The following is a 72,089-nucleotide window of genomic DNA, read 5'->3' as shown; positions in this document are numbered from 1 at the left end:
AAAGGAGGAAGAAAAAAATAGTATGGGTTAAAATCTTCCATTCCAACAATAATAATCTCGATGAAGTGCACAGTGCACGAGTGTACAAAATACGATGTGGGGGGGAAGAGAAGGGGTAAATTATATGCCCCACTATAAAACAGGATAAACTTTCAAATGTTTGGTGCAGTAAACAGTTGGGACTGTAGAGGGAATGTTTAAAAATCCCGGGACAGAAGGGATACCTTGATACCCCCGAAAGGCTCTTGATCTAACAAATTGTGGTTACTCTTCCCTTACTTGGATCAAACCTGAATGAATACCATCCATTTCCCAATCACTGTATGAGCCCTACGAGCCCAGAGGGCTCGTAGGGCTCATACAGTGATTTATTAGGTTTAACGCCTATCGACTACACGAAGGTGGTCAAGACTGCGTGTCACCTGTGCACCACCAGTAAAGGATACTTAATCCCTAAAACAGGGAATAAATTAAGCTCTCAAGGTACGTGCATTGAGAGACATACACCTCCCAGTGTATACAAACTTGAAAGTTACTTCATCGTGAGCACCACTAGAAGAAGACTGAATCCAATCATTCTGGTAAACATCGAAAATCTCCAGAGAAACGAATAGGACCAAAGTTGCTCTGATTAAAGAGAGAGGCACAACAGATTAATTTAGCAAGTGAATAGATAACTGTTTTGAGGTAGAGAGCACCAACATCTCGAGATCACCAGTGTTTTGAGAGCATTAAAGTTTAGTGAATCCAGATAGCAAGGTGAGTGATGGTAGTATTACCATCACAGTGGACATCACAAAGATGTTAGTATTACAGTGACAGTAGACACCAGTGACATAAGCATTACCCTGACAGTAGACACCAGTGATATAAGTATTACCCTGACAGTAGACACCAGTGACAGGTATTACCCTGACAGTAGACACCAGTGACAAGTATTACCCTGACAGTAGACACCACAGTGACATAAGTATTGATAACAGACACACACTCCACATTTATTCTATAGCCTCATGAACGGGACGCCCATTTTCCCACAGCCTACTCATAGGTCATTGTAATTAAGAACTGTAATTACATATCCTGATACAGATGTAAATATTGCAGTATTATCCCATCTGATCGAAAGTTAAGAGTTTGTTTTGGAACTGAAGCTCAACCTGCACAAACTGAACAAATGCACATGATTACTTTCTTTCCACGTCTCCTTTCCAATAAATTTACGTACTTTCCTACCCCATCCCTCTACCTTACCACTAAACTTTTAGATACCCTTGAGGGTATCATAATCGTACAACACTTATGAGTAAGGATTCTGTTTTTATTGGAGGGTAAAACCGTAGCAGGTGCTTAATCAGTTATGGATAATCATTCTCGCCTATGTTCCAAGGAGCACAGTTCCAAGGACTTCAAACGGTATCCCGTGACTGGGTTGATATCACGTTTGGCTCTCACACCTTGCATTAAGTTTAGATACCTGGGTGTTAGTCGACTGTTGTGGGTCGCATCCTTGGGGATAGTAGTATACCTCAGATAGGGTTGGGCTTTGGAATAAATGAGCTCTTAACCAGTACAAAAATTGATGTGTGAAAAAAAAATCGTTCTCAATAATTTAAGTGCTTGACTGAATTAATACAAGAAGTGAAGGTTCTCTGTACATTCTCCAGATCGATATTTTCGCCTGCCTTAACAAGAACTGATAGGGTACAGCATAAGTCTTAAGATCCATGTAAGGAGACATTTATCTATTTCTCAGACAAATAAACCATCGCTGCAACCTGTGCATGGGATAAGATATCCTTAGAGATGGTAATTCCCAAGTGATAGTAACTCTAGCTCTGGTGGAAGGAAACTTTCGAAGCTCCAATAGCTGATAACAAAAAAAAGGCACAATTCCGTGACTGGAACGATACACAAATAACCCGCGGGTTATTTGTGTATCGTTCCAGTAGTTGATAACCTTTGGTGGAATATTTGGCGATATCTTCATCACCCTACTGAGCTCTCCCAGCTCAGGCTGACAGATTGCAACACTGTGCCTATACACTCTATACACTTAGTCACCCTTTTCTTATTATCTCTGTTGTGCTCTAGTTCGTGGACCCTCCCTCATCATCCACGTCGACGACATCTTTCCACAAGTCTGAACTACGTAAGTCTAGGATTAAGTTTAATAATTAGCAAGTCTGTCTGGCTCGTGACTAACAGACATTAAACTCTCTACTAATCCTTCGGAATAGTCTACACAAGTGAATAAATATACACGCAGCTTCATCCAGATGTTTATTTTTCGTTCAAGTGCAATAATCTTGTGTGAAAATGAGTCGCACTAATAAACACTTGAGTCTTTCCCGCTTTCATTTAATTTTTTATTATTCATGAGCTAAATCCATGTGGGTTATCCGGCACAAGAAGTGGTGGAGGGTCGATCCACTGTTCGCTAATCGTGAGAGACACGCGACGTAACTGTAATCACCTCGTTCTCTGGTTTTGACTGGCTGCCTCATCTACGCCGGGACGGTGATGAACAACAGAAGGAAGACTAACAGTGCGAATTAAAAAAAATAACGAGGCACCGGAAGGCGTAATTAACATCTGCGCATAATTTAATTATTAATATTTTTCTGCCAATTTGAAGAAAAAACTTGAAAGGAGTGGAATACTTCAAGTAAAAAAATTGTTTGTGTTTAATTACATTAAATCTCAAAATAATTAAACATAATCTTACCTTCCAGTTGTGTGGCTGGAGGTGCAGGAAGGTCGTGTTGTGTGGCTGGAGGTGCAGGAAGGTCGTGTTGTGTGGCTGGAGGTGCAGGAAGGTCGTGTTGTGTGGCTGGAGGTGCAGGAAGGTCGTGTTGTGTGGCTGGAGGTGCAGGAAGGTCGTGTTGTGTGGCTGGAGGTGCAGGAAGGTCGTGTTGTGTGGCTGGAGGTGCAGGAAGGTCGTGTTGTGTGGCTGGAGGTGCAGGAAGGTCGTGTTGTGTGGCTGGAGGTGCAGGAAGGTCGTGTTGTGTGGCTGGAGGTGCAGGAAGGTCGTGTTGTGTGGCTGGAGGTGCAGGAAGGTCGTGTTGTGTGGCTGGAGGTGCAGGAAGGTCGTGTTGTGTGGCTGGAGGTGCAGGAAGGTCGTGTTGTGTGGCTGGAGGTGCAGGAAGGTCGTGTTGTGTGGCTGGAGGTGCAGGAAGGTCATGTTGTGTGGCTGGAGGTGCAGGAAGGTCGTGTTGTGTGGCTGGAGGTGCAGGAAGGTCGTGTTGTGTGGCTGGAGGTGCAGGAAGGTCGTGTTGTGTGGCTGGAGGTGCAGGAAGGTCGTGTTGTGTGGCTGGAGGTGCAGGAAGGTCGTGTTGTGTGGCTGGAGGTGCAGGAAGGTCGTGTTGTGTGGTTGGAGGTGCAGGAAGGTCGTGTTGTGTGGCTGGAGGTGCAGGAATGTCGTGTTGTGTGGCTGGAGGTGCGGGAATGTCGTGTTGTGTGGCTGGAGGTGCAGGAAGGTCGTGTTGTGTGGCTGGAGGTGCAGGAAGGTCGTGTTGTGTGGCTGGAGATGCAGGAAGGTCGTGTTTTGTGGCTGGAGGTGCAGGAAGGTCGTGTTGTGTGGCTGGAGGTGCAGGAAGGTCGTGTTGTGTGGCTGGAGGTGCAGGAAGGTCGTGTTGTGTGGCTGGAGGTGCAGGAAGGTCGTGTTGTGTGGCTGGAGGTGCAGGAAGGTCGTGTTGTGTGGCTGGAGGTGCAGGAAGGTCGTGTTGTGTGGCTGGAGGTGCAGGAAGGTCGTGTTGTGTGGCTGGAGGTGCAGGAAGGTCGTGTTGTGTGGCTGGAGGTGCAGGAAGGTCGTGTTGTGTGGCTGGAGGTGCAGGAAGGTCGTGTTGTGTGGCTGGAGGTGCAGGAAGGTCGTGTTGTGTGGCTGGAGGTGCAGGAAGATCGTGTTGTGTGGCTGGAGGTGCAGGAAGGTCGTGTTGTGTGGCTGGAGGTGCAGGAAGGTCGTGTTGTGTGGCTGGAGGTGCAGGAAGGTCGTGTTGTGTGGCTGGAGGTGCAGGAAGGTCGTGTTGTGTGGCTGGAGGTGCAGGAAGGTCGTGTTGTGTGGCTGGACGTGCAGGAAGGTCGTGTTGTGTGGCTGGACGTGCAGGAAGGTCGTGTTGTCGTACAGTTACATCAACAATAACCTGACCGGTGTGATAAGCGCAGAGGCTTAAAGGCTTAACATTACTTTTGCTGCAGCTGCAGCAAAAGTAAATTTGTCTGAGGGTCCAACTGTAAGTAATCTTTTATTTAAGCAGCAGCAGCAGCAGTAGCAGCAGCAGCAGTAGCAGCAGCAGCAGTAGCAGCAGCAGCAGTAGCAGCAGCAGCAGCAGCAGCAGCAGTAGCAGCAGCAGCAGTAGCAGCAGCAGTAGCAGCAGCACCACAGGTAGCGGCAGCGGCATCAGGCGGTGGCAACAGCAGCGGCAGCGGCAGGCAGGCAGGCAGCAGCGGCAGCCCAGGTAACGGCAGCAGCAGCAGGCGGCAGCGGCAGCGGCAGCAGCATCAGCAGGTGGCAGCAGGCAGGCGGCAGCGGCAGGCAGCAGGCGGCATCAGGCGGCCAGCAGCAGGCGGCAGCGGTAGCGGCGGCGGAGGTAGCAGCGGCAGCAGGCTGGCGGCGGCGGTAGCAGGCAGTGGCATCAGCGGTGGCAGCAGGCAGGCGGTGGCAGCAGGCAGGCAGGTGGCAGGCAGCAGGCGGCAGGCGGCGGCAGCAGGCGGCGGCGGCAGCGGCAGGCGGCAGTAGGCAACAGCAGGCGGTAGGCGGCAGGCGCGGTGGCAGCGGCGGCAGGCGGCAGCGGCGGTAGGCAGCGGCAGGCGGTAGGCGGCAGCAGCGGTAGCGGCAGCGGCAGCGGCGGTGGCAGGCAGCGGCAGGTGGCAGCAGCGGCGGTAGGCGGCAGGCAGCAGGCAGGCAGGCAGGTGGCAGGCAGCGGCAGCGGTAGGCAGCAGGCAGGCAGGCGGCAGGCAGGCGGCAACGGCAGCAGCGGAAGGCGGTAGGCAGGCGGCAGGCAGCAGCGGCAGGCGGTAGCGGTGGCAGCAGCAGGCGGCAGCAGGCGGCGGCGGCAGGTAAGGCAGGCGGCGGCATCGGCAGCGGCAGCGGCAGCGGCAGGCGGCAGGCAGGCAGCAGGCAGGCAGGCGGCGGTAAGGTAGTAGTGGCAGCGGCGGCGGCGGCAGTAACAGGCAGGCAGCGGCGGCGGCGGAGGCAGGCAGCGGAGGCGGCAGGTAGGCAGCAGGCAGGCGGCAGCAGCAGGCGGCAGCGGTGGCAGGCAGCGGCATCGGCAGTGCAGGCAGCGGCAGGCGGCAGCAGGCGGCAGGCGGTAGCGGCAGCGGCATCGGCAGGCAGCGGAGGCGGCAGCAGGCATCGGTGGTAGCGGCAGGCAGGCGGCGGCAGCGGCGGAGGCAGGCAGGCATCAGGCGGCAGCAGGCGGCAGGCGGCGGTAGGCGGCAAGGCGGTAGGCAGCAGCGGCAGCGGCGGAGGCGGTGGCAGGCAGGCAGGCGTCAGCGGTAAGGCAGCAGGCAGCGGCGGCGGTGGCAGCAGGCAGGCAGGCAGGCAGCGGCAGCAGGCAGCAGGCACGCGGTAGCAGCAGGCAGCGGCAGCAGGCAGGCAGGCGGTCAGCGGCAGCAGGCGGCAGCGGCGGAGCAGTGGCAAGGCAGCAGCAGCAGGCGGCAGGCAGGCGGCAGGCGGCGGTAGCGGCAGCAGGTAGGCAGGCAGCGGTAACAGCGGCAGGCAGGTAGGCAGGCGGCAGGCGGCAGAGCGGCAGGCGGTGGCGGCGGCGGTAACGGCAGCGGCGGCGGTGGCAGCGGCGGCGGCAGGCGGCAGGCGGCGGCAGGCAGGTGGCAGCGGCAGCGGCGGCGGCAGCGGCAGCAGCGGCGGTGGCAGCAGCGGCAGGCGGCAGCGGCAGCGGTGGCAGCAGGCGGTAGGCAGGCAACGCGGTACAGGCGGCAGCGGTGGCAGGCAGGCGGTGGCAGCGGCAGGCGGCAGGCGGCAGCAGCAGGCGGCGGCGGTAGGCAGGCAGCGGTAGCGGCGGCAGCGGCGGCAGCGGCGGTAGGCAAGGCAGCAGTAGCGGCAGCCGGGAAGCGGTAGGCAGGCAGCGGAGGCGGCAGGCAGGCGGCAGCGGTGGCAGCAGGCGGTGGCAGGCGGCAGCGGCGGCGGCGGTAGGCGGCGGAGGCGGAGCAGGCAGGCGGCGGCGGTAGCGGCAGCAGCGGCGGCAGCAGGCGGCGGCGGTAAGGCAGGCAGCAGGCAGGCAGGCGGCAGGCGGCGGCAGCAGCGGAGCAGGCGGTAGGCAGCAGCAGGCAGGCAGGCAGCGGCGGCGGCGGCAGGTGGCAGCAGGCAGCGGCGGCAGGCAGCAGCGGCAGCAGCAGCAGCAGCGGCAGCGGTAAGGCAGCGGCATCAGGCGGCAGCGGTAGGCAGCTGGCGGCTGCGGCGGCAGTGGCAGCAGCAGCGGCAGGCAGGCAGCAGGCAACGCGGTAGCAGCTGCGGCAGGCAGTGGCAGCAGGCTGCGGCGGCTGCAGGCAGCGGCATCGGCAACGCAGCAGGCAGCAACAGCGGTAGCAGTTGCGGCAGGCGGTGGCAGCAGTGGCAGCAGCGGCAGCAGGCAAGGCGGCAGCAGCGGTAGGCAGCAGCAGGCAGCAGCAGGCGGCAGCAGCAGCGGCAGCAGCAGCAGGCGGCAGCTGGCGGCTGGCGGCAGCAGGTGCAGCAGCAGCAGCAGGCGGCAGCACGGCAGCAGCAGGCTGCGGCGGCAGTAGCAGGCGGCTGCAGCGGCTGCACGGCAGCAGCAGCGGCAACGGCAGCAGCAACAGCGGTAAGGCAGTTGCGGCAGGCGGTAAGGCAGCAAGTAGCGCAGCTGGCAGGCAGCGGCAGCGGCAAGCAGCATGCAGTGGCAGCAATGCATGGCAGCTGCTGGCAGCGGCAACAGCAGCGGCAGCAGTAGCAGGCAGCGAGTGGCAGCGGCAGCAGGCAGGCAGCATGCGGCAGCGGCAGTGGCAGCAGCGGTGGCAGCAAGCGGCAAGGCATTGCAGCAGCAGCGGTGGCGGCAGCGGCAGGCGCAATGGCAGCGGCAGTGGCAGGTAGCAGTGGCAGCAAGGCGGCGGCATTGCAGCGGCAGCAGTAAGGCACGGCAGGCGGCAGCAGCAGCGGCAGGCGGCAAGGCAGGCGGTGGCAGCAGGCAGCAGCAAGGCTGGCGGCAGGTAGGCAGCAGCGGTAGCGGCGGCTGCAGCAGGCAGCAGCAGCGGAGGCAGGCGGCGGTGGCAGCAGCAGTAAGGCGGCAGCGGTAAGGCGCAGCAGCAGCAGCAGCAGCAGCAGCAGCAGCAGCAGCAGCAGCAGTAGCAGCAGCTGCAGCAGCAGCAGCATCAGCAACAGCAGCAGCAACAGCAGTAGCAGTTGCTGCAGCAGTAGCAGCAGTAGCAGCAGCAGCAGCAGCAGCAACCCTACGGTTTTTCCTGCTGATCGTACCTAGGATGAGACACTTCCCAGCGTTTTAAATACATTTATACATTTATATGATATTTGTAATATAACCATAATGTAAAATATTAATAGTAATATTCCAAGAGCTTTCGCGACCTCTTACGAAAGTGATTGAAATATTATTATTGTTCACTGTGGTTATATTGCAAACTAAAATATTACCTGTTTCCTGTGATGTTATTGCATATGATGTGATATATATACCTCACCTTTGAAGAGTTTCGAGAGTTTCAAAGCTCTCGGAGCCGGCCATGGACCAGGCTCGTCTGGTGCTTGCCTGATCAACTAGGCTGTTGTTACTATAGGCCCGCTACCTCTAGCAGAGACCAGGAGGAGATCGAACCCGAGTTACTTAACCACCCTCCCAGAAAGCTGGTTAAATTCTCGACGCCTTAGTCCACTACGCCAGAATATGCTTGGTGGTGCAGTGGAATAATTCATAGTGAATTTAGCAAACTTCCCTGGAGGCTGGTTAAATAACTCGGGTTCGATACCCTACTGGTCGCCGGATTGTTATTTGCTTAAAACAACTTGTTTCGTGAATGAATATAGCATATATATATATATATATATATATATATATATATATATATATATATATATATATATATATATATATATATATATATATATATATATATATATATATATATATATATATATACACATATATATATATATATATATATATATATATATATATAGATATATATATATATATATATATATGTGTGTATATATATATTATTACATAATATGGTACAGAAGATTTAAGAGATACATTGTTGATATAAAGGTGGCATATAAGGTACATGTTGTTACGTGTGTATCACCGATTATAAGGCGAAAATCTCATCCAGCTCCTCAGAGCTGGGGCGTGTGCCCAAAATACAGCAGGCATTACCCCTTTGAATAGCCGCACTGAGCAGCTGAAACAGAAAACTAGCTGCCCTGGGATCCCTAGTTACCCTGATGAGTCTTTTTCCCAGCTCCTTAAGGAATTTAGATGCACTCTTTCCCCATGAGCCAAGGGTCTCTGAGCCTATGGGAACAAACATATAATGATGGGCAAGTTCTCCATATTTTCTAGACTTTTGGGACTCCCTGAAGCTGGCAGCTGCCCCTCCTTCCTCCCTGGTGTATTGGAGATAGGTATCAGCCAAGGTAGATGCACATGTATAGTCCAACACCACCTGCTTCCCATCTGTCCAGGCTTGAAGGGTGATACCATCTGGACGCTTGTGGCTGCCATCAGATCTGCATAGTTGGGGTGGCTCCCTTACTGCTGGGCATCCAGCTGTTGTGAGGCTCCTCTTGATAATGTTATTAACCTCCTCATGTCTTGCAATCTTTCCCTCGGATTTACGCCACACAAGACCATGGTATATATATATATATATATATATATATATATATATATATATATATATATATATATATATATATATATATATATATATATATATATATATATACATGTATGTATATATATATATATATATATATAATACATGTATATATATATATATATATATATATATATATATATATATATATATATATATATATATATATATATATATATATATTTATATATATATATACATGTATGTATATATATATATATATATAATACATGTATATATATATATATATATATATATACATATATATATATATATATATATATATATATATGTCGTGCCGAATATGTAAAACTGGTCAATTAGCAAGAACTCATTTAAAATTAATTTTTTTCTAAAATTTTCTCTTATACATTTAAAGATATATTTTTTTCATTAATTTTAATGTAAAAATTTTTAATTTTGCTTCAAAAGAATCTTAGAAAACTTACCTAACCTTATTATAACAAGAGCAATTTATTTTATCCTAACCCAACTAAATATATTTTAGATCTGTTTACAATAATTTAATATACTAAACAAACACAGCAATGCAGCCTGCCCAGATCTCTTTGTAGTTCTGCCTGGTCCTCGTCCGATTGAAATCTTCTCATCAACTTCACATCATCTGCAAACAGGGACACTTCGGAGTCTATTCCTTCCCTCATGTTCACAAATACGAGAAACGACACCGGTCCTAGGATTGATCCTTGTGGAACCCCGCTCGTCACAGGCGCCCACTCTGACACCTTGCCACGTACCATGACTAGGTGTTGTCTTCCTGACAGGTATTCCCTAATCCATTGCAACGCCTTCCCTGTTATCCCTGCTTGGTCCTCCAGCTTTTGCACTAAACTCTTGCGGGGAACTGTGTCAAACGCCTTTTCACAGTCCAAGAAGATGCAATCTACCCACCCCTCTCTCTTTTGTCTTACTGCTGTCACCCTGTCATAGAACTCCAGTAAGTTTGTGATACAGGATTTCACGTCCCTGAAACCGTGCTGGCTGTCGCTGATGAGCTCATTCCTTTTTATGTGCTCCACCACTCTTCTCCAAATAACTTATGACGACGTCATAAGTTTCATTTTCTTAAGTGCGGGTTATCTGCGTATAGCTGTATAGATTCCTGGAAGCTGATCGACTGTTGTCGTACCTAAGAAGCTTAGAGGAAATATACCACACTGCTTTGTTTTTTTTAGATAATACCGCCAGCTCATCCTGTGAGCGGTACACCCTCCCGTCTCCCCACAGTGGATATGCAAGACCTCACTGGTCATAGTTACAGCTTAAAAATATATTAGACATTACGGTACATTTTTTACAATTTATACACATAGCTATTCGACACAAAACAATCTGGCTAGATAATCTCTAGGAATTTCTGGTATCAAAATACTGCTAAAGATATTCATTATTAATAGTTTACATTCTCTTCAAATAAGAGTTCCTTCATCTTGCATGTGCAGAACTTAACCATAGGCTCAACATTTCTTGACATTATGTAATCTACTCAATACTACTGTACTTGTAACTTTCTCCATAGACAAGTTTTAATTGGTACATTTAATTGTAACGAGCAATGTTATTGTCTGTTCTCTTCTACTTTCATCAAAACAAATTTTAGTTTTTTTTCTAACAGTTTGTTTTAAACCTTCTGATAAATCAGTATTATATTCGACTTTCTCTTTATGTAATGTTAGTTATTAAGCTTCCGGCGGCATTTATGGGAGAAAGCCTACAAAGGTTTAACACTAATCCTGTTTTCCATAATTTATGTACATATATATATATATATATATATATATATATATATATATATATATATATATATATATATATATATATATATATATATATATATATATATATATATATATATATATATATATTATTTATTTATTATTTATTTACTAACATATCGGCCGTTTCCCACCAAGGCAGGGTGGCCAGAAAAAGAAAAACTTTCATCATCAGTCACTCCATCACTGTCTTGCCCGAGGGACGCTTACACTACAGTCATAAAACTGCAACATTAACACCCCTCCCTCAGAGTGCAGACACTGTATTTCCCATCTCCATCTCCAGGACTCAAGTCCGGTCTGCCGGATTCCCTGAATCCCTTCATGTTACCCTGTTCACACTTCAACAGCACGTCAAGTCCTAAAAACCATTTGTCTCTATTCGCTCCTATCTAACACACTCACGCATGCTTGTTGGAAGTCCAAGTCCCTCGCACACAAAACCTCCTTTACCTCCTCCCTCCAACCTTTCCTAGGCCGATCTGAAATAGAATGACTTCTAGAGTGTACAAATCTGTAGTGGATGGAAAGTAGAGTAGGGGTCGGCCTAGGAAAGGAGAAATGGAGGGGGTTAAGGAGGTTTTGTGCGTGAGGGGCTTTCACTTCCAGCAAGCATGCGTGAGCGTGTTAGATAGGAACGAAGGGAGACAAATGATTTTTAGGACTGACATCTGCCTTGACTGTGATAGTGGAAAGACAAAGTGTGAAAGCATGGTATACAATACCGACAAGATGAAATTAAGGCTGAGGGACTGATTACCTCATCCTCTGTATATAGTTCTACTGTCTCCAGTTATGTCCTGGAATTTGTATTGATAAAGCCACTGAATGGCGAAACGTCTACAATAAAGATATCCAGATGTTGCACATGTGTCTTAATTTCAGGACGGAAAGTGTTCTTATATAGCGTAGTCGGATGGTATTATTTATTTATTTATTTTATTTATTTATTTATTATAAATTTGTGCACACATACAGAGGTACAAAAAAATACAGATAAGAGCAGTATGCCAAAGCCACTTATACTATGCATAGCATTACGGGCTGGCTTAAAATTAACTTAAGATTAATTAAGCAATGATGAAGTCAGTGATAAAACATTAATGTAAACAGATTACTATAAAGCACAAGTGAGTATTACAAAGACAGGTCATATGAAGGATTCTGTTAGGTAGTGTATTTAAAAAATAATAAAGTTAGATTGGGTTTTAGGTTTAACATTTATGTGATATAATTGTGAGAAACATTTAAGATATTCAATTTATAAGGTTCAGTTATTCAGTATTTATTTGGTTTTGGGTGAGTAAGTGATCTTTGAGTAGAGACTTGAATTTATAAACAGGTAGTGTTTCTTTTATATTTACAGGTAATGAATTCCAGATTTTAGGGCCTTTTATGTGCATTGAGTTTTTGCATAGTGTGAGATGAACACGAGGAACATCAAAGAGTGATCTGTGCCTTGTGTTATGGTCATGTGTTCTGTTGAGGTTGGCAAGGAGATGTTTGAGGGGAGGGTTAATATCAGAGTTAAGTGTTCTATGTATGTAATAGGTGCAGTAATAAGTATGGATGTTTTGTATGGTGAGTAGGTTTAGTGTATTGAATATTGGTGGAGTGTGCTGCCTGTAGTGAGAATTTGTTATCATTCTAACTGCAGCCTTTTGTTGGGTAATTAGTGGTCTGAGATGGTTAACTGTTGTTGAGCCCCATGCACAAATTCCATAGGTGAGATAGGGGTAAATAAGAGAGTGATATAGGGCCAGGAGGGCTGACTGTGGAACATAGTACCGTATCTTCGATAGTATGCCTACAGTCTTGGAAATTTTCTTAGAAATTTGTTGTATATGTGTATGAAATTTGAGTCTATTATCAAGGTGGATTCCTAAGAATTTTCCCTCTGTTAGCTTTGTGATAGGTGATCCGTTTATCATTATGTTAAGAGGGACATCTGTAGCTCTGTTACCAAACTGAATGAAGTAGGTTTTGTCAATGTTTAGTGTAAGTTTGTTAGTCCTCATCCAGGTAGATATTTTCTGTAATTCGGTATTTACAGTATTGGCTAGTGTGACTGGGCTCGGGTGAGAGAAGACGTATGTAGTGTCATCTGCAAATAGTGTGGGTTTGAGTAATTGCGAAGCATTTGGAAGGTCATTTATGTATAGGAGAAAGAGAAGAGGGCCAAGGACACTTCCCTGTGGGACACCAACTGTAATTGGTTGCGCAGAAGAGTTTGCCCCATTTGCGTACACATATTGGCTTCTGTTGCTGAGGTATGACTTGAGGTAATTGAGGGAGTGCCCTCTTATACCATAGTGTGACAATTTTACGTGGAGCAAGTCATGGTCAACTGTATCAAAAGCTTTACGTAAGTCAATGAAGATCCCCAGTGGGACTTCTTTTTTCTCTATTGCAGTGTATATATGTTCTAGCATGTGTATAATAGCATCATTAGTATTTTTATTAGGCCTGAATCCAAATTGGCAGGGGTTGAGTATGTTTTGGGAGATAAGGTAGGAGTAGATTCGTTTATGAATTAGTTTTTCAAAGATTTTTGAGAGAGGGTGTAAGTTGGATATTGGCCTATAGTTATTCAACTCTGTTTGGTCTCCTCCTTTGTGGATCGGGGTGACCCTTGCTATTTTGAGTACTGTAGGGAAGGTGGAGGATTCAATGGATTTGTTAAAGAGTGTTGCAATGATTGGAGATAGCACTTGTGACACTTTTTTATATATAAAGGGTGGTAAGGTACTTAAATCTCCTGCCTTGTTTTTTAGTGCATTGATAATAAGGGAGACTTCGTATGGGTTAGTCGGAGCTAGGAACAGTGTGTTCGGGTAGTTGCCGGTGAGGTAGTTATTTGGTGGGGTATCTGAGCTTGGGATTTTATGGGCAAGGTTTTGTCCTATAGTGGAGAAGAAATCATTGAGTCTGTTTGCTGTTTCTGTTGGTGGGAGTTGGGGTTCATCTGATTTTGCTAATTTTATTTCGCTATTTCGTGATATCTTTTTTGTTCCCAGAATTTCAGATAGTGTTTTCCAGGTCTTTTTTATATCACCTCGTAAGTTGGATAATCTGTTCTCATAATACAATTTTTTTGCCCTTCTTATCAGGCTGGTTAGGATTGACGAGTAACGTTTTGTTTGGTCTCTGGTTATGTGACCCATTCTGTACTGTTTTTCATATTGGTGTTTTGTATTTATGGATTTGAGAATGCTGGGTGTTAGCCAGGGACTGTTCAGTCTCTTTGCTGTCATCTGTTTAGTTTTTTTAGGGCAGTGCTTGTTATAGAGGTATTGGGTCTTTTTTAGAAAATTATTAATACATTCGTCAATATCTGTATAGATTTCTAGCTCAGTGTGCCAATCAATGTTTGCTAATGCTGTTGCGAAGTTATTAATGGCTGCCTCATTGTGAAGTCTGAAGGTGACTTTAGTAGTGTCTTGGGGTAGTTTACCAAGAGTTGTTATGAGGAAAGTAGGGTAGTGGTCTGTGGTATTATCTGTAATTATGCCTGATTTTAAAGGGGATATGGTGTTGGTCCAGATGTGGTCAAGTAGGGAAACGCTAGTCTCTGTAACTCTTGTAGGTTTTGTTACTGTTGGTAGTAACATACAGTTACTCATTGTGTTTGTGAATTCAGTAACGTGTGGGTCCTGGTCTTGCAGGAGATTTATATTGAAGTCACCTGAGAGTAGTAAGTGATCTTTGTTCATGCGTGCATCAGTTATCATACTTCCTAGATTTTGACTAAATTGGCTAATGTTTGACTGTGGAACTCTGTAGATGTTTATCAATGTGAGAGGTTTTTGTAGGTATTTGGATTTGAATTTAGCTATTATATATTCCCCATGTTCATCCCTTGTGCAAGTATTAGTGATACATTCTAGTTGGTCTGAGTAGTATATGGCTGTGCCACCCCCTTGTTGGTCTGGCCTACAGTTGTGTATGGCTGTGTAACCAGGAATGGCATAGACATCTGTACTATCAGGCTTTAGCCAGGTTTCAGTTAGTGTAATGATGGACATATTGGCATGTAAGGAATTTAGTAATGCTATGAGGTCATCGTAATGCTTGCTTAAAGATCTGATATTGTAGTTAAAGATAGTTATGTTGTTGTTGGCACTGAGAAGTGCCTTTGATTGTTCTGCAGTGTAGTAATTACAGTAACTGTTTGATTCATTTAAGTCATTAAATAAGAGGTTGGTATCAGGATCAATGCTTGTAATCATAAGATTTGTAGTGAATCTATAGTTAGAATTAAGTATAAAACAAAGTAAATAGTCTTAAGCTAAAAAATAGCACCTGAATTATTTAACAAATGTAAAATAATGAGCTAAGGGACTAATACAAATAAAGTGATGATCATATAATAGTGCTTGGGAATATGATAGTAGGTAGTACTATAAAGGTAATTTTTTAAAGTTATAATTATAGTTTAAAATTATAATAAAAAGGGACTAATATAGGTTGTGAATAAATGAGCTTTGGAATATAATGGCAAGATTGTGAGCTTATTCTACTTTAGCACCTGAGAATAGCACCTTGATTATTTTAACAGTTGTGGATATATAAACTAGGATAGTTATATAAAGCTAAAATAAAGGAGAAAATATAAAAGGGACTAAAATTAAGTAATGGTAAGCAAAGTTAAATGGACAGATGGTAGGAATTATAATATAAACTTATAATATAAAAATACAATTTGAAATGGTACTTGCAATTGCACTAGAGTCTGGTATGGGTTGTTGACAAGATCAAGGTTATAACTATAGATTTAAATTGACAAAATAAAATTCACAATTAAAGTACAAAAGAATAATAGTAAAAAATCACAATGGTAATGTCTTGGTTATAATATGATAGTAAGATGGTAGACAGGTACCCAGGTACACAGGTACAAAGGATAATACAAGGTTGGGGTTGAATATAAAAACTTGAAAATTTGGCAACAAAATGTTATGGGAAGTATAAAATAATGTTTAATGTACAAAAGTAAAATTGACTGGTAGTAAATATGGTGTTTAATAAAATTTTAGTAAGTAATAATGATTACAAAAAAGTGAAATAGTAATGTTTATTTCATTCAATATTGCACTGGTAGTTATACTTGAGGTTATATGGCAGTACAAGGTAATTAAGAGTAATCTAGGATAGTAAATGTGGTATTAAAACAGGTAAAGGTAATTAGTCAAGTAATGGTTATTAAATGCAGAGATGTATTAGAATCCATTACTGAGCGTTCGTCCACCTTACAAATGGAACTGTTTGCCAAACTTGTTGCTCTCAAACTTGTAGAAGCTACAAATACAGTTAGATAATTTATTTTGTGACTTCTTATCTTCATGGCTAACTCTAGTCTAAACAGTCGGTGACTTGAATGTGCCATCACACACACAGACAGACAGACAGGCAGACAGACAGACAGACAGACAGACAGACAGACACACACACACACACACACACACACACACACACACACACACACACACACACACACACACACACACACACACACACACACACACACACACACACACACACACACGCACGCACACACCCCCCAGAAACACCTGCAGAAGGACTCCAGCCACGACACCCCCAAGGCAACTGAACAATCCAAACCAACCATCACACACCGATCCCTCTGTTTCCACCCCCCGCACCACAGTTACAGTATTAGAACAGAAGTTGAAGGTTTGGTACACAAATGCAAGAAAGAATAAATGAGAAGTCCCCAGACATCATAGCAGTTACAGAAACAAAACTCATGGAGACAATAACAGATGCAATCTTCCCACCAGGATACCAGATCATGAGGAAAGATAGAAGGGGCAGGGGGGGAGGTGGGGCTGCTCTGCTCGTAAAAAACAGATGGAAATTCGAGAAAATGGAAGGAATAGATGAGAACGGAGAAAGAGACTACATAGCAGGTACACTTCAGTCTGGGGAACACAAAGTGGTCATTGCAGTGATGTATAATCCACCACAGAACTGCAGGAGGCCAAGAGAGGAATATGAAGAGAGCAAAAGAGCAATGGTGGACACACTTGCTGAGGTGGCAAGAAGAGCTCACTCCAGCAGAGCAAAGTTGCTGGTTATGGGGGATTTCAACCACAGGGAGATTGACTGGGAAAACCTGGAGCCACATGGGGGTCCCGAAACATGGAGAGCCAGGATGTTGGACGTGGTGCTGGAAAACCTCATGCACCAACATGTTAAGGACACTACCAGAGTGAGAGGGGAGGATGAACCAGCAAGATTGGACCTTGTGTTCACCCTGGGCAGCTCAGACATTGAGGACATCAAGTATGAGAGTCCCCGAGGAGCTAGCGACCACGTGGTTCTGTGCTTTGAATACATAGTAGAGCTGCAAGTGGAGAGAATAACAGGAGTAGAATGGGAAAAGCCTGACTATAAAAGAGGGGACTACATAGGGTTGAAGAACTTCCTGCGGGAGGTCCAGTGGGACAGAGAACTGGCAGGAAAACCAGTAAATGAAATGATGGAATATGTAGCAACAAAATGCAAGGAGGCAATGGAAAGGTTCATTCCCAAGGGCAACAGTAACAACGGGAAGACCAGAACAAGCCCCTGGTTTACTCGACGGTGTAAGGAGGCAAAAACAAAGTGCAATAGAGAATGAAAAAAGTACAAAAGGCAGAGAACACACGAAAATAGGGAGATCAGTCGCAGAGCCAGGAATGAGTACGCACAGGTAAGGAGGGAGGCCCAGCGACAGTATGAAAATGACATAGCATCGAGAATCAAGACTGACAGGAAACTGTTGAATAGCCACATCAGGAGGAAGACAACAGCCAAAGACCAGGTGATCAGATTAAGGACAGAAGGTGGAGAACTCACAAGAAATGATCAGGAGGTATGTGAGGAGCTGAACAGGAGATTTAAGGAAGTTTTTACAGTAGAGACAGGAAGGGCTGTGGGAAGACAGCACAGAAGGGAACATCAAGAGGGAATATACCAACAAGTGTTGGATGACATACGAACAACTGAGGAGGAGGTGAAGAAGCTCTTAAGTGACCTTGACACCTCAAAGGCGATGGGACCGGACAACATCTCCCCATGGGTCCTTAGAGAAGGAGCAGAGATGCTGTGTGTGCCTCTAACCACAATCTTCAACACATCCCTTGAAACTGGGCAACTACCTGAGAAATGGAAGACAGCTAATGTAGTCCCCATATTTAAGAAAGGAAACAGAAACGAGGCACTAAACTACAGACCTGTGTCTCTGACATGTATTGTGTACAAAGTCATGGAGAAGATTATCAGGAGAAGAGTGGTCGAACACCTGGAAAGGAACAAGATTATAAGTGAAAACCAGCATGGGTTCATGGAAGGCAAATCTTGTATCACAAACCTCATGGAGTTTTATGACAAGGTAACAGAAGTAAGACACGAGAGAGAGGGTTGGGTAGATTGCGTTTTCCTAGACTGCAGGAAGGCCTTTGACACAGTTCCCCACAAGAGATTAGTGCAGAAGCTGGAGGATCAGGCACACGTAAAAGGAAGGGCACTGCAATGGATAAGGGAATACCTGACAGGGAGGCAGCAACGAGTCATGGTACGTGAAGAGGTATCACAGTGGGCGCCTGTTACGAGCGGGGTCCCACAGGGGTCAGTTCTAGGACCAGTGCTATTTTTGATATATGTGAACGACATGATGGAAGGAATAGACTCTGAAGTGTCCCTGTTCGCAGATGACGTGAAGTTGATGAGAAGAATTAAATCGGACGAGGATGAGGCAGGACTGCAAAGAGACCTGGAGAGGCTGGACATGTGGTCCAGTAACTGGCTTCTCGAATTCAATCCAGCCAAATGCAAAGTCATGAAGATTGGGGAGGGGCAAAGAAGACCGCAGACAGAGTATAGGCTAGGTGGACAAAGACTACAGACCTCACTCAGGGAGAAAGACCTTGGGGTGACCATAACACCGAGCACATCACCGGAGGCACACATCAACCAAATAACCGCTGCAGCATACGGGCGCCTGGCAAACCTGAGAATAGCGTTCCGATACCTTAATAAGGAATCGTTCAAGACACTGTACACTGTGTATGTTAGGCCCATACTGGAGTATGCAGCACCAGTCTGGAACTCACACCTGGTCAAGCACGTCAAGAAGTTAGAGAAAGTACGAAGGTTTGCAACAAGGGTAGTCCCAGAGCTCAAGGGAATGTCGTACGAGGAAAGGTTAAGGGAAATCGGACTGACGACACTGGAGGACAGAAGGGTCAGGGGAGACATGATAACGACATACAAGATACTGCGGGGAATAGACAAGGTGGACAGAGATAGGATGTTCCAGAGAGGGGACACAGGGACAAGGGGTCACAACTGGAAGCTGAAGACTCAGACGAGTCACAGGGACGTTAGGAAGTATTTCTTCAGTCATAGAGTTGTAAGCAAGTGGAATAGCCTAGCAAGTGAAGTAGTGGAGGCAGGAACCATACATAGTTTTAAGAAGAGGTATGACAAAGCTCAGGAAGCAGAGAGAGAGAGGATCCAGTAGCGATCAGTGAAGAGGCGGGGCCAGGAGCTGAGTCTCGACCCCTGCAACCACAATTAGGTGAGTTAGGTGAGTACACACATACACACACACACACACCACACACACACTCACACACACACACACACACACACACACACACACACACACACACACACACACACACACACACACACACACACACACACACACACACTCACAAATGAGTTCTTACCAATTAGCAAGAACTCATTTAAAATTAGCCCTTTCTAAAATTTTCTGTTATACCGTTAAAGATATACTTTTTCATTTATGTTTATGTAAAAATTAATAATTTTGTGCCAAAAGCACCTTAGAAAACTTACCTAACCTTATTATAACAACCGCAATTTAATTTAGCCTAATGCAACTAATTATATTTTAGATAAGCTTACAATAATTTAATAGTAAACAAACACAACGAAATATATTTTTTTTTGTTAGGTTCAGAATGATCTTTGCGAAATTTTTGCATACACAAATTTTCGTTTGCCATATTCGACAAGAAGAGCGTTGCTGTTTAAGCCAAAATAGCAAGTTTTACCTCCAATTGTGAAATCATCACAACGAACCAGGAAATAATCAGTGCTGTGCGAACAATCCTCCCTGAAGTCTCTGCTACCACTCCAGCCAAGAGCACCCTCCTGGGGGCACCGCTGGGTAATCAGGCCATCGACACAGTCCTGAAGGACAAACTGAATGACCTGAAGAGAATGGAGGAGATAATAAGAGTTCTCGATGCCCATAATGCCCTGTTTCTCCTCACAAGGTGTCTTATTTTGCCAAGACTCACTTCCTGAGGTGCGCACCCTCTTTTGACTACCCAACGCTCAATGAATATGACTCACTCCTGAAATCAATCTTTAAGGCACTGAATCTGTCACTGGAAGATCAGCAATGGGATCAGGCAACCCCTCCCCCCAGTGCGACTGGGAGGTATAGCGGTGCGCAAAGCAACGCAGGTAGCTAGGTAGCTTTACCTGCATTTGTCTTCGTGTTTGGCTTCCAGTGGACTAGTCAAGGAGAATGTCCCCAAACCCCGAACGAGTGATATTTAATCAATACACACACACACACACACACACACACACACACACACACACATATATATTCTTTCTTTCAACACACCGGCCGTATCCCACCAAGGCAGGGTGACCCAAAAAGAAAAACGAAAGTTTCTCTTTTAAATTAATTTAGTAATTTATACGGGAGAAGGGGTTACTAGCCCCTTGCTCCCGGCATTTTAGTCGCCTCTTACAACACGCATGGCTTACGGAGGAAGAATTCTGTTCCACTTCCCCACAGAGATAAGAGGAAATAAACAAGAACAAGAACTAGAAAGAAAATAGAAGAATACCCAGAGGGGTGTGTATATATAAATCAGGTGCCTGGATACCTGGAGTTTACCTGGAGAGAGTTCCGGGGGTCAACGCCCCCGCGGCCCGGTCTGTGACCAGGCCTCCTGGTGGATCAGAGCCTGATCAACCAGGCTGTTACTGCTGGCTGCACGCAAACCAACGTACGAGCCACAGCCCGGCTGGTCAGGAACCGACTTTAGGTGCTTGTCCAGTGCCAGCTTGAAGACTGCCAGGGGTCTGTTGGTAATCCCCCTTATGTATGCTGGGAGGCAGTTGAACAGTCTCGGGCCCCTGACACTTATTGTATGGTCTCTTAACGTGCTAGTGACACCCCTGCTTTTCATTGGGGGGATGTTGCATCGTCTGCCAAGTCTTTTGCTTTCGTAGTGAGTTTTTTTTCGTTTGCAAGTTCGGTACTAGTCCCTCTAGGATTTTCCAGGTGTATATAATCATGTATCTCTCCCGCCTGCGTTCCAGGGAATACAGGTTTAGGAACCTCAAGCTCTCCCAGTAATTGAGGTGTTTTATCTCCGTTATGCGCGCCGTGAAGGTTCTCTGTACATTTTCTTTTTTTTTTTTTATATTTTTATTTAAAACAACACAATACATTAAATAGATAAAAGAACACAGTATCAGTTCTTACTCAAAATTATAAATCTCATTGTCTAAATGAACACAGACGATTAACGTTGTGTTGTCACAACTGTCCCTCATCCCATATACATTACATCCAATGTAACTATGTTAAGTAAGATTACACAAGATAACATAACAATATTCATCATTATTATTATAACCAAGGAAAACCCAAACCTACAATCTGCATTATTTTTTCCACTTTGTTATTTATATATTATTAATCCACATAATCTTCAAACCCTCCTTTACAACACTCATTATTGTCAGTGCCGACACAGCTGACACTTCTACCCCCCCCCCCATATGTACAGTCCCCATTCTAAATAACATACATTAATTTCCCTAATGAATGGTCATTGAAAACAATTTCTACTAAAATAACCCAACCCAGCAGACTTCCAAACAAAAACAGTCAGGGTCATTATAAGACATGTAGGAACGATTCCTGCAATCATATATGTATACATATACGCATGCATATACACATACGTGTATGTGCACTTATTCATAAGAACAAACTAAATCATACATAGAAATAAATCGCTAAATGACTTGTCTGCAAATAAACTAAATATTACAATCTATGATAGAACTATACCAAAGACATTGGTTCCCCCAACACCCTACACATACACAAAGTTAATGTTACTGATTAACACTCAATATATAATAGGACCTTCCATACAAAATAAGGGTATATATAAACCCCATCAAATACTTATATATTTTCGTACATAGTGCATAATGTACATATTCAATACAATAAAAAAAAAAGGTGTATGACAAGGCTGAATTTATCTTCAGATTAAAAATATATAAGACATAACCTCACATTATACATATAAATATAAACCTCCTATATAATGATTCTTATAACAATAAGGGAAAAAACCGAAAATCACATACAACTTTTGACTATGATTTTACAAAAATTCATAAGGTCTACATACCCCGGAGCCCCCAACGGCTCCCTACAATAAACTTTACCCACATCAACCACCGTGCAAACCAATCAACCATACCTCACCAGGCTTCCAATCACACCAAGAGGGCGCACCACTGAAGAGACCAACCCCTTGCCTCTCACCCCATACTCAAACGGAGTAGACGTTCAACAGTAAGTCCACGATATCCCTCCGGAAAACTAATTACCCACCTTCCCCCATATAATTGTTTGTTCCTACATGCTGTCCTATAAAAACTCGCCGCCAACGCTTTTATCCTAATGTTCCCCTCCACCTCCCTCATCCCCCAAGAAACATACAAGTAATCAACTATTACATATCTGATAGCCCTTCCCACCTCTTTGGGTACCCCTCCCATATCTAACATTAAAGCCCTAAGGGGTGATATCTTCCCCCCCCCCCAATAAAAAGAAAACCCTCTTCAACCACAATCTTACCACCTCCAATGCAGAACAAAAATATACTACATGAAAAGCCGTTTCAACTTCCCCACAAAAAGCGCATGACGCCTCTCTCACAAAACCCATTCGTCTTAGCACCTCTTTCGATGCTAACGTCCCCATAAGAAATCTATATACTAATTCCCTCGCTCTTGCCGGTATTCTTAATTTACTAAAATCCACCCATATCACTCTCCAATCATATGTGGGATACACTGCCATCCCTTGCATTAATTCCTGACGACGGCCCACACCCACTAACCGTTTTACCTTGAGTTTTTTAACATTGCATACCTTTAACATAAACCGCAACATGTCTTCACACTCCACTAAGTCCCTGCCACCCCACCATTTGCGGATATCCCCCATCACCTCCCCCACCCGAAGACCCCTTTCCCCCGCTGCCCGAAAATACCTCTGCTTCACATATAGCGCCTTCACCCTAGACCCTAATGCAATCAATCCCAGTCCTCCCTGCCTTACCGCAGTCATTGCTACATCTTTGGCCAACCACGCCCTCCCATAGCCCCACACATACCTTAAGACTCTTCTTTGTAATTCCATAATATCCTGACTTCGTAATGGGTAAATTTCCGCCACTCCCCACACCTTACTCTAAATCAGCGTATTTACCACCACAACCCTTTGATGCAAGGTTACATCCCCGGCCCTTAGACTCCTCAGCCTACTCAAAGCTCTGTCCATTACCATTTCTGAATTAACCCTCCTGCTCTCCTGTGCATCTGCCAAAAACAAAATCCCACAAATCTTTAGCCTATCTACAGTTATCCAACCAAACTCCTCCCCCAAGGTCCCTCCTACCCAAGCCCCTACCTCCAACAACCGTGATTTCTGCATTCCCAAAAATCTCAATTACCCTTCCCACTTTTCTTAAATCTTCAATCTCATTAAGTAAAACAGTTGTATCATCTACATAACCAACAATATTCCCACAATATCCTCCACTCTCCCCCAACCTTCCCATCCCACCATCAACCAGGACATAGAAAGGATTCTGCATACATGCAAAGAGTATTTGGGAGAGTGGACACCCCTGCCTTAAACCCCTTCCCATGCTTACTGAACTACCCAACCTCCCATTTACCTGTACTCTCATTGACGCATTCTCATACAAAGTCCTCACCCATCCAACCACCCTCCCTCCAAAACCCATTCTCACCATACTCTCAATCAAAAATTCCCTATCCACATAATCATAAGCTTTCTCCCAATCCAGACCTAGAATACCTCCCTTGTTACTACCCTCAAGGAAATCCCGAATACGACCATGACCTACCCGCATACTCCTCCCCGGGATACCAAACTGTCCCCCATGTATCACCGACCCCATGACCTTCTTCAGTCTATTACCCAAAATTTTCGCAAAGACCTTGTAATCAGCACACATCAAAGATATTGCACGGTAAGCACTCAACTCTCTACCCCCCCCCCCTTCTTTGGCACCAAAACTATGACACCCGTACTTTGATATATGCCCAACTTCCCACTAGTTAACATATGGTCCAATAGCCTAACAAAACACTGCCTAATACACCCCCAATGTGCTCTATAAAAATCATTTGGTATACCGTCTATCCCTGGTGTTTTCCCGGTACTCATCCCGAAAACTGCCTCTTCCACCTCAACCTCACTTATACCAACCTCCAACCCCACTCTATCCTGCTCACTTAAAACGCTATGTAACCCCCCTTCAAAAATACCCTCCCCGAACCCCCCTCCCTCCAACTCCATTTCTCTCTAAACCAACTATCAGCATAGAGACTCATACTTTCCGTATTGGATAGGACTCGACCCACTGGATACCCTCCCACCCCAGGGCTTGTCTCCAATTGTAGAATGGTGGTTACACTCTGTCGGTCCCGAAATTTACGTAAAACATACCCAGACGGCTTATCACCCCACAAAACATCCTCTAACCCCGCTCTAACCCTAATTGCATCAAACCTATCATTGTGTAATTCAGCTATTCTACTCCGCAGTCTGTCCATATCATCCCTCCTACCACCTCCCCCAACATAACAATCTTGCAACTGTCCCTCCAGATAATTTTGCAACCCAAAACGCCACCTCGCCTCCTCTCGTCCCCTAGCCTTAAAAAAATTCGCTATTCCAGGTTTTGCCTGCATTTCCCACCAATCTAACAGATCTATCTCCCTCTTCCTAGCCTCCCAAAAAGGCAACCACCAATCACTGAAAAAAGGCCCCTCCCCCTCCTCCTTAAGAAGCCTTACATTTAATTTCCAGTACCCAGAATAAATACGCACCACTCCATCCCACATCAAATCTGCTATTACCGCCCTGTGATCCGAAAACCCCACATCGAAGGTTTGCACCCTCACAACATCTATACCCTGCTTAATATAAATTCTGTCTAATCGCGCTTCATATCCCCTACGGACGAACGTATGCTCCACTAGGTAACCCCCCCTCCCCACCACATCAACAACCCCAATATCTCGCAATACATCCCTCAGCACACTCAGCACACAACCCGCCCCTCTCGGTTCGACATCACCACTCCTAATCACACAATTCCAATCACCTCCTATTACTGTTATAGCAGGCAAACCTCTCAAGTGATACAGCAATACCTCTCTGACAAAATCTACTTTTACCCTGATATTACTAGTTGCTGGCATGTAAACTCCCACGAAACTAACTCGACTCTCACCCCAGACGCCATCCACCCTCACGATCCTCCCCCCCCCCCTCTTCCCAACCAATGACACGCAAGGGGCTGGTCTCCTTTACCGCAACTGCTACCCCACCTTTCAATTGCAAACCACTGGTTACATACATCCGATATCCTTTCACCCTCAACACACTACCAGCCCTGTGATTATGCTCTTGCAAAAAGCATATGTCAACATCAAACCTCCTTAAAAACCACTCCAACCAAACTTTCTTGACCTCAGTCTTAAGTCCATTAACATTAAGCGTGACACATCTGAAAATTACAGAAGGGGCGGCTTTCCCCTATGCCTCTGGGATTTACCCACTGCACTTTTCATATTACGTGTTCCTTTGCCACTCGAGTTTTCCTGTGCAGTCACCTCCCCCCTCCCTTTCCCAATTTGCAACTCAGGCACACCTCTACCACTATGTGTCCTCGGCTCCACAACCGCTGCCCATGACTTCTTCCCCGGCCTCTGCCCCGGGGTAATGACCTCATCTATCTCTGATGCCGCAGTTCGTTTCCTAGAACTCACACTTACACACATATCACCCTCAGACAAATCCTCCTGGTGTACCTCCACGGCCACCACATGCTCTCGCCCAATCTTACTCAAGTCTTCCTCAACAATTTGTTGTCCCTCCAAAGTTCCAGCTTCACATGAACTGAGGACACCTTTTGCACAGGGTTCCTCCTCATCCAAAAAATCCTTGATCACATCTGCCAATAACCCATCCTGGGTTGAAGCTTCCTGGACGAAAGTCTCCTCAGATGTCACCTTCAACTCCCCCGACGCCCCTGGGAGAGTGACACATGTCTCCGCCGCCGCCACCTCCCGGTCGACCTCTTCGCTCCAGAGGTCATTCCTCCGGCCTCCCGAGGCATCAGAGCCAGGCACCAAATTACACGACTGTTGAATCACAATTGGAGTGTCGAGAATTCGAGAAGCCCGCCTCCTAGGACACTGGGCTGCCATGTGCTCATAAGAGCTACATAGACGACATGTTTTCCGTTGCCCAGCATAGTACACATAAACCTGTGTTCTACAACCGATCATCGTAACATAGGATGGTATAGGCCTTGTTAAAGTCATTTTAAGGGTGTAAGAACCTTCCGGCATTCCTTCATATGGACCATCCCTCCACACCCCCATTGTTGCAGAATGCACTGTCCCATAACTTCGAAAAAACTCCTGCAGGCCATAAGCCGTAGCCTCGAAGGGTACATTCCGTACCTTCACCCATGTGAAGTACTTAGAGACGTCATGTAACACAACATCCATCGTTGAATTCACACTCATGCGTTGTTCCTGGTAATGCTCGACAATTCTTGTGTAGAAATCGACTCGTAGAAATTTCACAAAGATTCTTGTTAAACCATTAAGGGCGACGCCATACAATTCCTCGTTGGGAATACCATATGTATCCCTGATGATGTTAGGGAGAAGGACGTTCATCGTATCTCCACTTAACGTACCACGAACCAGCTCTATGCAGATAGTATTCACTCTCCGTACTGTATGTTCCGCCATGTTGATATCCCAATGAGCAGCGCACGTCCTCACTACTCAATGCTTGTTGCTGAACTAAGGTAGCTCGCCTGAAGACAGCAGAGGGGTGCCGAGACACAACCGCACTCCACCGTGGTCAGGCAGCGAATGATCACAGATAGAACAAGTGACCTGAAGAGTGTCATCATGGGCTTGGCCTCCCTAGTTTTGAAGGTTCTCATTATCCATCCTGTCATTTTTCTAGCAGATGCGATTGATGCAATGTTATGGTCCTTGAAGGTGAGATCCTCCGACATGATCACTCCCAGGTCTTTGACGTTGGTGTTTCTCTCTATTTTGTGGCCAGAATTTGTTTTGTACTCTGATGAAGATTTAGTTTCCTCGTGTTTACCATATCTGAGTAATTGAAATTTCTCATCGTTGAACTTCATATTGTTTTCTGCAGCCCACTGAAAGATTTGGTTGATGTCCGCCTGGAGCCTTGCAGTGTCTGCAATGGAAGACACTGTCATGCAGATTCGGGTGTCATCTGCAAAGGAAGACATGGTGCTGTGGCTGACATCCTTGTCTATGTCGGATATGAGGATGAGGAACAAGATAGCTTAAGAGCAACAAGTATGGCAAACAGTTCCATTTGTAAGGTGGACGGTCGTTCAATAATGGATTCTAATACATCTCTGTATTATAGCACCATCAGACTAGGCTACATAACAGCACTTCCAGCCTTCCCACTCTTACAGTTAAGGCAGATATCAGTTTAGAGTGTCTGTCATACTATTTTTAGTCTTTAGGTAATGTATGTGTTCCAGAATACTTTGGTTAGAAATTTGTTAATGAGGATTGAGCCTGATTAGTTTCTTTGGAGGGTCGCTGAGCATTCTGATGTCGAGAGCTGTAGTCTGCCAGGATGCAGATAACACCTGTTCCTAGCATGATCCACTTCATGTAATCCAAAACAAATTATGTGGGGTGACTTACCTGAATCCATTTTGGTTCACTTGCCCCATGACTTACAATACATGTATTAGTAATTCTCTAGAGACATAGTTTTGATCACCACGCTGTAGCTAAAATCCTAACATAAACATTTATTTCACGAAAAGTTATCAGCAACTTGAGGTATGTCTAATTCAATCACCAAGAATAATTCTTTGGGCTACAATTTGCTTTTGTTTTCAGGTCTAATAATGGCCTTCCCGTTTTGCAGGACTAAAATTGGTACACAGTAAACTCTGAGGGGGTTTTATGTAAGTTAAATACATCATTTTAACATTTGCACCGTAGTTAGGATTCTCTCGTATTATTAACCCTCCAGGAACAATATTCCGTATAAATATTCGTCTTCTAATTCACGGCAATGTTAGTTAAGTAAGATTCATCAGGAAAACAGGACAATTGCTTACTGATGTGGCTCTTAGTCATGATGGCTCAACACGAGATTTTGGCCATGTAACCGAGGCCGGCAAGTAAATAGGTTATTATTTAGGCCTCCTACGTTTTTTCTAAATTTTTACAATGGTTTTATGAAATCGTGTGAATTTTGTCGAATTAAACCTATGAAAACCCATATAGCTAAACAGCAATTTCTTAGTAGATCACGGCACATTATAAAAATATTAAGTCTTATTAAATAAGTGCAAAAGAGCAAATGGTTTTAAAATTGCATATGTATTCGCTGAAGAAAAACACTCTTTTGAATAAACAGGCAACAGTTCATGACTGAATAAAAAAAATAAAAGGAAAGAAAAAACAAAAATAAAATAGAGGTAGGTCACATCCTCGGGACAAGATTAACTTTGGCTGCCCGAAATACACTTCATAATCTGGATGTTTTTATAAAGTATGTACAATAATATCAACTTATATTATTTTTTTTATTCGCCGGTACTCTCCCGGCCCGGGTCTTTTCCAAATAGTGGTGACCCGGCCTTGGCTCCCTATCTGGGGAGTATCTCGAGACATAAGTCTCCCATGGGAGGAGGTACAAGTACCCCCTAATCTTTGGGACCAAGTGTCCCCAGGCCTAGCCATGTCCCCGCCCTCACGGGGCTCGTAGGGAGAAGCTAGGCCTCTGGTCTGCCATCTGCCCCTCCCCAAAGGGGCTCGTGGGGATGGCAGTCTTATGAGCTGCAGATGGTAGCAAGCTCAGGCCTTGTATTTTTTTTTCTTATCTTAGTTACTCTGTATCATTTACATTATGTACTTTTTAGAATAAAAATTATTATTAAAGAAATAGCCCTCACATTAGAGGAAGAAACTTTACTCTTATTATTATTATTATTATTATTATTATTATTATTATTATTATTATTATTATTATTATTATTATTATTATTATTATTATTATCTCGATGTATAGTGAAACATTACTTCAGTTTCCATTAAGATTCTGAGTTTCATTTTCTTTTGTTCACATAGAATTTCATAGAAAACACGCGTCCTAGCTCTAAATATAGGACATGATATGTATATATTTTTCTTCTTATAGAAACCTAACACGACCCCTTTAATAGCTCTAATGTCTGGGAAGGAAAAAAGTAAGATATTATCAGAATTAAAGAAAAACTTATGCTTATCAAAACAAATGCAGATTTCTTTACTGAATCCTGGCAAACATCTCAACACAATCCATTTTTTTTTTAAATATTAATATGCAACAAGACAGATTTAAACAAAAAGGTGGGTGCATCCTCCACTACTTGGAAATCGACACCATGCCCAGCCATTCTAGGGTAGGGTAGGCGCCTGAGCCCGAGCTTGCAGATCACAAGACTGTCAATCCCATTAGTTCCCTTGGGGCGGGGATGGCAGACCAGAGAGGCCTAGCTTGTGGCTAGGCCTGGGGACAATTGGTCCCAAAGATGAAGAGGTACTTGTGCCTCCTCCCATGGGAGACTTAAGTCTCGGGCACTCCCAGGATAGGGAACCAAGGCCGGGCCACCACTTGGAAAAGGCCCGGGCCGGGAGCATGCCGGCGAATCTTTAATAACAATAATAATAATCCTGAAGCACAGCAGGCTCACAGACAAACCTATAATACAACCATTATCCGAATGGACAATCTGAACACTAGAGGCGCACACATCTTGTTTATAAACATCTACAACCCAGGAGGAACGTTGGGTAAAGGTGCTCTAGATTATTTAGATCAGCTACAACATTAATTACAGGTGATCTTAACGGAACGTACCCAACATGGAACAGAGGCACCAGAATACAGCAGGGCTAGTTAGGTCTCTACTGTCACCTAGCCACCTCGCCATCTACTCTTCTCTCACCGCCATTCCTTCCGACAAACATGTTTTAAATACAAAACTGTCTTTGAAGCATCATTTGATATATGCTAGACACAGGTCAGTTCAAACGTGAAAACAAATGTCACACTGGATCTGATATTGGCAATGATCACAAATAACTTATCATAAATTGCCCTTGTTGCAAGCCACCAGCGTACAAACTTTCACTTCCGACATGGAACACTTAAAAACTTCAACAGAACTCGATGAAAAAAAGAACCAGAGAAATCATCTCTCTTTCCCCTCCACATTCATATCCATGAATAGAATCTGATTGTTCCCAGTTCTTCAGTGTGTTGTATGAGTTTATTGCTCTCCCATGAAGTGTATAAATAAATTAGAGTAAAAATAAAAAAAAACTCTTTATTTGAAAAGGAAAATTGAGAAATTGGTCTTCATTTTCAGCTTTATTGTGTTTAAATATTCCAAAGAACCTGTTTAAGGAGCAAATATACGACATACAAAGTGAGAACACGTTTAGTGAGAGTTCTGAGTTTCTGAGCCACCAGATCCTGACTCGTGGACGTGTGCCAGACAACAGCGTAAATCTCTTTCAACATTCAGCTTGTTTCTGTATTTGGTCTTGAACAGCAACCAGTGTTAAAAATGAAGCCTCATAAGGATACGTGGATCCAAATATCAGAATCCGTACATCATGATGTGAGGCTAGTAAATAAGAAGATATGTGACCCAGAACATCTACATCTAGAGGTTTCAAATCGTCTTGAGCTACTTCATATCCACACACATGCTGAGGTTATTTTGCTTTGGGTTTGCTCCCTCCGTTAGTCCGTCTTCTGGAAATTACTCATGCTGCTCTAAGGAAGCGAGCTGCCCTTGTTAATACCTGCTACTCTTCATGATGTTCTTAATTTTCTCATAGCGAAGGTCAGCTTCATCTCACAATACTTATTGATGTTTTTCTTGATCGTATACATCTTTGTGTAGAGTCTAACTCATTTTTTGTTTTACTTTCGTCGAACAAATAATCATGATGGAAGTATGTGTCAAAAGCAGTTGTGGCATGCAAAGAGTACGTAACCTTTATTCGCCGCATGTACACACCCTCATTTACAGGCTATCTCTCCCAACCAGCGAACCAGGTAACTAAGAGTTGAAGATGGGGCCCCGTCGTTCAACTAGTAACCAGGTTCCAGCCAATAAGAAGATGGTTTTGGCAATCGCAGAGGTTATGTGGGTACCACTCTCCTATCTGCCCTTGTCATTCTCATTCTAGAGCTGGTTGAAGCACGGTCTGCTCTCTTGTGGCTTCTATTTTGCCTTGCTTACCGTGGAGTGCACTAATACCTATCACTGTACATAGTGTATATAGTGTACATATTGCTGTTCTAAATTGGTGAAGGATAATATGTCAAAACTTTTCTGCTGTGTTTATTTTGCTCCCTTTACACCCAGGATAACAGGCCATTTGGAATCTTGGGTTGTAATAGCAGTCTTCTCACATTTTGATAACTGACCGGGTGGTCCTGCCTGGCCCTGGCAGTGTCAATATTTCAACGTTTTTCCCACTTGGGTAGCGCCATGTTTCGAAAGAAAATCTGGCATCTTAGCTAAAATCTAACCATTTTCATTAAATAGCTAAACCTTTGAATATGGAATATACAGTGGTGAAAGACCCCCAAACTTTTTGTTCTAAGCTACCTTTTCCCAGTGATTAACCTGTATTTTGTATTCATAGCTCCTGGCCCCGTGTGTGTGTGTGTGTGTGTGTGTGTGTGTGTGTAAATTCAGTCAGTGGGCACTCAACCTTTCAAAAGTCGATTTGTCTGTGAAATAGTGCATAGTCCAACATCTTTGAAGTACAGATTTAGATGTTCTCCATGCACATAGTTATGCCAAGTGTTACAGCCCTGTGCCTCAGCTCGGGTACAGAACATACTACAGTAACAGCTACAGTAATGCGTTAAGATTCCAGCACAGAAAATGTTAGTGTTACAACCTTGGACTAAAACAGATGCAGAACATGCAACAATATTACAAGCTAAATCCGAGGCTGGAATATAAACAGTTTCCAAGATGACATATAATATGGTTTTATATGAAATAATTTCGTCCTGTTTGACATTTTTTCCGAATTAGGAACACTTGAGTTGGGAATAACAACATCGACCACAACCTGCTAGAGGCCGCTTTCTCCATAACTGAAGCAAAGTTCAGATACTTGGTGCAGTCTTAAAAGTTGCGTTTTTAGATTTAGTCTTGAAGATTATTATTGCTGCTGCTTGTAGGTAAGTTTATTGGCTGTCGAGTCACTTAAATTGAATTGCAGAAGAATCACAACGTAGGTGGCTATGAAACTGGCGATCTGAGCAGAGGGAAAAGAGTGTGATTAATATTTACAAATATATGTGGTCAAGCTCTCTCTCTTTCTCTCTCTCTCTCTCTCTCTCTCTCTCTCTCTCTCTCTCTCTCTCTCTCTCTCTCTCTCTCTCTCACTTGATCAACTGACTTTATATCGTTGATATCATTATGCTGTACGAATGTGTTCCAGACTCGAGTCATCCTGGGGATAAATTATCTCAGATGAAGTGATGTTCTGGAGAAAGGAACAGCAAGAGTGAAGTTGCTGCTTTCTGCCCGTCTTGTGGTATTGAAGCTTGATTCTCGCTGTCTTCGAAGTGGAGTCAAGTGTGGTACTTCGACAATGTTGGCCTTGTACTTAACAGTAAGGCCGCCCACGTCCCTGCTGTGTTGAAGGCTCTGCTGAAATGACAGATCTATCCAGGATGGATCCAGGGGAGAGATGAGACGTCTTGCTCTGTTCTCTACTCTGTCAAGCAGTCGCAGATGAGATGGAGGGCAGGCAAACCGAGAAAGTGGAGAACACTCAAGGTGTGAGTGTACTTGTGCCTCATACAGAATCCTGCAACCTTTACTGTCAAGCAGATACGAGATACCTCGAAGTGCTGTAAGCTTCCTGGCTGCCTTGTTTGCAAGATTTATAATGTGGTTCTTCATGGTCAGCTTGGAGTCAAATTTCACCCCAAGGATATCAACACTCTCCCATTCACATTTATTACTGCTCCGGCATTACCATCATGGTGCCTAGAGACTATCATCATTTGTGTTTTCTCAGGTGCAAATGTTACCTGCCATCGGTTTCCCCAAGCTGATATAGCTCTTAGCTGGTGATTGATGTAGCTTAAAGCAGCTGGTATTTCTTCTCTTGGATAAGTAAATGTCAAAGTACAGTCGTCTGCATATGCAAGGGATTCTGGGATGAGATGAAGGTCATTGAAGTAGACATTCCATTACAACGGCCCAAGCACACTTCCTTGTAGAACACTTGCCCCAATAGGATGGCTTGCTGATTCTGTTCCAGTGAGAACTACACTACCATGAAGGTAAACACTGAGGAAACATAGTGTAGGACCTGCAATTCCCAGTGTTTGCAGTTTTGCCAAGAGGCCCTGGTGCCAAACACTCTCTCTCTCTCTCTCTCTCTCTCTCTCTCTCTCTCTCTCTCTCTCTCTCTCTCTCTCTCTCACACACACACACACACACACACAAATGTTATTTTCCTAATAAATGGAAACTATGCAAAGCAAAAGAGAATATAATATAGTCAAACTTTTTGACAAACTGACGATTCAATAAGGGCGTTTTTTTTCCAGACAAATGCCTAGTAGAGGAAAGGGCTGAATATTTTACTCCGAAATGAGCCACAGGAATAAAAAAATAAACATAAAAGTGGCGAAGTGAAATGATTTGAGCAAAGGGGAAAAAGTACAAGCTGAATGTTTTGTTTTTTTGTGTGTGTGAAATGTTTGAAAAGTAGATAAAATAGAGTTTGTCAATTGGTTGAAAGTTAAGAGGCGGGGCCAAAAGTCTGAGCTCACCATCTGCAAACTCAAATGGGCAATGACAAATAAGTAACTAGATGCCCAGTGTGTAACAACTATTTACCAGCATAGTTTTAACATAGCGGGCTTAGCCTTGCAGATAACATTAATATTTAAAAACTTGTCACATCGAATCTAGCCTTGATATGACATATATCATTACGACCTAGCGCAGTGAGCCCAGCTTGAGCAATGCACTAAGACTTACCCCAGCTAGCCTAGCCTTTGCAATAACAAAGGCGCCGCCCATGTTAAAGTCAGCATAAGCCTCCATGAGCTGCCGCAGCCGCCCCAGCTGTTGGCAGAACAAGAAAACATTTGCAGACGATAATAAGATATGAATGTCAAAATATTGACAACCTCCTGGCCATAATTTCTGCAATGTAAGGAGGTTACACACATGTCACAGTCCTTCATAAAAAAACACTTGGTATGGACTGGGACAATGATAAAATCATTGCCAAGAAGTAGTGCTTCATTTACACCATTCAGCAAAATTTGACGCAGTTAAGCAACACTTGACATCACTCATGCTACATACATTAAAATAACAGGAATGATTGTTTTCATCGGTTTTGTTTAAACAAATGTGAACAGATGTTTCTAACACCAACTTTTAGAGAGCCTTAACCTAACCTTGTCAAACCCTGTATAAAAAAATACAATATTTCCCCAAGGAGATGCTTACTCAGCTTTCAACTCGCACACTAGGCATTGAAGTTAGAAAAAAAATAAAGAAATATGCATAAAATACTGGGCTACCCTGCAAGAGAAACAAGACTTGTTCTACTTGAACATTAAATAATGGATATATAACAAAACCAAGTAGCAAAGCAAGTTTTTAATGAAGAACGCATTTCTCCATTTTGAGCGTAATGAAAATTTTCAAATGCTAAAATAAGGTTAATGGACTGCTTGGATTTTTATCAAGAGGTGTAAGCGACAGCAGTCCAAATCCAAAGAATATTCTACAGCTTTTCACATTATTATTAAGGCCTCCTTTGGATTAAGCGAAGCAGTTGTGATTTCAAAATTATGGAATGGATACAAATGCATTAGAGAGCATGAAAATTTATTATAAAATTAATCCACTTTATAAGAAATTATTTTTTATTATTAAAACACTGGCCGATTCCCACCAAGGCAGGGTGGCCCGAAAAAGAAAAACTTTCACCATCATTCACTCCATCACTGTCTTGCCAGAAGGGTGCTTTACACTACAGTTTTTAAACTGCAACATTAACACCCCTCCTTCAGAGTGCAGGCACTGTACTTTCCATCTCCAGGACTCAAGTCCGGCCTGCCGGTTTCCCTGAACCCCTTCATAAATGTTACTTTGCTCACACTCCAACAGCACGTCAAGTATTAAAAACCATTTGTCTCCATTCACTCCTATCAAACACGCTCACGCATGCCTGCTGGAAGTCCAAGCCCCTCGCACACAAAACCTCCTTTACCCCCTCCCTCCAACCTTTCCTAGGCCGATCCCTACCCCGCCTTCCTTCCACTACAGACTGATACACTCTTGAAGTCACTCTGTTTCGCTCCATTCTTCCTACATGTCCGAACCACCTCAACAACCCTTCCTCAGCCCTCTGGACAACAGTTTTGGTAATCCCGCACCTCCTCCTAACTTCCAAACTACGAATTCTCTGCATTATATTCACACCACACATTGCCCTCAGACATGACATCTCCACTGCCTCCAGCCTTCTCCTCGCTGCAACATTCATCACCCATGCTTCACACCCATATAAGAGCATTGGTAAAACTATACTCTCATACATTCCTCTCTTTGCCTCCAAGGACAAAGTTCTTTGTCTCCACAGACTCCTAAGTGCACCGCTCTCCCTTTTTCCCTCATCAATTCTATGATTCACCTCATCTTTCATAGACCCATCCGCTGACACGTCCACTCCCAAATATCTGAATACATTCACCTCCTCCATACTCTCTCCCTCCAATCTGATATCCAATCTTTCATCACCTAATCTTTTTGTTATCCTCATAACCTTACTCTTTCCTGTATTCACTTTTAATTTTCTTCTTTTGCACACCCTACCAAATTCATCCACCAATCTCTGCAACTTCTCTTCAGAATCTCCCAAGAGCACAGTGTCATCAGCAAAGAGCAACTGTGACAACTCCCACTTTATGTGTGATTCTTTATCTTTTAACTCCACGTCTCTTGCCAAGACCCTCGCATTTACTTCTCTTACAACCCCATCTATAAATATATTAAACAACCTCGGTGACATCACACATCCTTGTCTAAGGCCTACTTTTACTGGGAAATAATTTCCCTCTTTCCTACATACTCTAACTTGAGCCTCACTATCCTCGTAAAAACTCTTCACTGCTTTCAGTAACCTACCTCCTACACCATACACCTGCAACATCTGCCACATTGGCCCCCTATCCACCCTGTCATACGCCTTTTCCAAATCCATAAATGCCACAAAAACCTCTTTAGCCTTATCTAAATACTGTTCACTTATATGTTTCACTGTAAACACCTGGTCCACACACCCCGTACCTTTCCTAAAGCCTCCTTGTTCATCTGCTATCCTAATCTCCGTCTTACTCTTAATTCTTTCAATAATAACTCTACCATACACTTTACTAGGTATACTCAACAGACTTATCCCCCTATAATTTTTGCACTCTCTTTTGTCCCCTTTGCCTTTATACAAAGGAACTATGCATGCTCTCTGTCAATCCCTAGGTTCCTTACCCTCTTCCATACATTTATTAAATAATTGCACCAACCACTCCAAAACTATATCTCCACCTGCTCTTAACATTTCTATCTTTATCCCATCAATCCCAGCTGTCTTACCCCCTTTCATTTTACCTACTGCCTCACGAACTTCCCCCACACTCACAACTGGCTCTTCCTCACTCCTACAAGATGTTAATCCTCCTTGCCCTATACACGAAATCACAGCAGCCGTATTTTCATCAACATATAACAATTCCTCAAAATATTCCCTCCATCTTCCCAATACCTCTAACTCTCCATTTAATAACTCTCCTCTCCTATTTTTAACTGACAAATCCATTTGTTCTCTAGGCTTCCTTAACTTGTTAATCTCACTCCAAAACTTTTTCTTATTTTCAACAAAATTTGTTGATAACATTTCACCCACTCTATCATTTGCCCTCTTTTTACATTGCTTCACCACTCTCTTAACCTCTCTCTTTTTCTCCATATACTCTTCCCTCCTTTCATCACTTCTACTTTGTAAAAACTTCTCATATGCTAACTTTTTCTCCCTTACTACTCTCTACATCATCATTCCACCTATCGCTCCTCTTCCCTCCCGCACCCACTTTCTTGTAATCACAAACTTCTGCTGAACACTCTAACACTACATTTTTAAACCTACCCCATACCTCTTCGACCCCATTGCCTATGCTCTCATTAGCCCATCTATCCTCCAATAGTTGTTTATATCTTACCCTAACTGCCTCCTCTTTTAGTTTATAAACCTTCACCTCTCTCTTTCCTGATTAAGTAAGTAAGTTTATTCAGGTATACACAAATACAGTTACATAGAATTATCATACATAGCAGCATATGTGTAGAGAACCTAGGATAACCCAAAAAATTCAGACAGAGTGACTTATTTCCATTGGGGTCCTTTTACCTTATTATTATAATATAAAGGTTATAATATTTTCTTATTATTCTACAATGAAGATAACATCTTATTATCATACTAAAAAGACTATCTACTACACGAGGGTCATTAAGACTATCTACAATACGAGGGTCATTACTAGGAATAAGGTAAAATTTAGAAAATCATTCCCCTCCCTTTCTGTAGCTACATTCATCAGACACTTTTTGGCAGTCTTCTTGAACTGGTTCATGCTATGACTGGCTTTGACATGTGCGGGTAGTCTGTTCCATTCCTTTATTGCTGTACAATAAAAGGTGTTTGACGCCTGGCCACTGAATGTGGGTACTACAAAATTGTGCTCTCTCCCCCTAGTACTATGATTGCTTTGGTTCCCAACCTTGACAAAATTGACAGCAAGATATTCTGGACACTGTTCGTGAGCAATTTTATAAACATGATTTAGCTTCAGTTGTTTTACTCTGTCTTCAACATTCAGCATATCCAACTGCTGTAATTCATCCTGGCCTACATGTTCTCTTGGTCCCAGCCCCAGGATGAATCTTACAATTTTGTTCTGGGTGATTTGCAGTCTATCTTTCAGTTTTTTTGTCAAGGCAGAGTACCATGAAGAGCAAGCGTAATCCATATGGCATTGTATAAGGGCTAGACATAGGGTCCTGCGAGCCTCAGTAGGTAGACACTGTGGTTGTCTATACAGGAACTTCAGTCTGGCATTCGCTTTCTTTACTACACTGTTCCCTATCAATTCTCCTGACATGCATGGGTCAAAGGGGATTCCCAGATATTTTACTGATGAAACCAAAGTGATGGACTCCCCATTACACTGAACATTAAAATTATTTACCCTTCTCAGTTTATGTTTCGTTCCAAAGAGAATGGCTTCAGTTTTCCCTAGGTATAATGATAGTTTGTTGTCTACTAACCATTTGCTGCAGGACTCCAGTTCCAGTGTTAAAACATTAGCAATATCTTGTGGGTCTTTACATTTCACTAACAGAGCACTGTCATCTGCATACAGTAGGAGTTTGCACTTGACACTGATAGGCATATCATTGACATAATATAAGAATAATAAGGGACCCAGAATACTACCTTGGGGAACTCCACATGTTATCGGGAGGGGTTCTGATTCCGTTTTGTTGATTTTGACTATTTGTCTCCTGTTGCTAAGGTAGGACTTAAACCAGTCTACAGAACCTATACCGATAGCTTGAAGTTTCTTACATAATATATTGTGGTTGACAGTATCGAAGGCCTTTTGCAGGTCTAAGGTTACCATACCTATGAGGTTCCCTTTTGACATTTCAGTTCTCAGGTAATCCATCAGATTAATAAGGGAGGTATCGGTTGAGTAGGATCTTCTAAAGCCCGATTGATAGCTATGGAGAATGCTGTTGTCATTAAGGTACTTAACTACTTGAGAATACACCGCCCTCTCCAGAATTTTAGATATTATACTGAGTATACTAACAGGTCTATAGTTGCTTACATCAGACCTATTATTTTTCTTGAAGATAGGAGTAACTCTGGCCTCCTTGAACCCCTCCGGTACGGTATTAGTGGTTATTGATAGATTTATTATGTGAGCAATAGGGATTGACAGTTCAGAAGCACCATCTTTTAGGAACTTAGACGGGATGTTATCAGGGCCTGTGCTCTTAGTTGGGTTTAACCTGCTTAGTTCTTTTTGAATGAAGTCATGAGATACACTTACTAGTTGACAACTGTAAGTAATAAAGTTGGTAGAATTACCGACAATATGTAAAGTAAAAGGACACAAGTGCAACTAATGTGACATTTATTGTGGCAACGTTTCGCTCTCCAGGAGCTTTATCAAGCCATTACGTTACCCCTTTATTGGTATAGTATGTTTGAAACTTATCCGAGTCTGTGTTAAAGGTATTTGATACAGCTGGTAGTTTACTTACTAGTGTTGATGCAACAGATGTGTAGTAGGAATTAAAGCAATTTGCTACCTTAGATGTTTCGTGGCATACCTCATTATCGATAGTGAGTACTATGTTAGACCTATCTACTGGCTTATGGCTATACCCCAACTGTTTTAGTTGTTGCCAGAGCTTTCTGGGGTTATGCTTATACTCTTCAATTTTTGAGCAGTAGTGCTTTGCCTTTGCTCCTTTTATAAGTCTCTGTACTCTGTTCCTCACCCTTTGGAATTCATTTAGTGCTGCAATATCCTGTCTGTTTGCTTTAAATCTTTTTAGCAGCTGGTCTCTGAATTTCATATTATCTAATATCTCAGTAGTCATCCAGGGTTCAGTTTGTCGTTTAATCCTAACCTCTTTAACTGGTGCAATATTATCAAGAATTGTAGTGAACATTGTTTTGAATTTTTCCCAGGCATCGTTTACGTCCGTGCAACTTGTTATCTCTGTCCAGTCACAATTGTGTAGCCTATTTACCAGTGTTTCTTTACTGTAGTTTCTAGTTGACCTCATTTTTATTGTCTTGTGTAGGCCTATCCTATCCCTAGTGATTTTCCTGGTGCAGTAAATGATGAAATGATCACTAAGACCTGTGATAATGACGCCTGACTGACTAATGTTCTCAGCGCGGTTACAAAGTATGTGGTCAATTAGGGTGGCTGAGAACTGTGTGATCCGGGTTGGTGTATTAATTAGTTGGGTGTAGCTATTTAATCCTAGAATTTGCTTATACCTTTTACATAGCCCGTTATTTTGCTGCTGAAAACAGATATTGAAGTCGCCCAGTATTATTGTCTCGCAATTGTTTTCAACTCCGGACAAGACTCTGGAAAAGTCTTCTAAGAACTGGTCCTGGGTAGGAGGTCGGTAACTAGTTCCTACTAAGATGGGTTTGGTCTTGGGAAGCAGCACTTCAAACCATAGAATCTCCAGTTTATTGTTATTTAAATCAGATCTTGGGTTGTAAGCTAAGTCATTTCTAATGTAGGCACATACTTCACCACCCTTTCTGTTCCTATCTAAGCGTTTTATATTGTAACCTTCTATTTTGACCTCGTCGTCAGTCACCGTATCATCCAACCAAGATTCAGAGATGGTTATAACTGCCGCCCTAATTTTGTTAGCTAGAATCCTAATCTCTGCCAATTTAGGAAGAAGTGATCTTGCATTGACATGAATAAAGTGAAGGCCTGTTTTCATAAAACAATCATAATCATCAATATATGGCAATGGGTCATTTGTATTAAAATTAGGTAAATCAATGTCATCACTGCTAAAGGGTAACTGTGCCAAAGTGCATTTGTTACACACAAAATGAATTCTGGCACCGTTGCTATAATTGTACATACATCCATCATGCACCCACCCCTTACACATTTTACATAAGGTGCCTTTTCTGTTTTTCATGCGTACTTTAGTACAGTGTATGCACCTGTTTGTTAGTGTTTGAGATAATAATGGCTGTATTGTCTCACATTGACCTATGTATGCATTACATATGGAGTTAAGGTTATCATCCCTAGCTACTAGACCGTCATTATCGCCGTCATTTATCTGTCTGTTTTGCCTCTGAGGTCCTGGATTAATTTGGATATCACCACTTAAGAGCGCTACAGTAAGAGCTGTGTGCCACTGTTTTTGTTTGGGTATGCAGTGTTGCCATACCTTGCAGCGATAGTGAGGTTTACTTTTCTGGTAGGATGGCAACTGTTGGGCTTTTACTGTCCAGGGCGCTGTTACTCCATTCACCTTTTCCAGCCCCCATGACTGATTTCTTTCTTCATGGAATTGAAGAAGAAAGATAAATATAATTATGGCAGCCTGTACCCCCCTAATGCCTGCCATTTTCACTCTTCGCTCTTTTACTCATATACAATAATATTTATTTCTCTTTTCCAGTCCCTAGTACACTTAGTATCTGCTTTAGCAATCACACTGAATTACTAGTAAAATTTCCTCTTCAAAACCCTCTTCACTGCTCACTTTTCCCTTAACTTCACAAACCCCTTATAGTTCACCCCTTATTACACACTCCCCTACCCACCTCACTTCACAGTCTGGCTTCACCAATTAACTTCCAACTCTTTTCCATTCTGGTAGACCAGAAAGGTTTAATCAATGGTTTTATCCTTCCAAATCCCCCTCAATTCCATTTATCGGGGGTTGTGTCGTGTTGTTATCTCCTGACCTGTTCTGCTGACTCAGCCATTTTTAAAACACTGAGGGGAGTAACGCCACCTACAACCTGACTTTCCTTGAGTTTATAGATATATTTGGCTTTTTCTGCTATGATTCTCTCCCTGTATACTAGTCAGCTGAATATAGGTCAGCTACTAAAACATTAACCTTGACTATTTAACTATTCACTTCTTTCCCACGACTGGCGATGCTTCTATTCTCCTTGTATCCCATCTACCTTTTACTCTCAGTGTAGCTACAACTAAAAAGTGATCTGATATATCTGTGGCCCCTCTATAAACATGTACATCCTGAAGTCTACTCAACAGTCTTTTATCTACCAATACATAATCCAACAAACTACTATCATTTCGCCCTACATCATATCTTGTATACTTATTTATCCTCTTTTTCTTAAAATATGTATTACCTATAACTAAACCCCTTTCTATACAAAGTTCAATCAAAGGGCTCCCATTATCATTTACACCTGGCACCCCAAACTTACCTACCACACCCTCTCTAAAAGTGTCTCCTACTTTAGCATTCAGGTTCCCTACCACAATTACTCTCTCACTTGGTTCTAAGGTTCCTATACATTCACTTAACATCTCCCAAAATCTCTCTCTCTCCTCTACATTCCTCTCTTCTCCAGGTGCATACACGCTTATTATGACCCACTTCTCGCATCCAACCTTTACTTTAATCAACATAATTCTTGAATTTGCACATTCATATTCTCTTTTCTCCTTCCATAACTGATCCTTCAACATTACTGCTACCCCTTCCTTAGCTCTAACTCTCTCAGATACTCCAGATTTAATCCCATTTATTTCCCCCCACCGAAACTCCCCTACCCCCTTCAGCTTTGTTTCGCTTAGGGCCAGGACCTCCAACTTCTTTTCATTCATAACATCAGCAATCATCTGTTTCTTGTCATCCGCACTACATCCACGCACATTTAAGCATCCCAGTTTTATAAAGTTTTTCTTCTTCTCTTTTTTAGTAAATGTCTACAGGAGAAGGGGTTACTAGCCCATCGCTCCCGGCATTTTAGTCGCCTCATACGACACGCATGGCTTACGGAGGAAAGATTCTTTTCCACTTCCCCATGATGGTAGGATTGCTGGTTTCTTTTTCTGCCTCATAAACACGCTAGATAACAGGGATATCTTGCTACTCCTACTTACACTTTGGTCACACTTCACAGACACGCACATACATATATATATATATATATATATATATATATATATATATATATATATATATACATACATCTAGGTTTTTCTCCTTTTTCTAAATAGCTCTTGTTCTTCTTTATTTCTTCTTCTATAAGGAATTCTTAATACGAAAATACACAGAGAGCCCTGAATCTAGATACACTTTCTTGAAAGACAAGAAGGAGGAGAGATATGATTGAATTATATAAATAAATAGAATACTGAGGATATCTAATCAAGAAATAACCCGAAACAATGGATTCAAGCTGGATAAATTCAGATTCAGAAATAATACGGGAAGGCATTGGTCTGAAAAGTGTAAATGGGTGAAATATTCTGCCAAGAAAAGTGATCGAAGCTACCACCACGGGTAAGTTCAAAAATTAGGTGGACAAGCATGTTATTGTACGTGCCTAGCACGGGCCACTAGGACAACAGTGGTGCTCCGTTCTTTTGTTCATGTGTTAATATTTAACTAGTGTTCATATAGTGCCAAAGGACAATCAGCCTTCCGTTCATCCATCCACGTCCACATTCTACCCTACCTTGGGAAAGAATGATAAAGAAAGAGGGGTAGAGACGTCGAAAATAATTTGAAAGAATGGAACGAATAAAGACCGAATGTAAAACATAAATGGGGAAAAAGGGCCGGACTGTTCAAAGAAGACAGAAATAAAATACGACAAAACAATAAGGAAGCACATACAAGCAACATCTGTCTTCTGTCAAATCAGTATTACATATACCATGTCCACTCACAAAAAAAATACCTATAAGCACTGGAAATTCTACTTGTAGTGTGATTAAAAGTCTAAAAGTCGTCATTATTTATTTGGCTTTAGTGTACTTGGAAACTGACTAAAATAAAATGCGTACCCTCATTAAACTCACTACACACAACCAGTGCTACATTAATGTCAACGTCTGTACCATCCACTGTACAAGTTGTGACAAGCATTGCGTAGGAGAAATGTCACACGATAAGTGCATACAAATTCAAGAACAACAGCAAGTTGGTAAAACCCCTAAAACAGCAACGTGTGTCAACCACAGTAGCAAACACACAACTCACGTCATGTAATAAAACTATGTTGTTTATTAAAAAGGATAACAGATCACGGAGGAGATACCTAACTGGCATATGATAACTTATACAACCTAACATCAAGAGATTGTCTCCCTTGAGGAAAACACATCACTACTAAAAGTTTAAAGTCGATAAGAAGATCCATTTCCCAGGGTTCCATCCAATTCATACGATGCATTAGCCATGAAGATTGGTGTCATTGACTATTATATTTCAGTCAGAGGATAGTCCTAAACTTGTAAGGATCATATAGCGCCTGTGGAGTAGGAGGCATTCAAATTCGTTCCAAGCAAGGGAAAGATAAGTCCAGTTCCTTGGATCAAAAGCCCCTCACCAGCATCAGCTCAAAATAATGTAATAAGGCAAAATAATACTATACCATTTCGAGATTAAAAGTGACAAAATGGCACCATTTGTATATATTCCTTTAAATATATCAACCTTTTTCCTAAGTAGGATACACGAGTGTTGAAATTCTGAAGCGGAGCGATGGAGCCTATCACACGTATATAAAATATGGGAATGGCCTATGTAGAATTGTGCATATGGCACCCACGCATGCAAGCAGTACCATGATTTTTACCCAAGATACCTCATAGCCATTCCATGATGCTGGGAACAGATTCAACAGCTTTGGCCACAGGATACGGGAACATGCCAGGTGTTCCAAGAATTTCGTCCTAGTTACCATACACAAGTGTTAAAAATCTAAAGCCAACTAGATGAGGCGCTCTCGAGTTATGAACGAAATAAAAGCGAAAAGTTGGAGAAAGAAGAAAAAAAGAATTCAGGCAACCTCTCAAAAGTCTCCCTTCAGGTATACCTAATGTAATGATAACTAGATGCATTTCTGTCGCTGTGGGATGCGAGAAAGGTATCTTCGTATTACATAAACCCAGTTCCCAGTACTTCAATGTACGCCAAGAATGATTAGTGCAGAGCGCAGCATAGTGCTTCTGAGTAAGTGTGGTCTGGTTCCTGACATCTGCCTACCTCACGTGTGAGTGGCAAGTAACACACCTTTTTATCCACCGCGTCACCAGCAGAATTTGTGCGCAGATTCAGGATCCTGTTGCGGAGTTCGTCTCGCTGCATTGTATATAGCAAAGGAGAAATAAGAAATTAATAAAAACAGTATAGCAGCTACACAAAAAATACATTTTCTTGTTGTAACAAGCACAACTGCAGTTATTATCACTGTCAGTATTACAGGTATATAACTCAGTAGCAAAGGTACTAAGCTTCACAATTTTTTTTTTAAATATTGATGAATACCAAATTAGTGTCAGCAAGTTTTCAACCTTTAATAAATTTTGCACCTTTCAGTTAATCAGTTAGGTAAATTTTCTTCAGTATGTCATTATTTCAATAGTAGAAAACAGCTATTACACCTACTCACGTATTAACGAAAGAGTGATCCAAACATTACTAACCATTTCCGTAACTCGCTGTGGAGTGTAGCAGAGACCGACCACTAATACCACGTTCCTCACCAAGTCGCAGATGAAATAGAGCAGAACGGAAGTGGACATCCCTGAAGAGGTGAGCAACAAAAAGAACATAGTTGTGATGTAAATGAGCGAGCAGAGCATCATGAAGGTGACAGGTGCAGTGAAGTATATGTTGAGAGTTCGCTGACAATCGTGCAGTTTACGAAGCAAAGTTATTCCATGGTCCAGGTCTTTGGTAGTTGGCCTCCTGCGAGTCCAGAGTGCCTCAGCCTTATCTAAGTTTTGGTCATCAACAGTGGACACAGAGAGTGTGTCATCCATTATGTGGAGGTTTTTATCTCCGGGAAAATTTAACATTTTGGCTGGGAGTATGCTAATGAAACCATACGCCATAACTGATGCAGATAAGAACAAAACTGAAAATATGCTTACAAGAAGCGAATTTAAAAATAAATTCATTATGAAAAAATTTATGTAACAGTATTTTTTTAAATATTCAAAAAAACTACTTGTTTTTAGTGCCTCGCTAAATGATATATTGGTTGTGTAAACGAAAATTGCGCACTGAACGGATGCAGAAATATAAAAAAACACTAAAGCAGTGAAGAAGAGCTTGTCAACAGAGGAATTCTGCAAGTGAGGTGGAATGTGATCAAGAACTAAATTTATTTGATGGATGAGTCTGGCCAGATAGGAACTCCTCAACAGAAGGTGGATCATGATAAACACTCCAAGTATGAAATTGCTAATACTGGTTAGCTTATGAGCGATTAACAGTGTTGGTGTACTGTTGTCCTGGTTATGATTCATAAAGCGAATAATTTCGGTAAGTATAAGTTGAGATACTGCTATTATAAAACCAACCCAGGACCAAACTACCCAAAACGAAGTCCTCTTAAGAGAGCGGGGAAAACTTGGGACTGGTGTAGATTTGGTTTTGCTTGAAGATTTTTTTCCTTCCCGAACCAACTCCTGCAGCGTTCCACGAGTTTTCCATTTGTATGGAAATCCTCCAGAGAAACGTAAAATTGAGCAGCATATTTTAAATACCTTCAAAACTGGGATAATTGCTACCATTGTGTGTACGGGTGGTGGCTTCTAGCTACAGGTTACAGGGAGTGAGATGCACGACGCACCAAGACCTGACCTTCACTAGTTAACGAGAACCACCGAGCTCCCTCCAACCGTTCGTTAATCTTCCAGTCAATATGTGCAAACATTAACGCCAGCACAAGAGAGCCCGTTACTAAACATCTATCATTTATGCTTGCACATAGTTCAGCTGGAAAGTTACAATGCACATTTTATTGACTGCCGCTGTCTCAGTATAAAGACGATCTTAAACTTTTAAAAGATGATAATTAAGCTGTTATTTATATAGCCGCTGAAGTGTTGGCACTAGTGACTGATCGACCCGATCAGCGAACGAACTCCTTCACCAGAATAATGTTACCTGACTTCACTTGCATTTTAACTGACCCTCTACAATATTCCTAGTTGATTAATGACTTTAATATCTATTTTTCTCTGTCGATTTTTTTAGCTCTTGTGCAGTAATTTGCAACTAAAATTTTTGTCTTCGTTAAATATTTAAGGTATCGAGCGACAATGTGTAGCACGGGAAACTAATTCTAAAGCACTTGTAGGATATGAACCTACGTCCTGAGGATTCTCATACCCACTACTCTACCACTGACGAAAGCTCATCATAACTCAGATTCGAGTTGGTTATCACTAACACTTGGGCGTGATAGCAGGTTTAGTATATGAAAATCATTACACACACACACACACACACACACACACACACACACACACACACACACACACACACACACACACACACACACACACACACACACACACACACACATATATATATATATATATATATATATATATATATATATATATATATATATATATATATATATATATATGTATATATATATATGTATATATATATATATATATATATATATATATATATATATATATATATATATATATATATATATATATATATATATATATATATATATATATATATATATATATATATATATATATATATATATATATATATATATGTCGTGCCGAATAGGCAGAACTTGCGATCTTGGCTTAAATAGCAACGCTCATCTTGCCATATATGACAAGTGAAAATTTGTGAATGCAATAATTTCGCCAAAATCATTCTGAACTTAACGAAAAAAAATATATTTCACTGTGTTTGTTTAGTATTAAATTACTGTAAACAAATCTAAAATATATTTAGTTGGATTAGGCTAAAATAAATTGTTCTTGTTATAATAAGGTTAGGTAAGTTTTCTAAGTTGCTTTTGGTGCAAAATTATAAATTTTTACATCAACATTAATGAAAAAAATGTATCTTTAAACGTATAAGAAAAAATTTTAGAAAGGACTTAATTTTAAACCAGTTCTTGCTAATTGACCAGTTTTACATATTCGGCACGACATATATATATATATATATATATATATATATATATATATATATATATATATATATATATATATATATATATGTGTGTGTGTGTGTGTGTGTGTGTGTGTGTGTGTGTGTGTGTGTGTGTACTCACCTAGTTGTACTCACCTAGTTGAGGTTGCGGGGGTCGATTCCGAGCTCCTGGCCCCACCTCTTCACTGATCGCTACTAGGTCACTCTCCCTGAACCGTGAGCTTTATCATACCTCTGCTTAAAGCTATGTATGGATCCTGCCTCCACTACATCGCTTCCCAAACTATTCCACTTACTGACTACTCTGTGGCTGAAGAAATATTTCCTAACATCCCTGTGATTCATCTGTGTCTTCAACTTCCAACTATGTCCCCTTGTTACTGTGTCCAGTCTCTGGAACATCCTGTCTTTGTCCACCTTGTCAATTCCTCTCAGTATTTTGTATATCGTTATCATGTCCCCCCTATCTCTCCTGTCCTCCAGTGTCGTCAGGTTGATTTCCCTTAACCTCTCCCCGTAGGACATACCTCTTAGCTCTGGGACTAGTCTTGTTGCAAACCTTTGCACTTTCTCTAGTTTCTTTACGTGCTTGGCTAGGTGTGGGTTCCAAACTGGTGCCGCATACTCCAATATGGGCCTAACGTACACAGTGTACATGGTCCTGAACGATTCCTTATGAAGATGTCGGAATGCTGTTCTGAGGTTTGCTAGGCGCCCATATGCTGCAGCAGTTATTTGGTTGATGTGCGCTTCAGGAGATGTGCCTGGTGTTATACTCACCCCAAAATCTTTTTCCTTGAGTGAGGTTTGTAGTCTCTGGCCCCCTAGACTGTACTCCGTCTGCGGTCTTCTTTGCCTTTCCCCAATCTTCATGACTTTGCACTTGGTGGGATTGAACTCCAGGAGCCAATTGCTGGACCAGGTCTGCAGCCTGTCTAGATCCCTTTGTAGTTCTGCCTGGTCTTCGAACGAGTGAATTTTTCTAATCAACTTCACGTCATCTGCAAACAGGGACACCTCAGAGTCTATTCCTTCCGTCATGTCGTTCACAAATACCAGAAACAGCACTGGTCCTAGGACTGGCCCCTGTGGGACCCCGCTGGTCACAGGTGCCCACTCTGACACCTCACCACGTACCATGACTCGCTGCTGTCTTCCTGACAAGTATTCCCTGATCCATTGTAGTGCCTTCCCTGTTATCCCTGCTTGGTCCTCCAGTTTTTGCACCAATCTCTTGTGTGGAACTGTGTCAAACGCCTTCTTGCAGTCCAAGAATATGCAATCCACCCACCCCTCTCTCTCTTGTCTTACTGCTGTCACCATGTCATAGAACTCCAGTAGGTTTGTGACACAGGATTTCCCGTCCCTGAAACCATGTTGGCTGCTGTTGATGAGATCATTCCTTTCTAGGTGTTCCACCACTCTTCTTCCGATAATCTTCTCCATGATTTTGCATACTATACATGTCAGTGACACTGGTCTGTAGTTTAATGCTTCATGTCTGTCTCCTTTTTTAAAGATTGGGACTACATTTGCTGTCTTCCATGCCTCATGCAATCTCCCTGTTTCAATAGATGTATTGAATATTGTTGTTAGGGGTACACATAGCACCTCTGCTCCCTCTCTCAATACCCATGGGGAGATGTTATCTGGCCCCATTGCCTTTGAGGTATCTAGCTCACTCAGAAGCCTCTTCACTTCTTCCTCAGTTGTGTGCACTGTGTCCAGCACATGGTGGTGTGCCCCACCTCTCCGTCTTTCTGGAGCCCCTTCTGTCTCCTCTGTGAACACTTCTTTGAATCTCTTGTTGAGTTCCTCACATACTTCACGGTCATTTCTTGTTGTCTCTCCTCCTTCCTTCCTTAGCCTGATTACCTGGTCCTTGACTGTTGTTTTCCTCCTGATGTGGCTGTACAACAGTTTCGGGTCAGATTTGGCTTTCGCTGCTATGTCATTTTCATATTGTCTTTGGGCCTCCCTTCTTATCTGTGCATATTCGTTTCTGGCTCTACGACTGCTCTCCTTATTCTCCTGGGTCCTTTGCCTTCTACATTTCTTCCATTCCCTAGCACACTTGGTTTTTGCCTCCCTGCACCTTTGAGTAAACCATGGGCTCATCCTGGCTTTTTCATTATTCCTGTTACCCTTGGGTACAAACCTCTCCTCAGCCTCCTTGCATTTTATTGCTACATATTCCATCATCTCATTACCTGGCTTCCCTGCCAGTTCTCTGTCCCACTGAACCCCGTTCAGGAAGTTCCTCATTTCTGTGTAGTCCCCTTTCTTGTAGTTTGGCTTCATTCGTCCTGGCCTTCCTGCTTCTCCCTCCACTTGTAGCTCTACTGTGTATTCGAAGCTTAAAACCACATGGTCACTGGCCCCAAGGGGTCTTTCATATGTGATGTCCTCGATATCTGCACTACTCAAGGTGAATACTAAGTCCAGCCTTGCTGGTTCATCCTCTCCTCTCTCTCTTGTAGTGTCCCTTACGTGTTGGTACATGAAGTTTTCCAGTACCACCTCCATCATCTTAGCCCTCCATGTATCTTGGCCCCATGGGGGTCCAAGTTCTCCCAATCGATCTCCTTGTGGTTAAAGTCACCCATGATCAGGAGCTTTGCCCTGCATGCATGAGCTCTTCTGGCCACTGTAGCCAGTGAGTCAATCATCGCTCTATTGCTCTCGTCGTACTCTTGCCTTGGCCTCCTGCTGTTCTGTGGTGGGTTATACATCACTGCTATTACCACCTTGGGACCTCCAGAGTGAAGCATTCCCGCTATGTAATCACTTTCTTCTCCGCTGTCTCCTCTCTCCAGCTCATCAAAATTCCAGCGATTTTTGATCAGCAATGCCACTCCTCCACCCCCCCTGTTCCCTCTGTCTTTCCTCAGGATTTGGTATCCTGTTGGAAAGATGGCATCTGTTATCATACCTGTAAGCTTGGTTTCTGTGAGAGTTATGATGTCCGGTGATGCCTCTTTGACTCTTTCATGCCACTCCTCCCACTTGTTATTCCATCAGCGTTTGTGTACCATACCTTCAGTTTCCTTTCCAACACTGAGGTTTGGGGGGCCTGTGAGGGTGGGAGACCTGGTAGCATACTGTGGGATTCTATAGCTCGGTGTTGGGTGGAGGCTGTGGGTATGGATTGTAGTGTGTGTTGGGATGGTGTGATAGGTTGTATGGTTCTGAGAATAGTTGTGTGTGTGCTTGCCCTTGCTGTTCTGTTCTGCTCTGACTGACCTCTGCTGGTTCCATCCTTGTCTCTTTTCCTAGCTCCTTTCGCTTTTTTGTCCTCTCCCTCAGCTGCTGTCGTTCTGATTTTGTTCTGTCTCTGTCTATGAACACCCTCTTGTACTCTTCTGAGTATTTCAATCGTGGTTTCTCTTGGAGGATCCTGTTCTGCACTGTTTCCGTCCTGAGAATCAGCTAAATTGGTCGGTTTCTCCCCTTCGAGTACCCCCCTATTCTCTGAAAATTTACAATCTCCTCCATCTCTTCACCTATTTCCGTGATGATTTTCTCAATCTCCTTTCTTTCTTCCTGCTGCCTTTCAGTGTGTGCCCTTTCCTCTCTCTCCTGAAGCCCATGAATAAACACTGATTTTACCCTTTCCTCCTCCCATTGCCTCACCCTCTGTGACTCTGGATCCTGCCTGTATGTGATCAGTCTCTCCCTTGATTTTTCCAGTGGCTCTTGATAGCATGGTTGTGCCTCAGCATTCGACCTATCACCCTCTCCATCTGCACCCAGCTGTTCTTCCCTTTCACTCCTTGGCCCTCCTTGGCAGGCTGATATGACCTTAGCATAATTCATAATTCCTTCCTTCCTGTTCGGCCTCGCAGCTTCATATGCTGTGTCTTCTCTGGTCACTGCCCCTGTAACTCGCTTCAGCCTATTTATCTCAACTTCTAGGACCCTTATCTTGGCTACTGCAGTTTCGACTTGTGCCTCCCAATTCTTTGTCTCCTTCTCCAACCTCTTTTCCAATTTCACAGAGAGCTCTTTCTCCATTTTTTCAGAAAGCTCTCCTAATTTTCTCTCCCACTCTTGTTCCATCCTTTTCCACTGCTCCTCCATCCACTCCTCCCTACCAGAACCATTCTCATCTGATCCTTGGTTCCTGCGAGTCCCCACCATTTTTTCTTTTTGTGAGAGAAGAGAGAAGGGAAAGGTAGAAGGAGAGAGAGAGTGGAAGAGTGAGAAGGGAAAGGGGGAGAGAGAGTGTGAGAGGGGAAAGAGAGAGAAGGGAAGAGAAGGAGAGGGGGAGAGTGAGAAGGGAAAAATGGGAAGAGATGGAGAGAGAGGGAGAGAGAAGGGAAGGTAGAAAGAGAGAGGGGGATAGTGAGAAGGAAAAAGGGGAAGAGAGAGTGAGAGTGAGAGTGAGAGAGAGAGGGGGAGAGAGAGTGAAGGGAAGGGTAGGAGAGGGGGAGAGTGAGAAGGGAAAATGGGGAAGAGAGAGAGCAAGAGAGAGAGAGAGAGAGAGAGAGAGAGAGAGAGAGAGAGAGAGAGAGAGAGAGAGAGAGAGAGAGAGAGAGAGAGGGAGGGAGAGAGAGGGAGAGAGGGAGAGAGTGTTTATTAAGTGATAGTGAGAAGGCAACACTTCCAGCTAGTGGCCCACTGCCGCCCGCCCTCACTACCCACCGGCTATAAACACCCCCACCCACCCACACTCCACCCCACCCACGTATCACCACCCACCCTCTCTCTCTCCTGTGAACTTCAAATTATACAAGCCTCCTCTGGGATGACTTCACACCGCAAAATAGCAAGATTATCTACGCTATCTGGCTATTGTCCCAGTAGATACTGCAGTGTTTGTGGGTATACCACAAGGGACAAAGATCTTCTTGGATGTAAAGAGCCTACTTGTTCCAACTACTGCCACACAGATTGCACTCCAGAAGAAGAATTTTGTTGCAGCCAGGTTGAAAATTTCAGAAAATTTAAGGATATCCATAATCCTGTGGTATATGTGGATACAAGCCTGGAGCTACAGGAGGAAGGTTCAGAAGTCCTACCTCAGGGACTCCTGTCCAAAGATCAAGACTGCCCTCTTGGGCTGTGTTGTAAAGTTGCAGCTAAGATAATCCATCACAGGGAAGCACTTCATGAGCTCCTCAAATCATTAGATAACCTACAAGCTATTGTAGAAGGCCAGTGCAAGCCTACATCAAGTGACGCAAGTTGCTCAGCTGATGGTGACACTATTGACAAAGACTGGAAGTCCCACACTGAGCTTAACTCAGGGGTAAACATCTGGTGGAATTCTGTCATCGCTAAGGTCCCACAGACTGACAGAGTTCAAAACACTACCTTTGGGAATTCTAACACAATTCCTCTGACCACCACAGAGGGAACAAATCCTCTTCCCAGCAACGTGGGAAGCCTTGGATCTGTTAATTCTCCTACACCTGACATCTCTGCTTCAGCCACTGCCAGTCTACTTGACAGTGCACATACCATCCCTGATCCTACACCTGTCAGCACACCTGCCGATACTATTCTAGAATCTGGTAGTAGTGCTTCGACAGCAAGCTCTGAGCCAGGAGTTTCTCCACCAGAGAACGGTGCAGTTAGTGATCAGGGAACTATCACTGCACCTGATCACCTGCTACGCCGAAGTACGAACAGCAGGGACACATCTGTCAGAACTGGTAGAGGGCGGGGTAGAGGACGTGGAGGAGGACGTGGTGGAGGAAGACATCTACAGCCGTCTCACCCTCCACTAACACAGTTCCAGCGGCAGAATCCGAGGACAAATCTGCGAAACACAGGAGGTACAACAAATCCTAGTCCACCCTCCCAGGCACCTAGGCTGTGCTCTCGCTGTCACCGGAAGGGGCACTCTGCCAACAACTGCCTGCGAGATACCAGGTGTAACTACTGCTACAAGAAAGGACATAAGGAGGACCAGTGTCGGAAGAAAAAGGAACTTGACAGACAGGGCCACCTGTTTAGAGACCTGTTCTCAGAACAAACCAGCAGGATCTCTGAATTGGTAAACACTCTCACACGTCACCCACTTAGCTACTCCTATCCCAGCCCATCAGGTGGGATTGGGCCTTATACAAGACCACAGACCTACATCCCTGCAGCTGCCTCAGTACCCTACCTCTCTCAAGGGCAGGCACCTTACATTCCCTACACACCCACCACCTCAAGCTGACCACTTCATCATGAGGAGCCAGTCTATCAGCATCCTGTCGGCCAACATTAGAGGTTTCATTACTAATGTTGGAGAGCTCACACATAGCTTTGTGAACACTCGACGTCCCGACATGATAGCTGTTGTTGAAACATTTTTGGATGACAGGACTCCAGAAAATTTTGCAAGAATTGCTGGCTACACCTCATGGATGAGAAGAGACAGGCAAGGGCAAGGAGGTGGTGTTGCTGTGTGCTTCTCTAAAAGTGTTCATGCCCAGCACATAGATGTTGCCACCCCTACACATCTTGAAATGATGTTCTTCAAGCTCTGTATAAACACTAGTACCTCTGTACTAGCATGTGCAATGTACAGACCTCAGTGGCAACATGCAGACCCTATCAACTTCCTAATGGAAAATATTGACTCCCTTCTGCTACAACACAACTGTCAACATATTATAATTGTTGGTGACCTCAACCAGCACCTTATACAGAGGGACTTTGATGACCTTCTTGCAGTGTTTGACATGAGAAACTTTGTTGATTTCCCTACTCATATCTCTGGCTCCTCCCTTGACCCAGTAGTGAGTGATCTGGCAGAAGGCATAGTCACTTGTCAACCCCTCGGCTACGTTGGATCGTCTGACCACAAGGCTGTTTTTACCACACTTAAGATCCCAACAGAACGAGGTGAGGAGTCCACACGCACAACCTGGCTATGGGAAAGAGGTAATTGGCCAGCCCTTTGCTCTGAGCTCGCCACCACCGACTGGAATGCTCTTCTCCAGGGGGATGTTGACAACCAAGTGAAAGCCTTCACTGGACACATCCTTAATCTGCAACAAGAACACATTCCTCACCGGCAATATGTGACAAAGCCTACAGATCAGCCTTGGTTTGGCTTTCGTTGTAGAGAGGCTGCTACTGCTAAGTACAAAGCATGGCGAAGGTATAAGAGACATCCTACCACCTATAACAGGAACTTGCACATGCAAGCCTGTAGGCATATGGGTGATGTTCAAAAGTGGGCCATTACTAAATGGGAGGTGGACACTAAAAGAAAGTTAGCATCAGGTAGGGTAGGCTCCAAAACCTGGTGGTCCCTGGTCAAGGACAGACAAGGTTATCTGCCTGATGAACTTATTCCACCTCTAAATCGACAGGATGGGACCACCTCTACTAGTAGTCAAGAGAAGGCGGACCTCTTTGCTGAACACTTTGCTACCAAAATGCAAGTTCCTGATCCAGCAAGGGACCCTCCTTGGCTAGCTGCAAGAACTGTGTCAAAACTGTCAGTGGTGACAATAAGGCAGGAGGAGGTGCATTTCCTTCTTAAATCACTTGACCAAGAAAAGGCTGTGGGCCCAGACAAGTTGAGCCCAAGATTGTTGAGAAGATGTGCAGACCAGCTAGCAGCACCTCTAACTCGCATCTTTCAGCACTGCCTAGTACAGTGTAAATGGCCCTCTCCATGGAAAGAGGCAAATGTAGTCCCTGTTCACAAAAAGAAGAGCAGAGCAGAAATCAGCAACTACAGACCAGTGTCACTCCTGTCAATCACTGGTAAGATCCTTGAGACAATAATCTCAAGACAAATGACAGATTTTTTTGACTACCACTCACTACTTTGTGATCGTCAATATGGCTTCAGGAAAGGTTACTCTGCTGCTGATCTGTTGTTAAACCTCTCCACTAAGTGGCACCAGTCACTGGATGAATCCAAAGTCAGCTGTGTGGTAGCACTGGACATTGCTGGCGCTTTCGACCGGGTGTGGCACCAGGGCCTCTTAGCAAAACTTCAAGCACTGGGAATTGCAGGCTCTACGCTATGTCTCCTCAGTGATTACCTTCATGGTAGATCTCTAAGTGTAGTCCTCAATGGAACGGAATCAGCAAGGCATCCTATTGGGGCAAGCGTTCCACAAGGAAGTGTGCTGGGTCCACTGTTATGGAATGTCTACTTCAACGACCTTCTTCATCTCATCCCAGAATCACATGCATATGCAGACGACTGTACACTGACATTCACTTATCCAAGAGAAGAAATGCCAGCTGCTCTAAGCTACATCAATCACCAGCTGAGAGCTATATCAGCTTGGGGAAATAGATGGCAAGTAACATTTGCACCTGAAAAAACGCAAATGATGTTCGTCTCTAGGCACCATGATGGTAATGCTGGCGCAGTAGTAAGGATGAATGGGACGATGTTGGCACCTGGAGAAGAAGTTGATATCCTTGGGGTGAAATTTGACTCCAAACTAACCATGAAGAACCATGTTGTAAATCTTGCAAACAAGGCAGCCAGGAAGCTTACAGCACTTCGCCGTATCTCGCATCTGCTTGACAGTAGGGGTTGCAAGATCCTGTACGAGGCACAAGTACGCTCACACCTTGAGTATGCTCCACTTTCTTGGTTTGCCTGCCCCCCCTCTCATCTGCGACTGCTTGACAGAGTAGAGAACAGAGCAAGACGTCTCATCTCTCGCCTGGACCCATCCTGGATAGATCTGTCATTTCAGCAGAGCCTTCAACATAGGAGGGATGTGGGTGGCCTTACTGTTATGTACAAGGCCAATATTGTCAAAATACCACACTTGGATCCACTTCGAGGACAGCGTGAAACAAGCTTTTATGCCACAAGACGGGCAGAAAGCAGCAACTTCACTCTGGCTGTACCCTTCTCCAGAACATCACTCCATCTGAGATCATACATACCCAGGATGACTCGAGTATGGAACACATTCGTACAGCATAATGATGTCAACGAGATAACGTCAGTTGATCAAATGAAAATGCTGGCCCACAGATGGCTCCAACTTCATCCTGTTCCCTACTTGTATGTCTCATAACAAAAATGCTTTCAAATGAGCTGATGTAGGTAACAGCTCTTAGCTTGCCAATAAAGTTAGGAATCCTTAACCTGTAAATAGCTGTCAATAAAGCTAGGGATCCTTAACCGTGTCAAACCCTGTGTAAAAAAAAAAAAAAAAAAAAAAAAAAAAAAAAAAAAAAAAAAAAAAAAAAAAAGAGGGAGAGAGGGAGGGAGAGAGAGAGGGAGGGAGAGAGAGAGAAGGCAAAGAGAGGGGGAGAGAGAGGGGGGAGAGAGGGGGAGAAGGGGGAAAGAGGGGGAGATGGAAGAGCGAGAGGGGAGAGAGAGGCTAGGGGGAGAGAGAGGCTAGGGGGAGAGAGAGAGGGGATGAGGGGAGAGAGATGGGAAAATGGAGAGGGGAGAGATAATGGGAGGGGAGAGATGCTAGAGGGGGAGAGATGTTAGAGGGGGACAGATGTTACAAGGGGAGAGATGTTAGAGGGGGGGAGGTGTTAGAGGGAAGAGATGTTAGAGGGGAGAGATGGGAGAGGGAAGAGAGAGAGAGTGATAAGTAGAGAGTGATAGGTAGAGAGAGATATAGAGGTAAAGAGTGAGATAGGTAGAGAGAGATAGGTCTCTACCTAGGATAGGAAGAGAGGGAGAGAGAGAGAAGGAGCGAGGTTCAGATGGTCAGTTCACAGGACGGTGTGAAATCCTGTGTATGTGTGTGTTTGCGTGTGTACTACAGCTTACAAGTGCTTGTTCCTGTGTGTGTGTGTGTGTGTGTGTGTGTGTGTGTGTGTGTGTGTGTGTGTGTGTGTGTGTGTGTGTGTGTGTGTGTGTGTGTGTGTATGTATGTGTGTATGTGTGTATGTGTGTGTGTGTCTGTGTGTCTGTGTGTGTGTGTGTGTCTGTGTGTCTGTGTGTGTGTGTGTCTGTGTGTGTGTGTGTGTCTGTGTGTGTGTGTGTGTGTGTGTGTGTGTGTGTGTGTGTGTGTGTGTGTGTGTGTTTGTATGTGTGTATGTGAGTGTGTGTGTGTGTGTGTGTGTTTGTGTGTGTGTGTGTTTGTGTGTGTTTGTGTGTATATGCTCGCGCATGTATTTTCACGAGGGCGTGCAATACAAATAGTTGTGAGAACAGCCTGTGACACTGTCAGGGATTTTCTTGGAGACAGATTTGATATTGTTAATTTCTGAGATTTCTAAGATATCTCTCCACATTCAGATTGATTAATAATCATTCTCTCTTTACGTTCTCTAGAGCCTAAGGATATCTGGCTCTTAAAATTTTAGTCAGGGAATTTTCTCATAGACACTCTGTATTCTTCCAAGGCAAACAGTATATCTTTGAAATCATTTATCTATTCATTCCAACTTTTTTTGCAGTTGTCACAGCTTTGAATAACAGTTTCAATTATCTTTATGTACAGAACACGTTACATCAATGAGCTCAGGCTTAGGTACAGAACATGTTAGTCATGTAGTCTTGGAATTAAGTTACAACATGAATGTTGTCTAATTTGTGAAAATGTGACTTGATACAAACAATTTCTCCCTTTTCTAGCTTTCTTTGCAAATAAAGGACATTTGTGTTCGGAGTAGCAACATCCACAGCAACTTGATGGAGACCGTAAAAACAAATGTACTTAAATAAGTCACATTTTTGCCGCAGTCGTTGAGGTTTTCTTAGTTTCCAGTCACGCTGTTACTCTTGCTGCTGTTTGTATAGTTTTTACCTGTTGGGTCACTCAAATTGAACTGCAGGAGAATCACTACGTAGGTGGCTATGAAGCTGGCGATCTGGGAAGAGAGAGGAAAGAAACGACATAAACAAACGAACGTCTTAAAACATTCACGGAAAGCATGGAGTAGATACAAAAAGCAGAGGAAAGATGTCTGTAGATTTAGTACACTAGAATGAATCTTAAAAGATTGTCAGAAGCAAATCATGGAAAAAAATATATATTAACAAATATAAAGATCACAAGTAATGGGACTTGACAGGATCAGGACCCAATTCACTTAGCCTAGTGAATCTAGCCTTGGTAATAACATTATGACTTAGTCCAGTGAGTCTAGCCTTGGTAATAACACGGACTTACCCCAGCGAGTCTGCCCTTAGCGATCACAAAGAAGCCTCCCATGCTGAAGTTAGGATAAGCCTCCATAAGGTGCAGCAGCCGCCCCAGCTACAGGAAAATCAAAATACTTTTGTAGGCATTACGATGTAACAAGAAAAATGTTAGCTTCCAAGCCGGAATTTCTGTAAGATAATTAAGTATATTATGTTCCTTCACAAGGAACTGGAACTGGAATTTCTGTAAGACAAGATAATTAAGTATATTATGTTCCTTCACAAGGAACTGGTGATCAAATTGTTCAGGACATTAATGCAAAGAGAAAAAAATGTTTCGCTTTCACCATTCAGCAACATTCAGCAACATTCAGATCAACTGCTTAGGTATCATGGTTGACTCTTATTTCAAGTTACAGATCTTCCTACCCTCTCTCCTGAAAGCAATTGTCACCTGGTATCCCCGGTGCTTCACCTAAGTATGAGCAATGCTTCTGACTCTGGAATCTAGTATAAAAAATATCCAGCCTTCAGCTCACACACACACAATATAATCCTGGCAAAGTAAATACAAAATACGTATAAGAATGGGAGAATTCTGAGTGCACAAGAGAGATTCTGTTATCATGCAAGAGAGCAAAAACTCTTTCTAACGAAATTTAATAAAACTTTAGTATATAAATAAAGGCACTTAGCAAAGTAAACCTTTACTGAAGAACATTTTGCTCAAATGTTGAGCTGAAGGAAGTCATACATGTTCATCATGTTCAAAAAACTGTTATTCCCAAGCCAAGAAAACATTAATTTCCTCTTCCCTGAATGTAGTGACCATTTTAAAACTGGTGATGAGAAACTGTTGTCTGGTTCTCCATAGCTTCTGTGGAAAATTGCATTTATCTGAATGTAACTCATTATATACATAACAGTAAATGATAACAAAGATAATTATTATTTATCAAAGTTACATAGACAAGTAGGAATTTGGGACATCTAGGTCGCAAAAATTGTCCCCCTTCGATACCTACCACTGTCATATCCACAAGTTGCTCTAGACCTATTAATTACAAATATGTATAACCAGGAATTCTGGTAAATATATAAGTTTGTGGACTGTATATTAAATTAATAAAGAATTATATATATATATATATACACATATACATAACAGAAGGAGAATATATCTTAATATCACTCACCAATTTGACTGGAGATTAAGATGTATTATACTCAGAAAACCTCACTATCTATACATGAAAATAACACTGGTCAGAGTTAAACATTAACAGATTTATCTGAGGTTCCTGGAGCTGTCTTGTCCAGTCGCCTGATATCTCAAGTTATGCAGGAATGCACATCCAACAATTTCGGCTCATATTTGAGAGGTGTCAGCCCAATTTTAACCTCCAGAGCACGAAAATTCTTCCCATATTTACTATTGTTTTCTTGGCTCATTCAAAACACAATGGCGAGTCTCTTCTGCGCAGGCGCAGCTTCCCTGCCCACTCCATTCTCTTCTTTTAAAAATACACTTTTAATCAGGTTTATTTACACAGCATAATATTGGGAAATTATTTTCCACAGCTTCGTACTTCACTCGTGAGAGCAACACACATTCCTACTTGTCCACTAAGCAACACTTACTTTTTTGTCCATAGGGTCGCCAATAGATGCAGTGCGCAGATTCAGGATCCTGTTGCGGAGTTCATCTCTCTATTGGGTTAGACACAGGGAAAATAAACAAATAATGAAAACAACAGAGGATATATATAAATTAGAATTTATGCGAGTATATTACGTCTTGTCACTGACACTAGCAGCTGCTATTATTATTATTACTTTCAGTATTACAAGTATATGAGTTAGTAAGTGAGGGAGCAGATACAAAACCTTACACCAATTTAAAAAAAAAATTTTCTTAAAACAAATTACTGTAAGCAATTGTTTATACTTTCACTGTATAAAGTACATAAATGGGACTATGTATGTATTCGTCTTAACCTCACTAGAGTCTAGTGCGTAACGTTTAACTGTACTTTCGCACAGTTAAACGTTTCAGTTACCTCCATAACAGTGTCCCCTTAACATTGAAAAATGCCATATACAACAATACCACATGTATGAAATAGTTAGGGACCTTCAAGTGCTTGCCATAATTTTGTTTTTCTCACTCATAAACTGAACTTGACATGTGACCTCAAACTCTCAGCGCACTAGATCACGTGTCTGCTCATATGTCAGGTGATATCTCAGCCTCTTAAGCCTTTTGCTGTCCTGTTATTTTTAAAGTTCCATGATCAAATATATATATATATATATGTCGTGCCGAATATGTAAAACTGGTCATTTAGCAAGAACTCATTTAAAATTAAGTCCTTTCTGAAATTTTCTCTTATACGTTTAAAGATATATTTTTTTCATTAATGATAATGTAAAAATTTTCAATTTTGCACCAAAAGAATCTTAGAAAACTTACCTAACCTTATTATAACAAAAGCAATTTATTTTAGCCTAACCCAACTAAATATATTTTAAATACGTTTACAGTAATTTGGTACTAAACAAACACAAGCAAATGTATTTTTTTCGTTAGGTTCAGAATGATTTTGGCGAAATTATTGCATACACAAATTTTCACTTGTCCTATATGGCAAGATGAGCGTTGCTATTTAAGCCAAGATCGCAGTTCTGCCTATTCGGCACGACATATATATATATATATGTCGTGTACGACATACATATATATATATATATATATATATATATATATATATATATATATATATATATATATATATATATATATATATATATATATATATATATATATATATATATATATATGTCGTGCCGAATAGGCAGAACTTGCGATCTTGGCTTAAATAGCAACGCTCATCTTGCCATATAGGACAAGCGAAAATTTGTGTATGCAATAATTTTGCCAAAATCATTCTGAACCTAACGAAAAAAATATATTTCATTGTGTTTGTTTAATATTAAATTACTGTAAACAAATCTAAAATATATTTAGTTGGGTTAGGCTAAAAGTAAATTGTTCTTGTTATAATAAGGTTAGGTAAGTTTTCTAAGATTCTTTTGGAGCAAAATTAAATTTTTTTACATTAACATTAATGAAAAAAATATGTCTTTAAACGTATTAGAGAAAATTTTAGAAAAGTCTTAATTTTAAATGAGTTCTTGCTAATTGACCAGTTTTACATTTTCGGCACGACATATATATATATATATATATATATATATATATATATATATATATATATATATATATATATATATATATATATATATATATATATATATATATATATATATATATATATATATATATATATATATATATATATATATATATATATATATATATATATATATATATATATATATATATATATATATATATATATATATATATACATATATATGTCGTGCCGAATAAGTAAAACTTGCGATTTTGGCTTAAATAGCAACTCTCTTTTTGCCGAATATGGCGAGCGAAAATTTGTGTATGCAGTGATTTCGCAAAAATCATTTTAAACCTAGATAAAAAATATATTTCATTGTAGTATTTGTTTATTATTAAATTATTGTAAACTTCTCTAATATATATTTAGTTGGATTAAGCTAAATTAAATTGCGTTATTATAATAAGGTTAGGTAAGTTTTCTAAAGTTCTTTTGGTACAAAAAAATTAATTTTCACATTAACATAAATTTAAACGTATAAGAGAAAATTTTACAAAGGACTTAATTTTAAATGAGTTCTTGATAATTGACAAATTTTACCTATTCGGCACGACATATATATATGTACGTATATGCTAAGGTGTTGGGGAGAGAAGTGGAATTAAATTATGAGGAATCAAATACAAAATAGGAGTTGGCACAGTTACTCTTTGCTCATGATACTGTGCTTTTGGGAGATTCTGAAGATAATAACAAAAAAAGGCACAATACCGTGACTGGAACGATACACAAATAACCGGCACGTAGAAGAGAGGAGCTTACGACGACGTTTCGGTCAGACTTGGACCATTTACAAAGTCACACTAACGAAAAGGAGAGAGTAAGGGAGTATATTTAGGCAGGAGGTGGCAGTAGTAGTTGTAGTAGTAGTAGTGGAGGTAGAAGGAAGTAGTAATGGGGAAGGTAGTAAGAAGGAGGAGGAGCCAGTCAAATACTAAGAAAGAGGAGCACTGCAAAGGGAGCTAGGTGCCCACAGAGGGTAAGAGCAAAAACACAGAGGGGGGAGAAATACATAAATAATGAAGGAACAAAAACACAAGACAGAAGAAAGGCAACCCAAAGGAGAAAATGGAAAGAGGAAAGGGCAGAAGGGTTCTCAGGAGTACAGAGTTTGGGAGAGAAGTAATTACGTTTAGCACGTGAGAAGGCAGAGTCTATGAAATGGGAAGGGTATCCAAGATGGGAAAATGAATTATGAAGAGTGGAAATTTCTGATTGAAGGAACTGAGGATCACAAATGCGGAGAGCACCGAGAAAGAGGGAGATAAAAACACTTTTCTTGACAGAGGAAGCATGATAAGAAAAGTAGTGAATGTACATGCCAGCTGCTCTAAGCTACATCAATCACCAGCTAAGAGCTATATCAGCTTGGGGAAATAGATGGCAAGTAACATTTGCACCTGAGAAAACGCAAATGATGATCGTCTCTAGGCACCATGATGGTAATGCTGGTGCAGTAGTAAGGATGAATGGGAGGGTGTTGGCACCTGGAGAAGAAGTTGATATCCTTGGGGTGAAATTTGACTCCAAACTAACCATGAAGAACCATGTTGTAAATCTTGCAAACAAGGCAGCCAGGAAGCTTACAGCACTTCGCCGTATCTCGCATCTGCTTGACAGTAGGGGTTGCAAGATTTTGTACGAGGCACAAGTACGCTCACACCTTGAGTATGCTCCACTTTCTTGGTTTGTCTGCCCCCCCCCCCCTCTCATCTGCGACTGCTTGACAGAGTAGAGAACAGTGCAAGACGTCTCATCTCTCGCCTGGACCCATCCTGGATAGATCTGTCATTTCAGCAGAGCCTTCAACACAGGAGGGATGTGGGTGGCCTTACTGTAATGTACAAGGCCAATATTGTCAAAGTACCACACTTGGATCCACTTCGAGGACAACGTCAAACAAGCTTTTATGCCACAAGACGGGCAGAAAACAGCAACTTCACTCTTGGTGTACCCATCTCCAGAACATCACTCCATTTGAGATCATATATACCCAGGATGACTCGAGTATGGAACACATTCGTACAGCATAATGATGTCAACGAGATAAAGTCAGTTGATCGCATGAAAATGCTGGCCCACAGATGGCTCCAACTTCATCCTGTTCCCTACTTGTATGTCTCATAACAATAAAAATGCTTTCAAATGAGCTGATGTAGGTAACAGCTCTTAGCTTGCCAATAAAGTTAGGAATCCTTAACCTGTAAATAGCTTGTCAATAAAGCTAGGGACCCTTAACCTAACCTTGTCAAACCCTGCGCAAAAAAAAAAAATCCCACTGTGCATAGGTTTGCGGTAAACGGAAAAGGCAAAATCTATATCTGAGCGGTGGACATGAACATCAAGGAAAGGAAGCAAGGAATCAGATTCCCATTCAGCTTTAAACTTAATGGAAGGGGCAAGATTATTAAGAGCATCAAAAAATGGTTGGAAGAGACTAGAGTCATGAGGCCACAGAGCAAAGATGTCATCAACATAGCGGAGCCAGAGTGAAAGGCTCACATCGATAGTAGGAAGAACAGTCTCGAAGTATTCAATGTAAAGATGACCAAGGACAGGAGAGAGAGAGGAGAGCCCATAGCGACACCAAAGGTTTGAGAATAATATTTCCCATTGAAGGAAAAGGAATTAGAGTCCACACAGAGGCAGATAAGATCAAGAAAGACATCAGTAGGTATAGAGAGATGAAGAAACCCTTCATTGGCCTTCTCTCTAAGAAAATCAAGGACATCATCCTGCCTATATATACCCCCTCCTTCTCTCCTTTTCGTCTGACGGGTCATCGCAAGATTGAGACCCGTGCCAGGACTACGGTCTTGGCGAACATTATACATACTCCTTTTCGTTAGTGTGACTTTGTAAATGGTCCAAGTCGGACCGACACGTCGTCGTAAGCTCCTCTCTTCTATGTGCGGTTTATTTGTGTATTCTGAAGAGAAGGTGCAAAGGTTAGTGGACGAGTCTGGAAGGGTGTGTAAAGGAAGGAAGTTAAAAATGAACATAGATAAGAGTAAGGTGATGAGGGTATCAAACGAATTAGGTAAGAAAAAAATTAGATATCAGATTGGAGGGAGGGAGTATGGAAGAAATGAATGTGTACAGATATTTGGGAGTGGATGTATGGATGGATGGGTATATGATGGACCAGGTATTGATGAAGGCAAAAGGTGGGTGGTGCATTAAGGTATTTGTAGAGACAAAGAATGTTATGCTGGTACCAACACTCTTATATGGGTGTGAAGGATGGGTTGTGAATGTTGCAGCAAGGAGGGTGGAGGTAGACCTGCTGCAGTGTTCTTTCTAATGTTTTTATGTTCTTATGTTCTAAAACGTTCTTATAAGCACTCTGGTGAAATAACACTTGTTAGAGAATAACAGATTATATAGGACAGGATATATACACCGTGATGAGTACAGCATGTTTCTTGGTGTGTATGTGTGTGTGTGTGTGTGTGTGTGTGTGTGTGTGTGTGTGTGTGTGTGTGTGTGTGTGTGTGTGTGTGTGGGTGTGTGTGTGTGTGTGTGTGTGTGTGTGTGTGTGTGTGTGTGTGTGTGTGTGTGTGTGTGTGTGTGTGTGTGTGTGTGTGTGTGTGTGTGTGTGTGTGTGTGTGTGTGTGTGTGTGTGTGTGTGTGTGTGTACATGTTGAGTGTTTTGTTTTCTTCCTGTTATAAGGATTAAAATATTCTAGAATGGTGGGGAACAGGTGACACGCAGCCTTAATGACCCTGGTGTTGTCGATAGCCTGTAAACAACATTAACCATTTATTCTCCATCGTACAATTAATAGGTAAATACATTTTACACATATGAGTCCGTCAGTTACATCAGTTTTGTTCTAGATGAGAAGGCGGCCATTATACACCCTCACTCACTAACAAGAGAATAAAAAAAATTATTTTGAACCTTTTCTGTGACTCGTTCCGGAGTGTAGCAAAACATTACCACCATAAACACATTTCTAGCCAAGTCACATATAAGGAAGATCATATCGTCTTGGGCCATCACAGAAGAGTTGAGCAATGCGAAAAACAAAGCTGTGATGTAAATAAGTGAGCAGAGCATCATGAAGGTGATGGGTGCAGCGAAGTAGTCGTTAAGAGCTCGCTGACACTCGTGCAGGTTGCGAATCAGAGTTATTCCATGGTCCAGGTCTTTGGCAGTCAACCTCCTGCGGGTCCATCGTGCCTTAGCATCATCTGAGTCTTGGCCACCAGCATTAGGGACAGAGAGAACAATTTGGGCGTCGAGGAATTTGTCCGCAATTGTGTTGAGATTTCTGTCTCCGGGAAAATTTAAAATTTTGGCTGGGAGTATGCTAAGGAAACCAAAAGCCATAATCGATGCAGTTCCGTAGAAGACTGAGAGCATATTTACAAGAAGTGAATTAAAATATATATTCATTATAAAATAATTTGATGAGTACAATGTTTTGAAAACTACATAAGAACTATCTGTTTTTGATAATTCACGGTACGTTTTGCTGGACTTGTAAATGATAATTGCGTACTGAAGGAGTACACAATTTTGAAAAAACAGAAAAGAAGCAAAACTGAGCTTATCACCAGAGGAATTCTGTAAGTGGGGCGGAAGGTGATCAAGAACCAGATTGATTTGGTAAACGAGTCTGGCCAAACAGGAACTCTTCAGTAGAACGTGGAACATGATGAAGACCCCTAGTATGAAATTGCTGGTGTTAGTTATCATGTGAGAAGCTATTAGTGTTATTGAGACTTTACTGGAGTCGTAATTTGTTTCCAAACGGTGAGTAACTTCAGCTAATATAAATACAGTTAATGTAAATATGAAATTCGCCCAGGACCAGATCACCCAACAGGAGGACCTCCTCAGAGAGCGGGGAAAACTGGAGGCAGGTGTAGACTTGATCTTGCCTGCAGACGACGCATTCTCTTCCTCCTGAACCAATTCCTGCAGCAACCCCCGAGTTTTCCATTTGTATGGTAATCCTCCAAAGAATCGTAAAAATGAGCAACATAATTTAAGTGCGCTCAAAAGTGAAAGATTCAAACAAGATTTACGGGCAGTTGCTGCCATGTTATATAAACTTGCGGTGGCTTTTAATTAAGGCAGGTTAGACAGTGAGGTACGAGTAGCACCAAGACCTGAGCGTCACTAGTGAATTCAGATCCACTGAGCTCCCTTCCACATGCTCGTTAATCTTTTTTTCTTTTTTTTTCTGTGGATCCATGACGAATTACAAATCAATACGCATTAGATAATGTGGTCGGCTGCACGATAACGTGAAAGTTAACACACAGGAGCATCCTGTTCCAGACTTCAGTCATTTATGCCAGCACAAAATGTAGGAGCCAAGTTCCTACACTAGGCATGGGTAAGCGTTTGTATTTCTTCCGCGTCCTGTCAATGGTCCCTTTTTTACATTAGATATGAGGGCTGTTGACTAGTGCTCTCCTCTCATTGACCGTCGTTGCCTCGGTATATAGAGATGGTAACTACTGTATTATTTGTGTTGCCGCTGAAGTGTTGACACAGTGGCCAGTGATCGACCAGACCAGTGGACCAATTGTTTCACAGGAATAATGTACCTTTTAACACTAGTCAAAAGCCTCTTGATCCAAAAAAAATATAGCTGCTTCCTCGGATGAAACCTGATTACCTCTCATTTCCCGAGCATTATATGACCCCTGCCAAGATAAAAGTTTCCCTGTGATTAAATGTATGTTTTGTGAGTATGTGTAGTTTCTGGACGAGTGTTGGAAAACATATGCGTATGCATGTGTAATGAGGCTTCACGTGAACATGAATGCAAATCATTGCAACAACAATTTAGTAAAACAGCCCCAAGGGCACAGGAAAGCAACGTGGTACTGATTGTCTAACCTTCTAGAATTAAGAATTTTTATCATGTTCTAAATATGGATGTCGTTCTCAAATATTTTAGAACTGATATGGAAAGAAAACTTCTCAAAAATGTGTTAGTTATGACAGACGAAGACATGTTATTAGGTATCCCCTAAATATTATTGCTATTATTATTATTATAAGATTCACAAGAGAGCCCTAATCTCCATGGATAGACAACATGGAATGACATAAGACAATATGTGTATCACTGACTTCAATTTTGTATTCCATCCTCTTTTGTACAACGATTTTTTTCCTTAGAACCTCGACAATTGCGACAGACCCAAGAGGATCACATATGACATTACTGTAGCTGGGTCAACAGCCTGAGTTCCTCTCGAAGCAGTTGTGATTTAAACAACGATGTGTTTATTTTAGGAAAAGAATTTTGATCTGGTGGTGTACAGGAACAGCCTGAAATATCTGTATGCTCCCAGGATGTTTCTTGTTCTCAGTCAGTTATTCTGTGGTGCCAGGAGCTAAATGATAAGCTCGCTGGATATCTTCTCTGTGATTTCTTATAGACCTGGTAGAAAAGGAGCGAGTTATCATTCCAATGGACACTTCTACATAAGTATATTTGATTGAAAACATTGGCACAGTGCTGCTTAATCAGAGTATTTACCACTATGAGGTTAGCAATATGTGTACACGCTACTTGGTCTGATTAGCAATACATTGGTGCACGCGGTGGAGTAACTTAGAAGAGGTTTGAGTGGGTTATTACTTTGTTTAGATGCCCTTATTTTCATTTTAAAAATGAAAATAGTGCGGCGGGTGCCATACGGTAACTCCAGAATGTTTCTTTTCACTGCCTTCAAAATTTAATGCATTTTGTATCTTAAAGGAAGGTTCGAACTGTTATTGAACTGCGTAGGTGACAATGTGCCCGAAATTTGAGTTATGTGGTATTTCTTACCAACTTCAATCTTACAAGAGTACTGCATCTAAGACCATATAAGTTCCAATTTGGCAATTTTAATGAACTCTTCAGATATTATTTTCTGTGCGATAACTAGCAAATGCCTTTTCGTATCGATTTCAAACTTTCAGTGCTTAAAGAAAGATTCACATTTTTTTTAATTTTATTTGTTTTAATATCAATCTGCCAATTTTATTTAAAACAAAATATTACCCTTCTGGAGCACTAGGGAATTTTGATAAAATGTTGAAAAATTTAAATGACCATTGTATTGCCTTTAACAATCACTAGATTTTCTACGCAAATTCCTTAAATTGTTAGTGTAAAGAAAAGTCATTTTATACAGCACAGCATATTCAGAAAATTTTAGTTAATTCAAACATTTCTACATTGTCGTGTCGTAGCATATCTCCTGATATAGTGTGTGTTCTAGCATATTATGTTGTTTCCTAGCATATCTTTTGATATAGTATGTTGTGTTCTAGTATATTATGTTGTGTCCTAGCATATCTCCAGATATAGCATGCTGTGTTCTAGCATGTTTCCAGTCATAGTATGCTGTGTGCTAACATATCCCCAAACACACTAAGCTGTATGCTAACATATCACTAAACGGTATGTTGTGTGCTAGTATATCTTTAAATACAATAAGCTGTGTGTTAGCATATCTCCAGACATACTATGTTGAATTCTAACATATCCTCTCACATAGTATGCTGTTCTAGCATTTTCCTAGCATAGCTGAGCAACTGGGAGTGAGTTTAATAAATGCCAGTCTATGTTTTATCGTGATATAACAGTAAAACTTAAACCCCACACCTATACCCACTGACTTAAACCCTCCCCCTGATTTAAACCCCCTGACTTAAACCCCCTGACCTGAACCCTCCCTGACTTAAACCCTCCCTGGCTTAAACCCCATGATTTAAACCCCCTGACTTAAACCCCCGACTTAAATCCCCTTGATTTAATCCCCCTAATTTAAACCCCTGAGTTAAACCTCCTGACTTAATCCCACTGACTTAAACCCTCTGACTTAAACCCCCTGACTTAAATCCCCTGACTTAAACCTCCTGACTTAAATTTACCCGTGACTTAAAAACTCAAAAAGTCCTTGCCTTAAGAAAACTCTGCGGTCATCGCAAGCCAAGTTTCCTCTGACTTATCTTGCACTGTCACTCTCTGGCTGGGCTGAGTTCCAGCTTCTGGGCCTCTTGTGAGTGCTGATCCAACAGCTTATGCGCCACTTGAGGATGTTGATCATTCAACACTTTCACCATCATTCACGCATAATCACTGTCTTTGCAGAGGCGCCCAGATACGATAATACAGATGTCACTCCAAACAGCCAGTATCCTAGACCCCTCCTTTAAAGTGCAGGCACTGCACAGCAGCAACAACAGCAGCAGTGGTAATAGTGGTAGTAGTAATAGTGCTGAAAAGAGCTAAACCCGTTGGAATAATACAGCGTCAATGTATATATGACTTGAGTCATTTATAGCATTGAGGTATTTACAGCCATGACTAAATGGAGGTGTTGCGGGCACTTCAAGCTAGGAATCTCTCATCTTCTGTAATCCCAAACCTCTAATATTCCAAAAAATACCATACAACAATGCCATCCCATCTTTTCCATTAAAAGAAACAAATTGACACTTACTCAGCTGAACTTAAATAAGAATAAGTAGTTAAATAAGATCCATGATCATCATAATAAGACTCTATTTAAATAAGATACAAGAGCATCATTATAAGACTCTAGTTAAATAAGATACATAAGCATCAACTTGCTGCTGATCAGCGGTGGCATTCTTAATTTATAGCACAGAAACCAATTTCTTTAATTTCCGAAGTGACACGTACACAGCCTCACAACACACTACAATACACTACAACACACTACAACACACTGCAACACACTACAACACACTACAACATGCTCTGCATAACATACACCGCTGTTGCAAGTTTGTAGCCGATCAGAACATACTCAAATTATCACAGGGATTTTCGAAAAATCTTGAAAGAAATGACACCCAGTATAGATATTCCCTGTCGGGGAATACATTTATATCCTAGATTACTCCAGGAAAGGAAATACGATTTACGAGAATTTATTTACACATTTTACAGATATGTAATTGCATTTTCATAATATTATTGTGACAACAAAGGTTGATAATAAAAAAAAAGTGCGTCGTGACCGGCAGAAACGCAAAGTTAATGCTCATAGAACCAAGGGATATTGGTAATATTCAGGTGTATATAAGTGAAGTTCAAGTGGAACTTGGAGAACTGCATGTCACCTGGTGCAGTTTTTAATTCATTCAGGGCTAATAAATATCATTTACCTGGACGAATGTTGTCAGTCATAGGTCGACATCTTTTTGTTGTCTGATCGTGACTACCTGAGCTACGCTAAATATGATTCTTATATGAATTATTTAAGGCATTGCATTAAATAATGGACATGATTATTAGTAATTTTAGCTAATAAATTAGTTAATAATTTGAGAATAAATTAATTTACTCTGTAGTATACTATAATTAAATTGGGGATATGTAGTTAATATATGTTTACGTCATATAAACGACTAGCGGATATTTCAGATTTTGTTTGACGTCGTTATTGTTGTAAAAACTGCTTTGCATAGCAGGAATTTCACACAGTAGTCAATCCTATTGTAGTTACGGTAAAGAATTTATTTAACACTATAAATACATTAGCTACAGAAGTAAGTATCTGAAACAAAAAATATAAATGATATATAAAAAAGCCAGAATTTTATTACAATAGTCATTCTTCAGAATTTTTAAAAACATATTATTTTAAATGAAAATAAAATCATTATCATATAACTTTTTCAAGGAAAATTTGAGTCAGTTATGTAAATTATATAAGAAATTAATAATTTCAAATGAGCACTTTTTTGGTAAAAATGACAGGTTCTTATGAATATACTCTGAATGACACAGAGAGAAAATTAATACATATTACATGTCTAAGG

The sequence above is a fragment of the Cherax quadricarinatus genome, chromosome 7, assembly GCF_038502225.1.
Source record: "Cherax quadricarinatus isolate ZL_2023a chromosome 7, ASM3850222v1, whole genome shotgun sequence".
NCBI classification, from domain to species: domain Eukaryota; kingdom Metazoa; phylum Arthropoda; class Malacostraca; order Decapoda; family Parastacidae; genus Cherax; species Cherax quadricarinatus.
The sequence above is the reverse complement of the archived record's forward strand: the minus strand, read 5'-3'. Positions refer to the sequence as shown.